The sequence below is a fragment of the Pezoporus flaviventris genome, unplaced genomic scaffold, assembly GCF_033815535.1.
Source record: "Pezoporus flaviventris isolate CSIRO_AGI_PZ_B2104156 unplaced genomic scaffold, CSIRO_AGI_Pfla_v1 ptg000037l, whole genome shotgun sequence".
In the NCBI taxonomy this organism is placed as follows: domain Eukaryota; kingdom Metazoa; phylum Chordata; class Aves; order Psittaciformes; family Psittacidae; genus Pezoporus; species Pezoporus flaviventris.
In genome coordinates, this window is record NW_026892585.1 from 13102382 (window position 1) to 13174470 (window position 72089).

The window sequence follows — 72089 nt, forward strand, 5'->3', positions numbered from 1 at the left end:
GTACAAAAGCCCTAGGCTTTTGCAGTTCACTCCGAACCTTTGCTTAAGGGTTTACCCTGGATTTGTCCTGTCTTTCATGACCATATTCCTGCAATTTATTTCAACTCCCTGCAATTTATTTCAACTTCCATTCAATACCAACGCACCTGAAGTGCTTTGGTAGCTGGGTCTAGGATTTTGAAGCATTTCTCCTTGCAAGGCAAATATTGCAATTGTTCAGCCATGCAAATGAGTGCAGACATCTTCAGGCTATATAATCTGGTAGGTTTAGGGGGCTGGATGGCTGAAAGAAGGCTTGCTCACATCTGGAAGTTGCTTTTCCTTTCCGAAGGATCATGAGCACAAGGAGTTCAGGCATTTTTGCACAGCTCCCTACTGACCCTTGAGTTCATGTCATCAGACCCAATCTTGTTGTCTTGGCAAGCACTCACACAAGAGCACTCTAACAATGGGATCTTTCTTTTCGTAGCTTCCCTCTCCCCTTGTCCCTTGCTTCCTCCCTCTCCTACACTGCAGATAGAACATTTGGAGACAGCAAGGATGAGATCACTGCTTTGCAAGGAGTGACAAGCAAACTGGCTGCACAGTTCGGGGCTCTGCACAGCCTTTTCCCAGGGAGCAGATCTGATATAATTCCTCTATCCACAACTGCACAGAGACATCAGCACTTTGGAGACGGTGCTTGCCAGCCGCTGGGGTAAGACTGAAGATAAGGCCCAGAGATGAAGAGCCATCAAAACACAAATGTCTAGCACAGACTGAGTTCCTGGCTTTGCTGTATTTACTTTCTTTAATCACATGAGCTTATAGGCCGTAATTAGCAAGGAATAGAGTCATTACCCGTTCTGGGGAAAAGAGCAGTCTGAGTGATGTTGGGGATGCTGTATGAGCCTGCATTGTCCTTCGTTTCAGTTGTGAATATAGACCCATGAATTTATAAACAGCCTTTAGCTTTGCACAGTGCTTGAGAAACAAGTGAGAATAAGTTATCCTGCAGCACTGGAATTGGGGATTCCAGATTTCCTATGGATTCCTGCGCCACTGCTGTCTTGACCCTCCAGCTCCAGATTGCTCCCTGCAAATGTTTGCTAGGGTTTTCCCCTTCCCAACACAGTGCTTTTGTGTTCATGCATAGAAGTCCACATCACCACACCTGAAGTCTTTGTCAGCTGGTGGTTTGACCCATCTGTGTGCTCATGGATGGTAGGGCAGGCACAAACCCAAATCCAAGGTGTCTCTTGGATTCATGCTATAGCTCATCTTTCAGCAGAGGCACTGACTATGTGCCCCCCTCCTCCCTCCAGCCCCGGTTTTCACCAGAACTGCAGGAATTTCCTGCACTGACCGTCTGGACTCAGACATGTTTTTGCAAGTGTGTGCTCTTTGTTTTCACTGAAATGGAATAAAAACAAACCAGCAGAAGGAAATTCAATAAAAATTACATTTGATAGACCCAGAAAAATACTGATTTTTTTTAAAGAAAGACTACCATTTAAAAGCCCAGATACAGGCATTCCTGACCATCCCACTCCCATTGAAAGTTCAAATTGAAATCACCCAGGACTCCCTTATATCTGTGTGGTTCTTTTTGCTTTATTAAATTCAACAAGAATTCTGTCAGGGATTTTCTCAAGCATCCTGCCAATGCATAATGACTTCTTCACAGTGTACTTTCAAGTACTCTGCTTTATGTTATGGTTTCTAAGGTTTTGGAAGGCACTGGGACTACTTCTTAGTTTATTTTTTGTCCATCATGCACAATAGCTGAAACCAGGACAGCTGTCTAGCTGGAAATTCAATGTACCATTGCTAAACAGCAAGAGCTCATGCCTTGTTATGGAGTGCTATGGCATTTATGTCTGTTGTAGAGCCACCGTCTTTTGCACAACCATCATAGCAAAACGTGGACTGCTGCATATTCGAGCCAGCATTTGTACCAACTGAGGGCAGAACGTGTAATTTTACCCATTTCTCTTTCTGTAAAACCTTGCACTTTGATGTGTGATACTTTTCTTTTTTTCATGAAGGATTTTACATCACATAACAAATCAGTTCAATGGCTCCTCCTCACTTTAAGCCACATGTTCCAAGTTCAGCAGACGGTGTAACTCTTGATACAAGCTGCAGTTAAACGACCACATTATTTAACAGTTACTTATAGTGCATTCCCTGATTGTTTGGTGCCTTGGGATACTGTGTGTTATGCCTAACTGGAGGTTGAACAAAAATGCATCATGGTCATTATGCCATTATGTTATGGGAGTATAAAGAGCAGAATAGAGCAAATCAGATAAAGCTGAGTGAGACTTAACTGTCTGCATGGGAATGTTAGGAACGGTGTCTCTCACCCCTGCAGGCCACAAAGATAATTTCCTGACTACTAAGTAGTAGTTGGTTTTAAAAACCCCAAATCTATTAGGCAGTGTCTCCACACTCAGGGGAAATGTCTATCAGCAAAACTGATTAGAGATAAGGGTAAGCAGATGTCAAAACAGAAGACCACCAAAGAACTCAGGTCCTGAAATGAATGGGGAGAGATCCAGCAGGTAGTAAAAGTAGGGTGGATTGCTGTGCCATGACTGGGGGCCAAGCCTGCCCTCCATTCGGCTCCAGAGTTTTGCTGGAAAAAGGGTGTTAAGATCGGACTCTGTATTCTATATAGGAGAAAAAGTCTGTTTTCTGAAACCGTTTCCCTGGGTGAATTTGCATATGCGTGTGCATGTTCTGTTGTTCTCACAAACTGCCTCTTTATCCTAATGGTGGAATGGAAATGAGAAGTATTAGGGAGAACAAAGAACTGTGAGGGGATGATCTGCAGAATTTCCTGCTTTTCCATGTAGCCATGGAGAAGCCCTCTTAAAAGAGCTTCTTCATAATATTCTGTTTTGTCACAGGCTTTGCTTGAATTAAGTCTCCAGTTATGGAACTACACCAGGTTTTAAAAGGGCCAGTAAAGAAGTTTTGATGCAGCTCCGTTATAGGAGCAGATCTGTGAATTCCAGTATGTTGAATGAACATCTAGGCTTCATCAACACTTTATAGAGGAATTAATGAGAACAAATTGTTTTATGATGTCCGATTTTTTCTGTGGGGTTGGCATGACATTTTGATAGAGGCACTGAACAGACTAGATGCTCTTGCTGTGATGGGATCAACACTGCAACCCCTGGGATTTGAACACATGGGATCTGCTGGGAAAGGCAAGCAGGGACAAGGGTGCATCCAGGGAAAACTGGAGTCATGGGAGCCCTAGGTTAAAGAGGTGCTAGGTGATCAGTTTATTGTGGGACTCATACTCCTCCTGTAAGGGAGATCCGTCCCTGGACCAGTCTGCAGATCGGCCACACATTGTTAGCAAGTCCCCATCAGTGGAGGTAACTGAGTATGTGCAGCCTTTTCTGCTCAGCCTCAGCATGAAAGGAGCTGGGAAAGGCCAGACAAATCCCAGGCAAATACTCTGTGTGCCTCAACAGCAGCTTCAAGCCTCCCACAGGAAAATCTGCCTTGTTTTGCTGAGAGAGAGGCTAAATCAACCCAGCAGGTTATTTATCCTGAAACACGTTTGCTCTACCAGCACTGCAGGGTTAAGGCAGAGAGAATTACAGTGACTGCTGTTCTCAGGTCAGCCTGTACCTAGCCTGTGCAGCACCCGTGCCTGTGTGACGCATGTTTGATGCTCTCAGCTACCTCAGGCCTGTCTTGAAACAAGTAACAGGGTTTATTCACTTCAGTTGTTGTCCAAGAGCTGAGCCTGGGTTTCAGTGTTCCTGTACCAGGCAGACACCTCCAGCCTTCCCATCTCCTTCTGAGTGGCCATGCTGCTGTAAGAGAAGACCTGTCTCCACTAACCCTTGTAAGGAACCAGCTTCCAGGACACAGGCATCCCTATGCCGTTGTGTCTGATGCAAAGGTGGTGGGAAACTGTCTTGTCCCCAGGAACAGTATTCCTCCTTGGCCATTGCTGGCCCTTTGGAGGAAAAATAGGAATGCCAACAAAGATAGTAAGGGAAAAAACTGTGCAAGTTCTACTTTTTTTCATTGTTGTGTGTTTTTCATGTCGATGTGTTTTCTTTAAGAAAAGGTAGGTTCATCCTTACTAAAAGAGAAACCGATGAAAGCCACAGTAGATTTTCTTCATCAGCTAACATAATACATCATTCAAAAGGTAAGCTGCAAACAGTGGTCCTAATCTTATAACATTAACCATAACCTCTGCTTCTCCTCCCCCTAAAATCCCAGCCACTTTGAAAAAATCTATCTTCTTGTCCAGCGATAAGTGATTTTTTTATTGACGTGATATATCCAGCAGTGAAATGGATTTCCCTTTTTACAAGGTATGACAATTTTTGCTATGGAATATTTCCATGACAAGAGGGCTTGATTGATTTGAGAAGTGTCCTAGGAAATAGCAGGCTGGTCAAGAATAAATTTGGCTGAACATTGATGTAGAGTACTGGTTCTAAGTGGGTTAGTGCTGCTCCTAATAAGGATGTGTAGCATTTGGAAAAGTTTCTTCTTGTAAAACAGCTATAACATCATAGCACTTTTATGTCCCTCAGTTTGGCAAACACTCAGGTTTTTTGCTTTCCCTTTGGGGAGGAATTGTCTGTATGACCTGAAAAACTTTGGTCTTTCTTAATGACTCGAGCTGAAAGCGAATGGTAGTGGCCTGTGCCAAGTATTGATCTGATCCTGGAAAGGGATGGTCGGCTGCAGGCTGTGTAAGTGGAAGCTGTATGTGGTTCAAACTGCCCTTTGATCAGGCTGCATTGCTTCCTGTCTTATTTGTGAGTTATAAAACAGAGATCTGTCTTCTATGGGCTCCTCTTCCTGTGCTTTGTCCTGAACTTTTCCCTATTTAAATGTCCCTGTGTTCCCTATATACTTTGTGACAAGTCTTCACAAAGACACGCTCACAAAGACACTCACTAGGGAGCCTTGCTCATGTATGAATAGTGAGTTTTCTGCTGTCTGGTGCTATCACTAGAGAGCCATGCATCTCTATTCCACCTTTTTCTGTGTGGTTTTGCCCCAAACAAGTGACTGTGGCTCCTCCACCATGTGCGGTTCTGTAGTAGAATCACAGAACAGTTTGTGTTGGAAGGGACCTTTAAAGGTCATCTCATCCAATCCCCTTGCAATGAGCAGGGACATCTTCAATTAGATCAGTGTTCAACAGAACCACATCCAGCCTGACCTTGAATGTCTTCAGGGATGGTGCATCCACCACCTCTCTGGGCACCCTGTGCCAGTGTTTTACCACCCTTATTGTAAAGAATTCCTTCCTCATATCCAGCCTGAATCTCCCCTTTTATAGTATTTTCACCTTGTCATAGAAGCAAGTCCTGTTGCAGGGCCTAAGCTCCAGCCTAAAACGTGGGATGGCAGTGGTACTTTTCAAGGCCTTTCATACCTTTGGGGACACCCCCTGATGAGCATCATTTTTTTCCCAATGTGCTAATGGGGATAGACCCAGCGTGACCAGGATCAATGCCTCCTTCCCAGGCTGGACTCCCCTTCCCCATCATGGCTCTGCCCGGGTGCATCAAGCCCAGGGAGATCCTAAACCAGGCACCTCTTGGTACCACTGGGTATGTTTTGGAGGAACGGTCCTTTGCATGTGTAGCTCACGGATGATGGGTGTGTGAAGCCCATAGCCACGCCTGGCTCTGCCCTGTGCTCCTTGCACAGCCATGCTGTGACCACATGCTGGGAGCAGCACCAGTCCAGAATGGCTTTTCTTAATTACAGCTATTTCAGTGGAGGCTGCAGCTTCCATGGGAGTAAAGTGCTAGGATTTAGGAAATGCCAGTCAGAATCAACTGGAAAAGCAAAACTCTTGTTGTTGTCATTTCTACACCACAATTTGAATGTTTAAGAAGCCTTTTTTCCCTCACTTACACCCAAAGACAGCTGATACAAGAAAAGTACAGCTTTGCTCCAAGACCATCCACTCCGGATTTGCATAGTACTTTATTATTTATAAAGAGAAACTGGCTTACTTCCAGATTCATACGCCAGAGGCTGAATGAGCTAAATTTAAATGCCAAAGTATTTCAGATGGATATTTTACATTAACAGCAATCTCATGTATTTTAGTTTAGTGTTTCCACATACTTTTTTAAAGTTAAGCTAGACGCAGTGTATAAGAATGAGTGTTTCACTAATTTTTATAAGTTATAAGAAGCATATGTTTTAAAGCTTCATTTTGTAGCAAAGTATACTTTAGACATATTTATTTACATAGTGGCCACATTAAAAGGAGTTTTCATATGGAAAAATCCAGCAATACTAAGCAACAGTTACCACAAATTTAAAAAAAAATAATATATTAATGATATGAAGTGAAAAGAAACCGGAAAAATTCAAAATATGAAATGAGAGGATGTGATTTTTTTTTTTTAAGTGCTCAGAGGGAGCACATTTCCACTCCTATCACAAAGCCAGTGGAAGCACAGCTTTCTAAGGGGAACTTTCATGAGGAATCACAAAAAGGAAAAGAAGCATTGGAAGAACTGAAATTTCTCCCTTGGAAAACCAGATCTTCATCTTGAAGAGGTGAGAAGTGTTGATTTTAGCTTTGCTGTTCTCATCGGTTTTGGCTCAGGTTACACTTTGTTAAATGTACTATGCAATGGGTATCTAGCATATGTAAACCAAATATGTTACTGTAATACAGCAGCAAATGAAAAGCACACAAAGGTTCAGTGTTTTGACAGTATCAAAACAACAGTTGGCACAAAGTTGGCACCTCTTCTGATGAGCAAATCTGTGAAATATCTTAGGTTTGGGGAAAAAAAAAGAATAAAACCAGCAAACTTTTTTCTTTAAGGAAAAAAAACCTCTTCAGCTTTTTTTTCAGCACAAAATTACCACAAGTATAACTGAAAATTGTTACAACTAATAAACAAACTACATCAGCACATCATCCTACTCGAATTAAAGCAACAGCTACTGTAGCCTCCATTTGTCTGAAGAAAAGTTGGAAGAAATACTCAAAATGTAATTTGTTTTCACAAGCTTTCAGAGCTTAGGCTCTGTAAGCCTGTCCTTAATAGGAATTTGAATTACCCTCTAAATGATATGTACAAGATGCACTGGAGAGACTTTAGGCATATAAAATTGTATGGTTTTTGCTGTGCTCTGACAGAAGAGCTGCTGTTTCTGTAGGCATGTGTATTCACATTTTGAGGGTGGTGTAATAATCTGAGGTTTTCAGCAGGGGTGCAGGTTTTCACATCAGGTATATCTTTTGAGAAAAGAACAAGTGATTCTCTTTTTCTGTGAATGTTGGGAGAACATCACCGAGATCTACAGGAATTTTGCTTCCAAAAAGCTTCTAATATTGGACCTGTTTTGTCCAAGACCTCTTAGACCTACCACAGAGCCTGAACGCTGAAAACCATTAAGCTGGAGCCAAAACCCCAATAAACCTGTGAGCATGTCAGGAAACCAACAAAATCATAATTTCCAGGGGTTTATTTCCTCACTGAGTAACAATGCTCTTGACTTCTTCCCTGCAGAGATTTTTGTAATGTCCCGCTCCGTGAAGGCATGCATTCCTGGAAGAGCGGAGGTCCTGAGAATGTCAAAAGCTCTTGAAAACAGGTCCAGCTTCCACTTTGCCAGATACTATGGTAAAGACTGCTCTGAGAGCTAATTTTGGATAATGAGCAATCAGCAGGGGCAGAACATCCTGTAAGTATCTACAGCTGAACCCTCTTAAAAAAGATTGGGATCACCCAAAGCTTTTCTCATAGGTGTTAATATGGTGATTAAAGTTTACAAGAGGCCTGTGGTTTTATTTTTGTCTTGTCACACGCAAAGGCAGTTAGACAGGAAAGCTGCCTTAATGCATCGATATTTAAGAATCAGAGGACTACGTGCAGAATGCAAGACATGCTTATGTAGCAATAACTGCTATGTAAATTTAGCCATGGTTGTTGTATGAATGGAGTTGGGCAGTGATGTGGTAGCATAACTCAGAAATACTGTTTGGATACATGTAGTTTCACTGAAACGTCTGCTTTAGTCTGCCAGAGTATCCTGAAGTACAGGTCTGTTGTATGTAAAATAGACACGCTCATGGACATTTGTAATGTGCAAATGTGTTCTCTGGGAGATACACCTCCTACTTACATTTTTTTGCATAATTTTTTTTGGGGTGGACAGGAGCTGCCAGCTCTTGGAAGGTGACCTACTCAACAAAGTATGTAGGGTTGTTTCTTCCACTTTCTGCTTCTGTTCTTTCTCACCTTTGCATTTAAAAGACTGCCTTGAACAGATAGGATCCTAAGTGAGTCTTATCAAGGTCAGAGCTTGTTGCTCTGGCACAGACTTGAATACGAAACTTTGTAGATATCTGATTCCCAAACATCTTTGGAAGCCACGTTCACCACCACTAGCCTGTCTGTAATTGCGGTCAGATTTCTGCTTCCTTTGTTTGGTTTACATTTTTAGAAGACATATCCAATTTAGTTGAATCAAAAGTTAATTTAATTTCATCTAAATTTAAATTTAAAAGTGTTGTGTGAGAATTTCTTTTTGTTTTCTTTTTGTTTATGGGTTTTGGCTATTGAGCAAAAAACTGTGAACTTAAGATTTCATGAAGATGAATTTGTGTATTTTCATTTGGTCTCTTAAAAATGCTTACATGTAAATTATTTATTTCAGAAGCCATTAGTCTTTGTTGTCTTTTTTCTTTTCCTTTATTGGTCAGAAGTAAATGAAATCTCATGGCAATGGCAATTTTTAACTCGGGACCTGCTATTCAGTCATTGTAACCCGAAGGGGTGAAGGTACACAGAGCAGTTGCCCCAGCTGCAGTTCTAGGACATACTTGGGGAAAGTTTTCTCTAGTTAGATCCCTTGATTCTGTTCCACTGTCTATAAAACACATAGTTTTTGGGGAACTCACAATCAGCTACATGTGGAGTAGTTTAGGAGAGGCATTTGTTTGGTACCTGTCTCATTCACTATATAACTATTTCATACAGCATGGAAAGCAGTTGCAGAAACTACTGAAAGAAAATCTCTGCCCACATCAACCTATAATTTGGTGATTTGAACTGAAAACATTCAAATGTGCTCAAGTAACAGGATACATACCAAAGGGTGCTTCCTTTAAAAATGACTTGGTGAACTTGAAGGGGTTAAGTTCCTTGCACACATTGCCTGGTTACAGGCAGCTGTAGGATGGCCAGTCTTGATCCAGTTGTTCACCCATTGATGCCTACAAGCTGTTTGATATGTCCCCATGGTGCCACATCTGGGTTTCTGCTGCTGGTCACTTGCTTTGGTCTCTCATACTTTTATATCGCATATTCCAGCCTTGTGCCAACAACCCAGGTGCCCTGGGGCATGTCAGTTGGCTGCCTGTGCAAGGGCAATTGATTTGAGTCACATCTGTCCACTGAGTCTTGAACACAACTATCTTTGAATGTTGATGGTTGTTAGGGCTTGACAGTCTCCTTCTGAGAGTGGCTTTGTAACATAAAAATCTTTGCTGTGAAACACCCATTCAGCCTTTTACTACGAGCACACTTGTGATCTGCAGCTCTGGACAATGAGGAATTGTCATGTTTTTGAATCCTTGCATGATAGCCACAAACACCGATAGTTATTGATGGTCTAGAATGGCATACAGTAAAAGCATTAAAAGTAAACCCAGAGGGATGTCAATCATTAACTTCAGAAGTAGAAAAGCTTTTGAAGTTGGAACTTTGCTAGCTATGGAAGCATCATCAACTCCTTATTATTTACAGTTTGCTCTCCAAATGTGATGCTGGTAAAAGGACAGAACAGCTGGAGAGTGCTCTTCTTGCCAGTTTCATGGACCTCTGAATACAAACACGTGACTGCATGGCATACAGAAGTGACAGGTTTAGCAAGTATGCTGTGCTGAAGGTGTATGACCAATTGTACAGTTCTGACACCACTTGCAACTTACAGCACTATAGCAAAATTTAAAAAAGCCAACCTTTGGAGCTTATTTTGCACAGAAAGAAAACAGCACATCACATTCTTAATGTTACACAAGGGGAAATGGCTTTGGACTGAAAGAGGGGAGATTGAGATGAGCTCTTAGGCAGTAGTTCTTCTGTGTGAAGGTGGTGAGGTGCTGGCACAGGGTCCCCAAGAAGCTGTGGCTGCCCTATCCCTGGCAGTGTTCAAGGCCAGGTTGGATAGGGCTTGGTGCAACCTGTTCTAGTGGAAGGTGTCCCTGCCTGTGGCAGTGGGTTGGAACAGGATAACTTTATGGTCCCTTCAACCCAAACCAGTCTGGGATTCTATGATTCTTCCTTTCTGTTATTGCGAATAAATTGTTTTAATATTGCAAAATAAAATACGTGATGCATGTGGGACCATGTGTATATACAAGCGCTAATACACACAAATACATATAAATATGCACATGCACACACCTGCATAGTTTGCTATGGCACTGTTACATACAGAAGGCTGTAATCAGACTCTCTAAGAGAGTACAGGACTTGGCCCAAGATGTCCTGCATGTGGGAAAGAAATACTTTAGAACCTATTAAAGAAATAGTGAAAAAAAGAGAAAAATACTAAATAAATTAAATGAAATCCCAGTAATTGTGTCAGGATTCATGCATGTCAGTGCTAGATAACCTGCATCGCCTTTCAAAAAGAGCAGAATTAATATCCATTAGTTAGACATCATTTTTTTTCTATGTAATGTAAAAAAAAGCCATACAATTTAGACTACACTGTTTTCATGTTTACCTTTTGGAAAGAAAACAAATAATAATAAGGAAATAGTTATGTGCTGCGTGACACAGTAGGAAATAGTGGATTGCTGGTTTGCATTGCCTTGAGGTGTGCATCGCCTGCAGCCCAGCTCCCACACTGCCCTACCAGCACACGCCACAGAGAAGTGTGGTTACAAAGTCTGTGCTGCCAATGTTTTAGCAACACATCTGCTGGACAGAATGAGATGTATTTTCAGTAATTTTATATGTCTTAAAGAATAACAGCCATAGAAGATTTACACTCCATTAACTATAAATTTTGTATTCTGAAGGCAGATTCTGCTTGGATTTCACTCCATTCGGATACGTTCTTCTTAAAACTTCATGTCATTATGTCATTTTCACTCTATGTTACAGATAGACTTTTGTAACTTGAACTGTGCTGAACTTACAATTGGTATTGAATTTCCTAGAACTAAATTAGAATCATCTATGCCCAAAGCTGTCTCCAAAAACATACCATAGTTAATGATGAATTGGTGCTTAATACAACAGTAATTGTAACAACAGCACGAAGTTCCTTTTTAGGTGCTGTTTGGCCAAAGAACAAATGGCAGCAGTAGAATTACCTGTTTGGGATATAAATAAATGTAGCAAAGCTGACAAGCCAATGGGAAAGAAAAAAGACATCAAGAGCCTATGAAATCAGATATCCTAGTTTTACCTCCTCCCGTTGTTAGTCGCTGCCCTCCATCTTTCTACTTTCCCTGCACATTCAGCAAGTGCCCGATCAATGTTAAGCCGAAGGATTTTTCCACTTCCATCTATTCTAGCTGACAGAGATGACGACAGCCCGTTATCTCTGTTACCACAGCTCCAAGGAGCCTCAAGTCAGGGATCCTGTGGTGCTTGGGGTGATGTGAAATACAGAGACAGTCTCCTGGTCTGCCTCAGAGCAGCCGCAGCCTCAATCCATGTCAAATATCTCACCCTGAGGACAGCTGAAGAAAATGGATCATGCCAGTGCTTGCATACTCAACACTTGCTCTCAGCATCAGGAGTGCCCTAGGCAATGGGGTGCAATGGGATGCAATGGGGAACCTGCCTGAGCAGACATTGATTTGTCACTCGTAAAGCAGCACTGGTGATACTCTGCTGCTGGCGTTGCCTTTAAGCTATAATTTGAGCTGAACTATCAAATAAATAGCAGCTTGATTTTAGTGTCAGGGGCATCTAAGAAGGATTAAGGTGAAATTAGCTGACAGAAGGGAGAGTTAGATGAGATAATAGGAAAAAATCCTTCCCTGTGAGGGTGCCCAGAGAAGCTGTGGCTGCCCCATTCCTGGCAGTGTTCAAGGCCAGGTTGGATGGGGCTTGGAGCAACCTGCTCTAGTGGAAGGTATCCCTGCCTGTGGCAGGGGGTCAGAGCTGATGAGCTTTGAGGGCCCTTTCAACACAAACCATTCTATTATGCTATGATTCTATGAAATTACCCATCCCATTCATTATATGATGCTCAACATGCAAGCTTGGGTAATCCTCGATACACTTTGTTAACCAATACATGTACTTTAGGGGTTGTAGCTAGATTATTTTTAAGGTCCCTTCCCACCCAAACCGTTCTGTGATTCTATGATTTCATGTGTTTGTATTTCAAGGAAAACAAGCTGCCTGTACCCCCAGGCTCTGCTGTTTCTTTGTTGGTTTTTGTGGGTTTTTTTTTGAGTTCTGGTGGTGCTTTCTGAGTTGTTCTCATTTTTTATTTTGTGGTTCGTATTGCCACATTCCCCAAAAATGTACACAATAGACAAAACACCCTCCCCTTGGAAGCGATTTATTTTCCCTTCATATGCACATCCCCACACTTACTCATGCATCTATTTAATGTAAATAGAGTAGGTAGGGAGATAGCTGTGAGGGAGAATGTTGTGTTTTAAAATCATTGGAGACAGCAAAGTTATGCTCCCTCTCGTTAATAATAACAAACCAGTGCTTATAACTCTTATCAAGCAGCCTGCACAACGTCTGCATCCTTTCACTAATTTCAACAAACTGTCCTGAGGAGGAGGAAGATTAGCTGTGGGGTTGTTTCTTCCCAGTGGAGTTATGGCCATGTTCTCCTCGAGTACAAGAGAGAGGAGGAAAATAAGATCTTGTTTGTGTCTAGCTCATCTGTCCTGTGTTCCCGCAATGGGAGTGAAACACCAAGGGGTTTAAGTTGCAAGCAGATGCAGTGCTCTTCCTGGTGATGTGTCCATGTTCGGGGGCTGTATAGCCTTTTGTGTTGGCTCCTGTACCCGAGTGGGTCCTGCTTTGGAGCAACCCACACCCACACGTGCAGCTCTGTTTTCCTCTTGCTAGAAAGGATTAACTAATGAGGAAAACATTGTTGGTTGCCTGCATGCTGCCAGCTTGCAGTTATAACACCGAGTTATAACTCTCTTGTAAGAGAAATACTGCGGCAACCCAGTCCTGAATGCAAAACCGCTTCGCTCTCTGCAGCCAGAGAAATTGTGGGATGAGGAATGTTATGGTGATTGAGCAAGCACTTCATTAAACATCCCTCAAAACCCCACAGTGCCCCATATTAAGTGTGTGGCAATTAATGCCTGTAATTGATGTGTGAGCATTAATTACACAGTTGGCATTAACAGAAGTGAACCTCTGTTATTCTTCTTTTTTTTGCTTTTAGGATCAAAATTTGACTGTTTCCTGTGTTTCATCGATACTGATTTAGACCTCAGAGCTTGGATGTTCATTGTGGGTTTTTCAGCAGGGGACAAGGTAAAAGGATATTGTGCGTAAACTTTAGAAGGGAAAAGTTGACCTCTATTTTTCTTATTGTTGTTAGATATCAGAACTAAGAAACCATAGGGGAAAGTTGTTCACAGTTAGCTTTGACTTACATGAGAAGGAGCTATTTTTCTTTGTAGATCCTCTCCCACTTTCCCTGCATCTCCCTCTGTATGGTTGTGTGCGTGTGTGTGTGCATGTGTGCAAATATGCATATTCTGGGTTATATTACATGATGTGGGGGAAGGATTCTTTTATAACTTGAAAAGGTGTATTTGATTTTGAAACAAAATGGTGTTGTGAATTGAAGCCCCACCTTTTACAAAACTAGAATTCCTTTTGTAAAATACCTAATCTGGAAAAAAAAACTTTCCAGGTATTTGGGTCCATTTTTTTATGACCTTCTTTGCTAAATTCCACATGTTTACTTGTATTATTCCACAGATAATTTTGGTCAGTGTATAATTGCAATTTCAGTAATTCTGTTTCTGTGAAAACTTTGCTAAGACCCACTATGGATAAGGATGATCAGGAATTCACAGCTATCTTTTCATGACAGATCTATAGACTAGACAGTGAAGGATAACCTTGAATTCAGTTCGGTGGGGGGAACAGTTCACTACAAAAAGACACTATAGATTACACATTAAGGGGGGCTACTTCATGAAGCAATCTCAAATCAAAAGCTGCTAACAAGAATACAAGAAAACGGCTTATTTGCTGCACCTACTTGCACACATTTTTCTATGTGCAACATTGTTTTCCAGTCCTGCATTAGGTGCGGTACAGAGTAAATAAACCAAATCTGTTGCAAACTTAGCTGTAGCCCCACCATCCAAGCAGCGCCAGGTTTTTGCCCAGTTTGAGCCTGACGGTCTCATTTGGTCTCATACTTGACCCCGTGGAAACTCCACTGATGCATGCACACTTGTATAAGCAAGAGTAACTTTGGTATTTGTGTCTGGCAGTTATAGCAGAAACTTTGCACTTCTGAGCCTTTTCCCTCTCTGGATTTTGCCAGCAAACAGTGGAAAGCTGGAGGCCACCGCAGACGGGCTCCACATCCAAACCCCATCCAGCAGCTCTCACCACAACCCAGGCAGGAATGAGGGTCTGGGGCAGGAGCTGCAGAAAGTTGTGGGGTTTTGTAATCCTTTTTTTAGCTTTTTTCTTGTGTTGCTGAGGGAGTTTGTCTCGGCCGTGTTTATCTGGGGTGGAAGAGGAAGCTCGCAGGCAGCATGATGCATGGGTGGCAAGCGCCGGCATGATGTCATGGCAAAAGGGAACAGAGCCCTGCTGTGTCGCACGAGCTGGGGAGGGAGCTGCTACGGCGCGGGGCGGCCCCTTTATCAATTAGGTAATGTCTGAGGGAGATTGGGGGGGAATTGCATTACATTGTGCTGGGCCGGGCCGTTGATGTGTTACCAAACATCTGCGAGGGACCTTGTGGTTTCTCAGCTCAAACTGCCACAACCGATCAGAGGGAAGAGGTGGGGAAGGGGGGTGAGCAGTAACTTCCCCTCAAAAATACCTCCAGGAGGGATTTGCCTTTGGTGGACTTCCATCAAGATCTGAGGGAGACAATACTCTGTGCATTGTGCAATGGGGGCAGTGGGATGAATCGTTGTCTAGGTGTGCCTGGCTGCCCAGGGCCGGTGCTGAAGGAGCGCTAGTGCTGTTGAGCAGACATCTTTGGAAAGCTCACAAGGACCCTTTGTAAACTTGGGAATCTTTTCCCCCTACTCTTAGGGAAAGACCAAAGATCTAAGTGCTGTGCGCAAAACAACATGGAAACACTGGTGCCAGCCTTGCATTTGTAAATCGAGAGCTGGAGATTTGAAAGCAAACCTATTGCTGAGGGCGAGCTCGATGCTCTGTTATCTCTCCTACAAGCATCTCAGAGCTGCCATAAATAAATGACCTCCTTATCCCAGTGCTCCCGTCAGGAAGGTATGTGAGCAGTCCTCTACTGGCTTTAGAAGACAACATGCATCTCAGGGATGGTGCAGCCACTGTATGCTGCCTCCCTGGCAGAAAGTGAGGGCATTGAGAAGCATGACCTGTAGACACTTCTAGGCAGGGGTGCTTCAAAATCACAGCTGATTTTGCTAACCTAACTTCAGGGGAAGCAGCAGAGCAGAGCTTATCCCTCCTGTTCCTGATCGCTTTGAGCACTGGGATCACTAGGCTCCCTGGCACATGCACTGAGTCCCATCAGCGTTGAATGATGCAAACTCACACGAAGCCATGTGCACCCATCCAAAAAGCTAGAAAATCACTTTAATTACTAAACAAGTTTTCCCTCCTCCTGAGCACCAGTGTGTGCCCAGGTGAGGGGAAGCAGCATGCCTGTATGCTACTCTGGTTGGTCCTGTGCCCACCAAAACTCAGCATAAATCAGGATTAGTGCTGCGGCATCTGGGGAGCTGCGCCAGCAGCAAGTCGACACGAGAGGGAAATCAGGCCCCATGGAGCAGGCTCCCCCAGTGACATGTTTATTCCTGCCAAGCTCCCATCTTTTATCCCCTAAACAGAGCAGCCTGGTAAGCCCCTCTAAGTCTCTGGTATGCTAAACTGATATGGGAGCCCTGCTCTTGCCCTGCTGGAAGGAAACATGGTGGAAAGGGACCAGAGCTACATGTTTCAGCATCACCAGCCGAGGTCCTCACTGCCCACTCTAGCACCCCAAGGTGCCCTGCCATGGGGTCAGCTCTTTGTTTTGACCCCAGGCCCTGCCTACAACCTACTGATTGGGAGGGGAGGGAGGACAGGAGGGCAGTGGGAAACTGCTGAGCAGGGAGAATACAGCCTTCCTCATTCTCCCTCCTCCTTCCCTTGCCTGGGAGCAATTGATTTAGGAGCTCTTAAGTAAAAATTTCATCACGAAAGAGCTTTCTTCTGAGAGCTGCTGAGAAATTGTCTTGCCCCCTCTCTCTTACTTATGTGTATATATATATATATATATATGTATGTTATAGGAGGATGTGGCTTTCCTGACCCAGGTAGCAGGTACTTGAACTAAGGGGTTTATCTGCTATCGTTGCCTGGAAAACAGTACGCGGTCATAGAGCTTAAGGTGGCACAAAAAATGACTAAAGCATCATTGCTGAATGTCTGAAAATTCCTCATGATGGATTACAATGGATAATAACCTTGACCTTTCCTCCAAGGCTGGGGGAAGTGCTTAAGGGACAGCAAGTAGGTTTCCTAATGTTTTTGGCATTAGAATTTCAATGAAAATCAAGTAAATCCACAGGCTAAGGGCTACCCTTAAAATTCATGGTATTACTGAGATAGGTTTTGGGTTTCTTCTGAATCCATGCTCATCTTTCTTGATTTTAGACACAGGACATAAGCACTGTGTCCCTTTTGAAGCACCCAGATGTCCCACCAAGTACCGGGGGACTCTGTGTCCTCTCCTGTGGAGTGTTTTGTAGAGCCAATGCTCTGTGTTGCACCATGATATTTAAAATGTATTGCTAAAATATATAATATCTAAAATATTATATCTAAAAACAGAATTCTAAATCTATAAATACAGAATATTGTATCTAAAATGCATTTCTAAAAATCTAGAAAAAAGTGAATTCTATTTGAAAAGAACATGTAAAACCTGTAAGTGGGTCCAGGTCTACAAAATATGAAGACATTCAAACTTCCTATGCTGATAAGGGAGGTCTTGCCACACCTTGAAAGCTACCCACTGGGACAATAGTGGAGACTCTCAATATTCAAAATCACAATATGGACTTAAAAGAACCCTACCCAGAACTAGACCCACAGGAAAATTAAGACAATTTAGACAGGAAAGTTCTTCTTTCTTATAACTTTTTATGGTTTTCCAGCATTAGCCTAACAGTTTCAGAGTAAAGAAGTATGAAAACTATTTTTTCCCTGTTTCATTTTATTCTGCTGTTGTTTACTTTTTTGAAAGAATTCTCAAGGTATTAATTCTGATGCCTTGAAAAGAAAATGCTTTACCTGCCTAAAGGAGATTGTTTAAACCAGAAATTTCAGTCTCTTTGTTAAAACCTTATATTAAAAATTTATGTAATTATCTGTTTTTTTAGATAAAAAGAAAATGATGAGAGCAAAAACCTGCAGAAAGGCAAGCATGCCATCAATACTGTGGAATGAACATCTTCCAAAACACCAAGTAATTTCAGAGCTTTGGAAGATGAGCTCTTTAGCTGAACAAAGATATTTCCTGAAAGAATTCATTGTCGCTTAAGCCAGATTTGTAAGAAAAGCATGCCATTGAACATGCCTTACCTCCAAGGGCTGTGTACAAAACACAGAAATAAAATGCACTACTTTGTCAGTAATTCCTAGTTTAAGGCAAAACGGTAGTACCTCATTCATCAAAAACATTCTGCCTTTATTACAATCGTGTAAATGTATTCTGCTTTTTGTGAGAGCTTTATGGAAGATGAGATTTAATGTGACAGGTAATGTACACAAGTAACATCTAACCTGCAGCTCTCCTGGGAATGAACTGTTAATAGCTCTTTACAAATGCCTGATACCAAAAGGCAGCTGAGACTAAAGCAGGGATTTCCCAAAGCTTGGAGTCCTCCTTTCCCTTGTCTAGCGCAGAAATAGTGGCAGTGTCTGCAGCCACTCCCCTGCATAGCTCTTTGCCTGCTGGGGTGAGCACATGGAGGTTTCGAGTGCACTTAGTGACTACTTACTTAGTGAGTATTTATTTAAAATGATCTGCTTTTGTAAACTTCCCTGGCAGTAAATTCATTATTTGAACTAATTGAGCAGATTAAACATAAAAGGACCGTGATACAGCAATTCACTAATGAAGACTCATGTAAAGGGAAGAGTTTGATCTTCTTTCATGGTGAAGGATATCAGCTCCTACAAAACAAACCATAAGGGACTGCGGAGCAGGTCACCCAGCCAGATGTTGACTGAGACCCGGGGGACCAGCAGGACCAGAAAGAGACATGTTAGAGTAATAACATTTGGAAATGGCACTTCATGAGGTATCTCAGAAGAAATGGATGACAGTCTGAAAGATGCCTAAAAAAACATCCAGAAGTGGATACTTATGACCCTGGCATGGATGCGTAGGCAGGGAAAGGAAGTGAACTGAGGAGAAAACTATAATACTTTTTTTTTTTTTCCCAAGGAATTACCTTCTGTTCTACCAAATTTGCATTCAGTATTGATACCTGGATCTAAATACTAGCTTCAAAACTTGGAATGAATGTAAGTGATGACGGTTTCTAAAGTTGCAGAAAGAAAAAAGTCATAATCATAAAGCAGGGAAATAGTGGGATTGGTACATTTTTCCAAGTGATGAACCAAGAGTCCTTCTGCTTCACGACAAATTGGGTTCTGTTTGATTCTTTCCTCTCTAAAAAGCCCTGTAAGTAAAGCAGAATCAGTGAGGTTTTCCCTCTCTCTGCCTTCCTGGAGCCTGGGTTTCTTGATGGACGTGTTCCACTTGCAGGACTGTGTTGTTCCACTGCAAAGTCTTGTATTTGTGCTTTCCTCAATAACAGCAGGAGCCACGTGGACTTCAGACATACTGCTTGCAATAACAAAGCTGAGCCACAGAAGGGTCTGGACCACAGTTAGCTCTTGCGATCCAAGTACTCTTAGCACAAGTGCTCTTGGCTTCAGAAGGGTTAATATAAACATCTCAGAATAAATACTTCTTCATCTTATTGCACAACATTCAATATGTAAACAGTTTGTACACACATAAAGAAAAGAGTTATAGGAGCAGCTGATGAACAGCCCCTTACCCACTACAAGGGGAGAGCTTGTACAAGCTGAAAGACATTTCCAGCACTGCTTTTTTGATATGCTTGCTCTCTCTCCCAGCCTGGTGCTGCTCATTAGGAAGCAGAGATTCCCCTGTGTCTGAGGACAAGAACTGTGAGCCAGAAGATACTAAAATGCCCTGCCAAATATCCCTGTCCCACCTGACCAAGGAGAAAGAGTATCTGCTTCAGGTGTCTGAGTGCATCAACACCCATCATTGTAGGAAAACTCCCACCCAAAAGGAAAGGGAGGGTCCTCACTGCTGACAAGGGAGAAAGCAAGGGTATAAGAACCTTGTGGTGACTGGCTTTCATCTTGGCCTTTGTGAAGAAAAGCTTTCAGGACTTTGTGGAGCTAGATAGTGAGGTGAGGGCTGTCACTTGCTGTGCACAGGGACTTGGTATGGTGGGTTAATTTGCCATTTTGGGGTATGAGCATAATGAGTGAGAGCAGTGTGTTGGTCTCCCTCTTGCACAGGACACTGAAGGTTATTTTATGTGTACCTAGTGTTTATTATTCTGCTGTGTTGTTACTATGGTGATCACAAATGGTAATACCAATGCGTTATCCTCCATGTCCCTGACTTTGGTGCAGGTGCTAATTGCCACCTGAGGTCTATAAAAGTAATAAACAGTTCATGAAGTGCTACTTGCCTACTGCCTTCAAGGATGGGGAGCTCCCTTGCCTGGAGCCCTTTGATCAGTGTACTATTGAGTACCCAGGTTAAGTTGGTCCTTTGTCAGCCTTACTTCAGTCAGAATTATGTCATCTTCCTTTAAATTACATTTTATACAATGTAGGCCTGAAACTGTTGCTGGTCCTTTGTAATTCTGTAAATTTGTAGAATTAGGTCTTCTTCATCTAAATGGTATTCTATACAATGAAGGCCTGAAGCTGTATCTGACTCTTGCAATGTGTGTGAAGCTTGCTGGTGGTAGATACAGCTGTGAAGTTATTGACTTTCCAAGGTGACTGGGTTTTGACCCTCAAAAACCCCTAAATATTGGGAAGACAGTAGAAAAATCTCCCTTATTTTCCCCCTCTTCCCAGAATCTCCGTAACTCCTTTGCCTTCCCGGCCATATCTGCCCTGCGCCTTGAAATACTTTTGCCTATTGGTTTGTGTGTGTGCATGCACATACGCCTGCTGCAAATTTTTGTGTGTGCATATTTATATCTTGGTGGCTGCGTTGCCAAGGAGCTCTGAAAGAAAGCAGAGCTGAGATAACTTCTAATCCACCTTTCTGTGATAATGTGGCGCAAGTGAAAAAAGCCAGGGGTCTTTCTCTGCTATGCTCTAGGTTTGGTAGACTGGGGTCTTTAACAGGCACTTGGGACTTTGCTCTTTCTCTTGGGGCTAGTGCTTGGCAGGGGAGAAAGCAAATACCTGGGTGATTGGAAACTGTTGATCTTTGCTTGAGGAAGCCTTAGAAACTGCATGAATACTCCTGGTTGGGTCTGGGCAGACGGCCATTGTCTTGAGTCATCTGTGCCTGCTATCAAAGTGCTCTGTTTAGTTTTCCTTGTCTATCCCTGTGGAAAAGGGCTCATGGAATTGGAGGGGTGTGAGTCCTGCCTGAACTGCTGTTACAGCTGGTTGAGAAAAGGGATGGCCACAAAATCATTGTACCATCCTTCAGTAGATCTTGATACCTGAAAGTCACCCTCCTTGGTTTCTGTTCCCCTGGAGGGTCTCTGGACTGTTTGCAGAGGCAGTAGGAAGCCAAACCAGACAATGACCTCATGGTCCTTCCTTTCAGCATAGATTTTCTTTGCTTTTACTCAAAGCAGAGCCTAGATTTTCCCTAGCTGGGGGAGTGCCGGGGCTGTTGGACCCTCCGGTAGTTCTTTGGTGACCCTTCCTGCCTCTCGAGAAGATATCCATGCTTAAACTGAAATGCCTGATGCTTTTGCCACACTCTCCTGAAACAGGTTTGGGTTTGGAGCAGACTTTTTCTGATTATTCTTCATCGCATAATTCCTGACTTGGCCTCTTCTGCATTCGTTACTTGTACATAATATAATAGACTTGCTGGTAGCAGGGACTTGAAGAGCTATTTTGCTGATATTGCCCCTGTGTGGCAAATAGAAAGTGACAGTTTGACAGAGAATCTTTGAAAGATAATTAATTTTTCATTTTGACAAGGGTTTCAATTAAGTGTGTTATTCCTCATCTTCTGGATGTTATGAATAATGGGCCAAATGTTCCCCTGGAGTAACTGCATGAATCACCTCAAATGAGATCTAATAAGAATATGCAGCATCTTTTGAAGTTTCGTCATCTATCAGCTTTTTAGGATATTCGGTGCTTTCTCCATCTGCATTCGTTATCTGATGGAGTTGGCTTGGCTTTTGGGGGTCTTATTAATCTCCAAAGGTGGTTATAGAATATGGAATATCCATATTCTATAATAACGGCATCTAACTTGTAACATTACTGATGGGCTGATAGTGTTCTGTAGTTTTGTAATGTTTTTTGAATGGATGGATGCCAATACAAAGGGGGGGCATCTGTTACTGGTCAGTTTGTTCTCAATAAAAATACAAAACAATGAACAAGCACAGGCGACAGTTTCACTGCACAGGTTATCATGAAGCTGAACTCAAAAGATCTCAGCAAGCCATGAAAGGGATTATATCTTTTGCCATTATATAGTAATATTCTCCATATAGGGGATATTGCTTTCTTGAAAACATTATGCCTTTTTCAGATTGAGGGAGCATCAGTTACTTATCATAAGCATAAATAGTTCTGCCACTTTCTAACATTAGGGTATTTGGTTTTGCAGCCTTTCCTTTTCACCAACATGTCATTTAGATTGCAATTCCCTACCCATATCACATTCAAAGCATGTTGAGAAGAGTAAAATGTGATCCTGTGCCATTGCGCTGATTCTCTTGCCTGAAATGGGATCTATAAGTCTGTGCAATGGTTCTTGCACTTCCTGAGCTCACGATGTAGCTCACAATGTAAGAGGTCAGAGCTGTATTATTGCTATTAGACTGCTACGAGCAATAGGATGTTCGCAGGCATCCTCTGATAGGGAAGGAAAGGCAATAATTTGGGGTGCTGACTCCAGGTTCTGGCAGGCCAGTGTGGCTTCTTTACTACTCCTGTTCCAAAATTGCTCCTCCTAACTGCTGCCCTTCCTGCCTATGCATCCACATCTGAGCCTATCTTGTATCTCTTTTCCTATGCATTTTCCTCACTTATTAAGCTTCATCTCCCCCTCTCCTTTCTTCTCCCTACTTATTCACCCCTCCGTGCCTTTGTCAGGCTGCTCTCATTCTTCTCTGCCAAAGCATTAACAAGGGAAGTGGAGGGCACAGCGTAGGCAGCGTTCCTGCTGTCAGCTCTCCTGTCTGGCTCCATGGAGGTCCCAGATAGACAGGAGAAAAGACTACAGGAAGAATGATTACAAGAAACATTTTGCCTGGCCCTTTAGCCTTGGGATGTTCTGTGGAGACAGCCTAATCCATTTGAATGCAAGAACTGAGGGAGGTTAGAGCAAGGGACCATCAGGGATCTTTGCAGACAAGCTAATAGGTTCCAGCTGAGCATTTGTGAACATTAACTTATTTTTGCAGAGGCTCTGAATATGGACAGAGGCAGAAAGCACATCCTTGATGAGACAACAAGCTGCTTCCCAAATGCTAAGCCTCAACTCTCAAGCACAGAAGACCTCTGAGCTCTGCAAGGTGCTGAGAGATACCCCTGTACCAGCTCTCCATCATCAGTTTACAAAGCTGAGGGAAGTCTTACCTGAGGTGAGTGCCCAGAAAGCCAGCTCTCCATCACCAGTTTACAAAGCTGAGGGAAGTCTTACCTGAGGTGAGTGCCCAGAAATACTTCAGGGTGGCAAGTGAGTCAAAACTGCTAGCAAAGTGAGCCTCCCATTAGAAAGGCAGCCTATGCACCAGGTATTGCCTATAGAATAGGAGAATTATTACCATGTTTGTTTTAATTCTCTCTGCCTCTTTCTGGCTTCATCAACAGTCTCTTCACCATCATAAGCACTCCTTGGGTTTTCTACTGGTTTCTGTCTTTGAAACCTGTTTCTAAGATAACTTAATGACAATCTCCCAGTTTTGGATGCTAAGGCAATGATGCAACTGCTTTGTGCCCCTTCACAAGACTATGGTGTTGCTCACCTACAGGATGCTGGGCTCCCTTTTTCCTGTGGCTGGCATATAAGCTCTTGGGACATGACCAGCGTGTGCTTGGTCATCTCTGAGCGCTGCCTGTCTTCCTGCTCTTGGGTGAAGCAGTTGTGGTAGTGGTAACCTGAATAGAAATAAGCATCTGCAGAATTAGCAAGGGAGCCCATAGCTGTGTTGAATGTGCCATGCTGGGTGTTGCGAGAGGAAAAGCAGAGGCTGCAGAAGGTCATAGCCCCACTGTCTTCCTCCAGGCTCATATTCCAATGCTGCAAAAATTATATCATTACAGATTAACTGAGTGCACCACAAGTTTTCAAGCATTAAGAAAACTATATTGAGAAAGTGGTGATAGAATTTGTTATAACTGTATTATGAAGTGAAGCAAATAAAACTTGTATGCTTGAGTGCTTGAATGTGAAGAGATACTGCCTTTAGCCGAGTGATGCTCAAATCAGCCCAGTAAGGCAAAACCCTCAGATGCACAAGAATGAAAAATGAAGACTGTGTGTGGCTATATAATAAGGGGCTTTTTACAGCTTAGTACTTGTAATAGAGCATCACGAAGTAGAAAACGGAGGAAGCGTTACATATTTTACACAAGGATGGGAGAATAGTGTGATATTCTATTTAGAAAAGAACAGCAGTCCTTGGAATTTGCTTGACATCTGCCCAGTAGCTGGATCCATTCCTGCTTTCACAGCCCACACAGAGTGACACTCTGCAAACACAACATTGTCACCTGAACAATTCACTCAACAGCTCGCCATGCTGTCAGTCAGAGCAGGCTCATTTCTCTCCTTAAAATAAAATATGTTATACCCCCTCATTTTTTTCCCTTTGTCTCCAAGCCTTTGTTGATGTTGACAGCTCATCCTTTAGCCATCATTCATCCTGGCTACTGCAAACTTTGGAGAAAATAAAAACCCTGCTCCCCTAATCAGATTAGAGGGCCTGCAAATTGAATTCAGCCCCTCTCAGTGTCCCCTCAGCTGGCTGTCATTAGGAGCAAAGGCTGGCCCTTGGCGGAGGTCCAAACACCAGCTAACTGAATTTGAGATGCTGGAGTCTTGACAGGCCAACGAAGGTAATTGAAGAGCGGTGGGGATCTTGTAAAATTTCAGGCAGTGGGGATTGCACTGGGGGGATCTTTGGGACCCAGCTGGAAAAAGGGACGGGGCACTGAAAAGCAGCTCTTGTCACTGGGACTGGCATGGATGAATAGAGGAAAAATGGGTTTTTCAGCATACTGACTTCTTTGATCCCTTTTCTATCTCTGTCTTGACTGAATGCCCCAAATCCAAATATCATTGGGTGGCTGTAGTTCAGAAGTATCCGATGTTTTGTAAACATGCTGAGTTGGTAAATGCTGTGTTTGAATAATGTTAGTTCTTAATATATAAAGAAGCAAAAAGCAAGCTTACAAACTCATGTTTGGATTTATTTGCTGGAGTACCTTATCCTGAAGCCCTATTAACTCTTTCTTCCATGTAACTTAGTCTTTCAGCTCAAGTTGTCTTGCTTCAGCTGGGATCAGCTATCTCACAGCAAAACTCTTGTGTTATGTTGGTTGATGATGTTTCTCCTATCATCACAATTTACTAAATATACTAAAGTAGAGGGAAACTCTTTTTAGCCAGTGTTCCACCACACTGACATGGGTAAAAATTTTGGAGTTTACCCACATGCGAAAAGGTTCTGATGGGGAAAGAAGTAATGCTCTGGTCTGTCAATACTTGTAGATTTGGGGTGCTTTTAGCAAATTGTCCCACCAGAGGACAGACACCACAGCTTCTGTAGAAAGGACAGTGAAATGTATACATTGAAATTATGAGTTAGCACTGAGATGTAATGTTGTTGCACCAGGCTGCAATGGTTGCAGCAGACAGGTCTTTATAAAAGAGCCTTTGGGACACCTGATTCAGGCCCTGAAAAGCGAGACTGATTTCAGAAGAGTAAAGCTGGGCCTAACTTGACTCCAGAGCCTTCTTTCATCCAAGTGCAGCATGCAGAGTATGGAAGAGAAGGATCCCTTTGTAAAAATGTCAGGTCCTTTTAAAAAGATCTAAATTCCTACTAAAGCGTATAGGTGGACCTGTCCTGGGGACAGCAAAGTAGCACAAAGTGTGGAAGCAGGTGCCATCCCTACCTGTACAGCTTCCCCTTTCACTGAGGAGTAGGGTGGTGCGATTGCATGTACCTTTAATACGTTTTGCATCACTCTGTTTATTGATACATTATTTGCATCCTCGGTTAAAAGCCATAATGCCCATGGATTTTAAGTCCCTTTTTCTCCCCTCTGCCCCATCCCCCAGGAGAAGGATGTTTTGCAAAAGAAAGCTGTTTCCAGGGCTCCAGGGCTGACGTACTCTCAGGACACTTCATCTGTTTCCCAGCACAAGCCCAGCTCTATCCCAGCTACACAGTTTAAGCTGAGCTACTGGTGCATATTTGGTCTCTCACCATTTAGCATTGTTATCAGCTGCTTCAGCCTCCCATCCATCATTAAAAGTACAGTTTAGGAAAACAGAATAACACAACATACATTATAGGTAGTCTCCAGCTTCTCTAGACTTGCACAGCCTTAGGGAAGGCAAGCAAACTGTGCTGATTTAAAATAAACCTCCAAGATCTTGTTCTTTTCATGCAGCAGCAGTACTGTACGTAGGACCAGAAGTGCAACCCATTGTTGAAATTGTTAATCAAGGTCCAATTCTCAGTTGCCTATAACTTTGTCAGGTTATATTCCCTTGCAGTACTAAATACTTCCTTTGGAGCGGCTTAATCTGATAATAGGGGATCTAAGACTTTTAGCTCTTCTGATCATCTGTGTGGCAGACTACATGATGCTACACAATATTCCCAATGTGCACTTCCTCAGCTCTCCCTGTGATTTATAAGAATATAGTAATGTTCTACTGATGGCTGCTGCATGACTGGCCATGTACCCTGTGTACTGAATGTGCACAGAGCTAAAGGGGATGTAACATACACCCATGGGCTGATCCAGAAGTTGTAGGGTAGCCTTGGTTTTGGCACCTCCCAGCTTGTGCATGCTTAACTCCATAATCCAGCTTTTAATGATGCAACAGGACAGAGAAATGAAGTCTGGAATCGCTGGGTTATGTGAAGGCTGAATTCTGCTAAATATCTCCAGTATAGATGCAGAGGTCTCTAAATAGTCCCAGAAATTCATTGATTCCTCTTTGTTCTGATAGATCTGAAATCACTTCAGGACAACCACGAAGGTCTCAAAGTAAATTCAGGTGATCCTTTCCGATGAAGGTCATCTGTATCCTTAAATTTACCAAAGTTGAAAGCCTGAGATACAGTCTTATGCTGAATGCTTTTCAGTATTCATATGTGAGGATTTTCTCCCAAATAGCAACATGCAATAACATCCCAGAACTTATTCTTATACTTGAATGCACTAGATTAAAACAAAAAAAAAGAAATCAAAAATATTTTGTTATTTATTTTAAATCCTCTGGTGCTCAGACTCAAATGAGAGACTTCTGATAAGCTAAATGCGGGTTTATTGCCTTTTTGTATTGTTGAATCCAGACTGTCCAACTTGAAACTGTCAAATTGCCTACTGCCATGGTGCTTATAACACTGCTTCTGTAGATTGCACCTCTACGTAGAGATGAACGCTGCTCATCTGTTGCACCATGCAATTCGTACCTCCTTAGAAGAAAATATTTCAGTCACTGTTAAGGTTTTATGTAGCTCTCCAGCCTCCTACATTAGGGTCTGAAAAGAGCAGCAGCTCTTTGAATAGTATAAAGCTATCTCTACCCATCCAATCCATTACCACCACAATCCCCTCTCCCCCCCCCCCCAACCCCCGGCAACTTCTAAGGTGAAACTATTGGTCAGTGGTGGCCAAACATGAAAAGGGTGCATGGATGCAAAGGAGATCTGGGAGGATTATGACTTGGGTGCAGTTGCAGAGCTGCTGTGGAGCAGAGGGCTTCTGTTAAGCATAATGAAAATCTGGTACCTGGCTGCTCCCAGATCCTCTTGGCCAGTTGAGATAAATATACATAAATAAATGGTGTCTATTATGGTTGTTTATTTTTCTTTGGACTGGTGATGTGCAAGATCTCTAGTTCAAGTGAAGTGAATGTGGAGGGTTTGGGGATTTTTGTGCCCCTGGCTCTTGCTGTGGAGTTGCTTGCTGTCCTGCAATGCTCCTTCTCTTAAGATGTACTCCAAAAAGAGACTTGTCAGGAAGCTCATCTGCCATGAAACTACCACTTCAGCAAAAAGCTACTCTAAAAAGGGAACTAAAAGTCACTTCAAAGGTTGTCCTTGTTTCCTAATCCATCTTTAAGTCTGCACCTTCTGCCTGCCTTTTTCATCTTCCAAAACTTGAGGGATACCTCGTCTTATTATACTCTATATCTAATAGGCAACCTTTCCAAAATGGCCTTGTGTGTGTTTGCTGTACAGCTGAGAGTGAGGCCTCACTTTGTGTAATGGTTTAATTATAATGTCAATGTGAATTCATTAGCATGACAGCTGTCACTGTAAATGGGTGAGCAGGGAGGCTTTTGCCCCCCCTGGGGTCAGGGTAATTGATGTAGTGAACAGAATACTGTATTCACTGAACAATGGGACAGGTCTCCATTCTGACCCGGGAAGGGCAATCAGCCTAAACAGGGAATCGATAGCAGCTGAATTTTCATCCATGATCAGATTGATTCAACCATGTTAACCTCCACGTGCAGATTATGTTCTGCTGGAGCCTGGGTGGCTCTAGCACACCCCAAAGGAGGACAGGCAAATGCTGAGGCATTCATTTTCAATATAAATCTTGAGCAGCTGCAGTTTTGCTCCTCTGATCATCATCTGCCAGAACATCTGGAGGCAGTTCTTCATGTTTGTTTTGCCATTGCTTCCCCAACTCTTCTTGACATCTATTCCACAGCTTGTCTTCCCTTGCCAAGCCTGTCTTTGGAAAATGAGCTAATAGCACAGTATTGCTTGTTTTCCCTAAAGGATTTTTGCCCCATGAAGTAGCACAGTATTCATACTGCCTTTATGGGGAGTCCTGGTAAAGGTTTGTGTTCTTTGATATCTACTACAGGTTTGTTCCTCTGCAGGTCCATCACAGATCTTCTGTTGATGTTCCTCCAAATACAGTTGGTCTTGAGCTGACAAATGCTCCCTGTAATATTTACTCATCCATTTTTTCTTGCCTTTTCAGTGTTGTTTGTACAGTTGACCAAATGTATAAGCAAAGATTTTGTTTGAGACTGAAGGGGTTAAGAAAAAAATAAGGTGTTACTGTAGAATCTATAGGTGTTTTCTGTAATATTTCTACAATAACCTGAATACTAATGTCACTCCTGTAACAACAGAAAACATTGTTTGGATCAGGTAAAATCAAGTCAAAGTGAAGAAATTGGATGAATTATTGTTAAAAGCTTTTCTTTCTTCCTCGATGGGGTAAGAAGTGCTCATCAACTTTCCTTATTTCACTGAGAACAGGGACAGAGAGGTGTACAGAGACTCTCTTCTGTCTTTCTTACCATCCCCACCCCCCGAAAGTCCATAATTTCCCATGAAAATGGTATATTCTTATTTGAGGTCATGCTCAATAGTGTCAGAGAGCCCTGCCCCTCTCTGCTCCCTGCCATCTCCAGTGCTCTGGAGCCTGGGGGGGGGATGACTCAGATGCGCTTCAGGGTAGCTCAGAGTATATGTCTGGAAATACAGAACACACATGATGCATGTCGAATAGTCTGGAAGAAGAGAGAAAGCCCAAATACTTGGAGATACAGTTAGACAACTAACAGCAGTAGTAAGGAGGGCTGCTTGAAGTAGAAACTGAGGCCAGCAGAGCAGAGTGCAACAGGACTTGCTAACACCTAATGGACATTAAAGTGCATGATGAGGTGGGGAGGGGAGCATGGGTGTGCTGAATGACCACTGTGTCATCGGCTCTTCTCTCACACTTAAGGTTACTGCAACTACCAACTAGCCCAAGGCCCTTGCTCTTGGAGGAACATCACTTGGCTCCCTTATTGGGATCACACAGCTCATGCAGTGCAGGGCTGCAAGAGAGATTTGTTGTTAGGGGTTTTTATAGAGCCTTTTCAGCAACCTGCTTCTAAGCACACCAGAGAGCAGGAATTGCATGAGGAATCCATACATTTAAAAGTTTATCCTTTGTTGAAAATAAATGACAAAAAAATAAATGACAAGAAACTCTAGCATCCAAAAATAACTTTAATTTTGTATCTCTGGTGTTTTCAGGCTACCTTTATAATTTCTCAATTTGAAGAAGCTCAAATATTGCTGGATGCTAAGACACACAGCACACAGATTTGTTTGCTCTCTTGGAATGTTGTCACCTTGTGCTAAGGTCTTTCTGTTCTGCAGGGGTATGAGAAGTTCGGGGGTTTAAACTCAAAAATTAGGGGTTAGAGTTAGGGGTTAAGTCTGTGGGGTTGTTGACATCTGGACAGAGGAGGAGGACAGCAGAGTTCTTTCTCCCCAGAGCCCACCAGGCAAAGGTGGGATTCCTGAATACCACAATTCCCCATTCTGACTGTCACACTCTTCCTGTTAACCTGTTAAAACACAAATAAGGCTGTACAAAAAATTCTCTTTCCAAAGTTGGGATTGTTTGTTGCTTCGCAGAAGTCAGTGAGAAGGGCCAAAAATCCTCAGAGCCTCCCCTTCCTGGGGATACTTAACTTTTCATGGGATGGAAGGGGAAAATGGATTGACTGAGACAGCCAAATATTGAAATGGGAGTACTGTATCTGGAACGACTGTCTCAATCCAGTCTCTCTAGTAGCCTGTCCTGGCTCAGTGACAGGGCTTTTCCCACTTTGTTTATGTCAACATTGTCTCTAACTGCTGATTATGCTGGTTTTCAGGGCACATATAGTGTGGGTAACTGCTTTTTTTTTCAGTTGGAAGCATAATAGTAGAACTAGATTTCAGAAAAAGTAGTTTACGGACAAGAATATAGATACCTTAAATAGGAAGAGATGTTATGCAAGGGATGCTGAATTCAGACCTAAGAAACAGCAAGTATGATTGCCCTCTAATTGAAGGATGGGGAGAGGAGGATTTAAAAAGCCACCCCCCTTTCCTCCTTACTCAAAACTAAGCTAAAAGTCTATAAGCACCTTTCTTAAGTACTGGGAAGAAGTGTCACTGCAATTAATTTGCTACAGAATAAGGGGACCCACTGCAACGCACAGGGGCTGGAGGTGTGCAGAGTTAATCCAGTGGCCGGGAGATCATTGCTCTTTTAGAAGGAAGCAAAGGAAGCACTTTCATGATCAAGACTTGTGTAAGCCTTTAAAAGAGCATACTCTGTGTCTTTTACATCAAAGGTAGCAACCTGCTTGGGTTTAATGCTGTACATTGGAAACTGATGCTTAAGATAGATATAGTGGATGTTGACCTGGACTTGGGTAAAATGTGAAATATTAATATTGATAAAGGATGGAGAAAGCAGAAAGTAGGGAGAGGGCACAATCATATTGACTCCTGCAGAGGCCTGTGTGTGCACACACATGGTGTTGTCTGTTGGTTGCATAAATGCTTTTAAAATAATGAAATTACTTCCATCAGAAGGAGGAGAGAGATGTTTGCATGATAGGGGTTTGGGGAAGGAGGGAGGGGGAGTAGGAAGGTTTGCTTTTGTGATTTAAAAATATCTATGGTTGTATGTATACCAGCCAGGGAAGTTGTGCTGGCAAGTCTTGTAAGGCTTACAGAGGAAATGCAACACAAAGCAAGAAAAATATCTGTGGAAGCACTTTAGAATGAGCTCCAGAGGGAAAAGAAGAAGAAAAAGATTCCAAATGCTGCATACTGTGTGGTCTCTCTTGAGGGCTGCTTTGAGGCAAGAAAGAAGAAAGGCTGTATAAAATAAAAATGTATAGATACAGTTCCTGGTAAACTGACCTGAAGGTTGTGGCCAAAAGCAAGAGATTTTAGCTTTCCATTTTATGTGTTTCTGGAAAGAAGGAAGAGGATCTGCTGCAATAATCACCTTCTTATGCTTCAGTTCTGAATAGTGTCAGGATTAAGGAGAGCACATAGCCACAGGAGATGTTTCATTTGGGGCAGAAAGGGGAGGAAGAGAGAACCTTCCTGGGAATCATTTCCAAGTCAATTAGTGTTTGCTGAGTAAGGCACTAAACGAGCCTGGGGATGGGTGAAGTGGGTTTGGTGATGAATGGCTGAGTCCTCACATAAGCGGAGGTGATGGATGTATCCCAGACTTGAACTAGGGAGGTTTAGAAGTTAACTATACACCTGGTAACACAAGTAGTGAGGGAAGAAAGCAACAGTGCACTTGGTGATACTGTAGTTTCCTCCAGCTTCCCAAGTATCAGTCTGAGAAATAGAGGACACACAGCCAGGTAGAGACTTATGTGCTGTGACTGAGACTGTGCACCATAATGGGGAAACCCCTTCAGTAGCCCTTCTCCCTTTTCCCATCTCCATTGAACCCTTTTGTGATTCATAACCACTTTCTTCTGCTGGTTTTGGTACCAATCTAGGGAACAGACTTTTTATGTATGAGCAGTTTTGTATTTCTCTGAGTACCCCTGACAGTAGATGCATGTTTTAGAGAACAGCAGCCCTCTCAACCAGTCAAGAATAACAGGGCAACTGAAACTTCTGTGCTAGAAGGTCTGAACTAAAGCATTCCCCCCCCCCCCCCCCCCCCCGCAATGGAATTAAATGCCATTTTTACTAACTGGATGTAGGCATGTAGTTATTTTTGTAGCCTCCTGAGAAGCTGTAGTGGAGCAATTACTGCTTTAATAACTTGTGCTTGCATATGAATTTGTGCTGCAGAAAAGAAATATCAAGAGAACTTACAGCCAGGTTAAAGGAGCTGGTGTGTAGCTGCATTTGTCCCTTGCCATCCAGGCTTCTGCTGTGCTGCCGACCTGTTGGAGAGGTTAATGTGGGCCTCAAAAGCACACCTAGCAAACCAGTCCTTTGGACTGACCACCTCAGTCCTACTGCTTCAGTGTTTGAATACTAATTTGAGCATAGAGCTGGCATCTACTTTGCAAGTGTTTTCTTCTGACAGAAGCTATGGTTTTAATGTAGTATGTGACCTTTTTTTGGACATAAAGTGTCTAGGAAAACGTGTTTCCAGTGGTAAGATGGCCAAGCTAACTGCACATGAGGCATAGGAAGTTTAGGGAGAAATTCTAATAAAAAGGGATTTTACCCAAGTAGCTACTGAACAGTACAAAAAAATAAACCAACCTTCCTTTCTCTTCAGGCTTCTGCTGGCACTGTGACCCCTATGCAAAGGACTTTTTGCCACAGCAAAATCTGTGTTACATCAATATGTCGCAGTCTCCCTGCCCCAGGATCTGGAGATGACATGTGACCATATCTAAACTTACTCAGAGCTGGTGTAGACTCCCTGTTAAAAATAAAGCTAAGACCTGAAGTCCTTCATTCTTCCTTAAGAGTCCTGTTTTCATTTCCCCCTTTCTGCTGCGACTGCTAGGCAATCTCCCTGAAATCCTGGGGACTGTCAAGAGAAATGATGACATGTCTTCTCTTGCAAGTAGACCAGAAGTCTGCAGTGGCAGAGTCAGAACTGATTGCCTATCTTATCTCAAGTCGCTAGTCTCTAATTCAGGCTTTCGCAAACAACCACCAGCCCTGTTTCTTTCTGGAGCTGCAGGTTAGTGTTTAATGTACTGCTTTCCTGGGACTTTGCCTATCAAGTCTGAGGAAAAGCCTTTTGCCTTTTTGATCCAAGCTGCGAATGGACTCAAATCAAAATTTGAGGTGCAGAGAGCCCGGAAGGTGAGAGGGTGAAGGACGGGTGGCATCGTCTGTCACTCAGGACCTCTTTTTCTTGTAACCACTCCTGAAGCATGACAGGCCATGATTTATCAAATAATAGATAAACTTAAAATTAAACATCATTATGTTAAGTTGGGAGGTTCACTTGTCCTTGAACGGTGAGCAGGGCATGATTGTTTTAAAATGTGTTTACCTTTGTAATGTGTCAAAGTTGAAGCGAGATCCAATGCAGAAAAAGAACTATCCTGCTAAAGAAAGTCTTCCTTTGGTCCAGTATCAAGACCTATCCATCCTCCATGACCCATAGGCCACCCCCCAAGGATGACAGGCAAATAGTGTCTGAGTGAGCACCGTACAGGCATTCAGGCAAGTTTATATCAGCATTATGTCTTGTTGATGGACAAGATGAGCAAATCCTCTAGAGCTTGTAAGAGAGATAAGTGTAACGTGCCTAGTCTCATTTTCATAGACTTCTTGGTGTGGTCACAGTCTGGCTGCTCAGAGAAAACTATCTGCTGGTTTTGATAGTATCTACCCAAACCACACAAGCTGGTATGAAACAACAAGCTGTATGGTTGTCTACAAACCTGTTGTATGAACCCATAGGCTGCAAGGCTAAATTTGTCCAAGTGCATCTTGGTTTCTTACTCAAAAGGAACAGTCCGTCCATAGAAGAAGGCAGGGGGAGAACTGCTGGTGCAGAGTGAAATAATTTTACTTGCCAGGAGGTGATCACAGATACTTCCTGCTGCCGGTCCTAGATTATTTCCTTCTGTGGTAGTTCAAAGATGCCATGAAAACGAGCATGAGCAGTCTGGTTAGTATGATGAGCAAACTTCCCTGTGCATGTCAGTGGGAAGAATGCTCTAACCTTTCCCAGTGACATGTGCATCCATGCTGCTATAGTTAGCACAATGTTGCAGCAGCTTACTTTGTCCTGCCTAGCTCATGTACCAATCCAGCTCCCATACATACTGAAATCAAGTTATTCAGTGTTGTTTTTAATGAGAGAGACATAATGATAAAATCTGCTCTCTCCTACTTGTTAGGCATGGTTGTGAAGTTTAGAACAGAGTATATTCATTCAGTTGGAAGCAACCTACAACAATCATCTAGTCCAACTGCCTGACTGCTTCAGGGCTGACCGAAAGTTAAAGCATGTGTCATGATGTCTAACACGAAGGTATGGTTACTGCAGAATATTGCAATCACTATACTCCTCAAAGAAAGCTCCACTGCAGAATGAAAAATGTGATTGTGCAAAGCTTGAATAGAATATTTCTCCAATGCAAATATACTTTTAGATAAGCTAGCTTGCACCTATGTTAGTGTATCAGTGTAGGGCAGGAGTGCTTTTGAAGTCCATCTCCCACACATCCCCACTTAGCATGCCTTGGTTTTTGTTATGGGGCAGCCCTGGAGGTTGCAAACTGTTTGTTTTGGATGGACTGAAAGCAGAGATGTGATTCATGGGTGACAAGTCTGGGAGAACCAGGCAGCAGCAGGCTGTATCACCCCCTAGGTAGTGTAGAAGTTGGGTTCTCACCATCACTTGCTTTGCTCTACAGATCCACTCCTACTGCAGTGTTACTGCTTGCTGATGCAGACCTGGCTTTGATTTTTCTCAAAGATTTCAACTTGCAGTACTTGTTCTTTTCACTTACTTCCATTTTATTGCTTCAGTAATTTCACAGATCATTGAAACTTGAACTATGTCAATCTGTGGGTTTTTTTGGTTGGCTGGTTTAAGCTTTCAGTGGCTTCTGGGGTTTGGCCTTTTTCTCTTTACCATACTTTTACCAGAAACTGGACATCATCTATAGCTTGATTTGGAATCTTATCAATCTGCTGCTTCTATCACGTTCCAAACACTTCAATAGCTGCTTCTATGTTGTAGCATATGTTAATCGGTCAAATCTGCTTTCCATATCTAACACAACATTTTGTCTGCGGGCCTATCACATGTCCAGATGTGCAGAAAACTTGATCAAGGCACAATCTCTGGTCAGGACAAGCCACAAAGAAACTTAACGGTACATTTATCTGCTGATTTTTAATAGTTCATACAAGGAAAAGCAAGGCCTGTTGGCTCTTACATACAGCCTGGTTTTGTAATACTAATGCTATCAGTTTTGTGTCTTCTGTGGAAAGCCCTACTGTGATCTCAATTAAATACATTTTCTGCTTAATGACAGGCTTAACACTCATATTGATGTATGACATAGGATTTATTGCTGTATTTTCATTGTTATCTGATTTATTGTGATTTTTGTAATTTTACTCATGATAATTCAGTATTGGTGTCTGCATAAAGTGTGGGATTTTCAGTAGGGACCACTATTAACCCAATCCTTTTTCTGATGAAGCTTATGTAGGCTTAAATCTGCTCTTCATAAAAGTGGATGAGTCTCACTACTGATTTTGAGGAATAAGTGTTACGAACAGTCATCACTTCCTCAAAATCTTTCTTGTTATAAATACGCTGTTTTCAATCCCAAATATAGTATGGGCAGCCTGTATTGACCTAGTTCCTAGCTGCTGCCTGTGTGCACTGCAGTAGTACAGATAATTAACACTTCAAGTGTGTGTAGCTCTAGCTGGTTTATTTCAAGCAAACAAGCTAAAGCCTACAACATTTGTCTTGAATGCTTTTTCCTGCCGTTGCCGGCATATGTGCAATAGCTTATAAGCATGCTACCAATCAACTTGCCCTCTGATTTGTTTCATTATTGAGCTGAAACTTTGGATAATTCATGAGCGAGATACTGGTGTCTTCTGTTAGTGAAATAAAAGAGTAAGATCTATCAGCAAGGAACATGAAAGTAAAATTATGCACAGTCACAGGTCCCAAACCAGACCAACTGAATCATTGCAAAACAGGCATTTGAAACCAGCCTCTCGCTTGCCATTCCTGCAGTACATCAGGGAATTTACAGCCACTCTCTGGTAACAATAGCATCGGCTCCTGGCAAACTGGTGGGGAGAAAGGAAATCTTTGCCTTTTCACAGTGCTGAGACAAAACAAACATGACTTCTTGTAAGTGAAATTAGCTCTTGATCCCTGAGCTGTCTTGGAATGGATTTAGCCTGGGTTCTTTTACTGCTGTAGCACACCATCCTTGCTGCACACTGTTGTGACTGCTGTGCAAAGCACTTTCCACCATAACACTAAGTTTTGTGGTTTATGACAACACCTACTGAGCTCAAAGAGGCACTGATTTGTGCCTGAAGTGCAGGCTGCTAGTTTCTTGGCTTCCACAGTGATCTAAAGCTGTCTGATGCCTCAGACAAGCCATCTCTGGGACCAGGAGGATCAGCACTTGTGGCTGCTCTGCCTGGCCGCTGATGACAGGTGCCTGTCACTTGAGAGCAGATAATGTGCTGGGGATGACAGCTTGCTGTCCCCCCTCTGAACAAGCAGAGCTTTGGGGACCTGGCGTATGATGTGTCTCACCCTCATCTCCTCTGGCATGGCCATGCAGGCTGCCAAGCCTGACTGTGGGATTGGACCCCACAGTTTCTGTCTTCCAGGAAAAGAGAAACATATTGCTGACTTGTTTGGGTGCCCACTCATACCCAAACTGTTGCCTTTACTGGCAGGATCCCTCAAGTGACCTGGTTGTCTTTTTAATGACTTTGTTAGTTGGATGACACATTGTGCTTGCCTAATGACCTAAGCCAGTTCATGTTTTGGTCAGCTGGAATACAGGTCTTGATCCAACCACCAACAGTAAAAGGAGAGTTGATGTTTTCAGGCTGACCTTGAGATATCAGAGATTTTAGTGGCAGTGTGACACAGGCTATCCTGATTGCACTTTCCCCTCTTCAAATAAACCCCAACTCTTCCATTTTCTCTGTCTTGTTCTATTTACCAGAATATCTGAATGCGTCCTCATGGTCTCAACTGTCATCTTACAGATTCAGTACAGTAGTTATTCAAATGATTTCACTGGTTCATTTGTTAGACTTCAAGACTGCTGGAGTAAGGAAGATCCAAGGTTTTTATCTTGAATGCTGTGTGTAGGTGACTGAAAAAGGATCAGCTAATATCTTATTATGCTATGTTAAACCTTTGAGACCTTGTTAAATGAGCTTGGTTTGGAGAACATGGTACAAAGATCAGGCATGGAGTGAAACTTCTTTTTGCCTGCTTTAATTGTGGACTTGGCAGTCTTTTGGTAACAGTTGGACTTGATGATCTTAGGTCTTTTCCAACCTAGATTATTCTATGAACATGTCAAGGTGTCTTTACACCATTACAGATAATGTATTTAAATGCTTGGTGTCAGTCCCAACAGCTGCTCTTCAGAGTAAATCACCTGCAATTTAAACAATCAAGAATAACTCCAAACACACGCTAATCTGAAGTCAAGCGATCCTTGAAATCACTGTGTGTAAGAAATATCACAGCATGTGATAGTCAAGCACAAGAAAATCCAGTGACCACTATGTGCTTAAATAACTCAGAGACGGAAAGCAAATTTAAGTTAAATTAGTGGAGTCATGGAAAGATACATTGGCACTAGGAGAACAGTAACTCAAAATGGGTAGGAAAGTGCAGGGTTGCACCCGCTCATCCTTTTATTCCATGTTTCTGATGGAAAGAGGTAGGAGTGTTCTTTTGGCTAAGAAGTGATGAATTCAAACATAAAATTAAAATGACAAGTTTTTATATAAAAATTCACTCTATGCATCCACTTCCCCATGTTTTCTTTCCTCTCCTGAGGACTGGAAAAACTCCACAAGCAAATGCTAGAAAATCAGGAGGAATCCCAGTGCCATTCAGTTGAAACTTGAGAAAATGTAGGTTATAAACACTCTGGTGATGCAAACATGCAGGTCAATGCACAGCTGAGCAGTGCATTTACCTTCAATGTTGGAGAGATGGGAGCTAAGCTGTAATATTGATGAGGATATTGAAGGGGTCCTGCTTTCCAGAAATGCTTTTGAGATGATTGGGCAGAGCCTTGGGCAACATGGTCTAGTGTGAGGCGTCCCTGCCAATGGCAGGGGAGTTGGAACTGGTTGATCTTAAGGTCCTTTCCAACCAAAACTGTTCTATGATTCTATGATGATGCTGTGCTGGGGTGGATGTGTGAAGAAATCACAACCTGCCTGAAGTGGTTTGAGGCAAAGGTCCAGAGAAGTGCTTGGTCTTGGGCCTCAGTGTGGAGGAACATCTGGAATCTAGCACTTTGCTTTCCAGCTTGCCTGTAGGAGACAAAACCACAGGTTTTGAAGGTGGGTGCAAGGGTAAACGGTTCAAGACCTGCTCCTTCTCACAGTGGAATCGGTTACTGTGGCCTGGGTGATGTGGTATGTTTTCCTCAGTATAAGAAAAGTTCAGGCTGCTATAGCAACACCAGGTAGTAGTCAGTTCCAGTTACTGCATATGTTAAGTAGCTGAGGTCTGCAGTTTTTCAGCACAAAACACACAGCTCCTTACATTGCTTGGCGCGTTACAATCCTCCTGACCCTACCAGTCCCTGCAGTCCCCTTGGGGAGTACCTCTGCATTTTTCTTCCCTTTTCTTCCAGCTAAAAAGCACTTGAAAATATTTTGGCACTTCCCCTTCCGTGGTGAGAATTTGGCTGGGGTTTCTCTGGGAATAACTATCAGCCACTTGCAAAAGTGCCCAACCTCTCTGTGAGCCCGCCTGTGAGCCAAAGCTTTTATCGGGGAAAGTTTAATTCTCTGTAGCTCTGCTGTGACTCTTTTTCCTTCTTGTTTCCTGTGCTGGGGTAGATGGTGTGATTTAGGACTGATGTCTCAGAAGATCAGGGTGAAAGCATCTTCCCTGAGGGAGGTGGGCAGAGGACAGCCTGGGAACGCTTTCTATTCACACAGACAGGAGTCTGGAGCCAGGGGTACCTTTACTTCTGAGCTTCCAGCTATTGAGGAGGGTGACTGCTGCTCTGCCTGGGCTGCATGGGTCATCTTCCTATTATCCCCAGACTTTGGCTCTCCCCTCCCCAAAACTCATCTTCAAAGTCCATTGTCCAGTTGTGCAGTGAAAGCTGTAAATCTGTACCCTTGTTTAGTGTGGCATGTACTCTGCCTCTAATCCAATTTCCCTTCTGTTTGTTCTCTGTACAGCCTCATTCGGCCTGACAGCTATTTAATAAACCTATTTGCTTTTCTTTGACATGAGGCAGAAGTGGTGGGTGTTGAAGAGCCATAAGGCCCTAGTGGACAATGAAACCCTTTCCCACTCAACACTCTTCCAGCTCAGCACAGATAAATTGTTTAGAACTGGGAAATTAACCCATCCTATCTTTAAAATAGAAAAAAAATAAAAAGGCAGCATTCCCAGGCTGGTCCACAATGGATTACAGTTGGTTGTTTCCTCCTCCTAAATGAGAAACCCTCTCTCTGTTCATTGGTGGAGATCAATAGGGCTGTAAGATTACTGAAGACTATCATTTATGCACCTTTTGTCACTTACAAGGAAAAGATTCATGGAGGGATGCTTGCCTTTTAAAAAACATTCATCTAAGGTACAAAGAAACAATAACACTCTGAGAAGTTTAGAGAAACTGACCTGTTAATTTGCCCACTAGGAAGATGTATTACAAAATGTTCAGCTTGGAAACCTTTTCCTTCGGTTTTTGTGCGTGCCTACTTTTCTCTGCACTCTCTTCCCTCATGGTAATGTTAGCATGTGGAGCACTGTAGCAGGTATCTGTTATGGAGAGCACATCCTCCCCTTAGGGAAGGGAGGAGAAAAGTTAGTTGGACCTTTTATGGCACAGCTGGAAGGCACACAGAGTCTGCAGTGGTGAAGATGATATAAGATTAATGTTTAGCTATGTAACTATTTAAAAACGAGAAAGATTTTTCTTCTGATAAACTTAAAAAAATGAAATAAATATAGCAAAAGTTTTAGCTTTCTAGGACTCTACATAGTAACTGAGGTTTTCTTGGTCTTCATCTCTTAATGATCTGGCATATTTATCTGTGTATAAAGTTCAAATGCCAAGCACCTAAATTCTAGGGTAATGGGAAAAGCAGATGTGGATTGTGAGGCTGTTTTTTCTTTTAGATCTTGAATATTATGTAGACTTCGTGATGACCAAATGGCAGAGTACAAGTAGAATATTCCCTGCTAATTATTCCAGCTATTTAAATCTGGCTAGCTTTTAAGTGGACTTCTGCATTGTTGCCTGTAGATTTCCACTTTGGAGCAGGGCCTCACTGAATTAGATGCTGTATAGAGACGCAGTGAAAGGAGGTCTTTCCCAAAGAAGTAATGCAGAACATCCACAAAGAGCCATTTGTCTTGCAACCTAACTTGAAATCAACATATGTTATAGTCACAAGGTTATTGGGAACCTGAGTTAGTGAATCCGAATGGACTTAGTTACCATTCTCCTTTTTTGTTTTTATCTAGTGCATCATTTCTGATAGGCAAGGAGCAAATTGAATATCCCTTCCCTTTGCCTCTTTAATACATAGCAAGTATTTTGATTCTTTCAACACTTCCTTTTAAGCCACATTTTCTAGTCTCTGCTTGCTCCCTCTATGCTCACTTCTATACTCCTCAGTCCATGTCTTTTCTTCTGGCAGACCATTAGCCCCCATATGGATTGCTGCTGGGGTAGCAAAGGAATGTAGTGATTCAGAAAGAGAAAGGTGCCCTAGGAAAAGAGGAATTGTGGAAGTATCTAGAAGCAGAACAAAGTTTTTAAGAGAATGCATTTCAGCCTATTCTTCCCCATCCCTGGTGCCCTTTCGGCTTCTCTTAAGCTGCTTTGTAACTGTAAATGTATATTGCCTGCACAGCTGAGAAATCTTTACTTTTACGTGAAGTATTGCACCTGATACATGATGCAGTCCCGCAGTGGAGCACTATCAGGGGTACAGAGGGCACAGGGATGTACCAAACAGCATACAGAGACATGCGTTGCTGCATTCTGAGTAGTCATGGTCAGCTCTAAGTCCCACCTTTTTTCCCATCAGGTGTTTCCCAGCCTGCATTTGCAACTTCAGTTCTTCCTGAGTGGAATGTATGACATCCTACTGAGATGTTAAAACATCCCTATTGATTTCAAGAGAAAAAAGGAGCCAAGTTAATTTTATAATTACAATATTACAATCATACTTGGCAAATGATACCAACAGATATGTTTAAAGCAGCACCAATACTCTTCAACTGCATTATCCCTGGCACTTTCTTTTTATAACTATTCTCAGTCCTAGGGTAGGTTTGAGAAATATTCACTTCCAAATCCACAACTACACCAGTACGCCATTTGTTTTGAAGTTGCTGACTTGTTTCATTTTTGTTGTGAAAGAGGAAGGTCAACACCAGTGGAAAGAGGTAGGGCTGCTCCCTGATGTCATGCGGGAGCTCTATCAGCTGTGGCAGCACCTATCTGCAGTGAAAGGCCAAGTGGCAAGCTGAAATATGTTAGGGAAAAGACTTGCTGGCAGATTGATGGAGAACGCTGACATATTTCTGTAAACCACAATACAAAGGGAGTTAATCAAGACCATGAGGAGTGTCCGTCATCTGGAGAAGTCATTTTCCACCTCAATTAGCTGGTAGTTTAGGCAAACACACATAATGGTTAGCCCCCATCTGTCTGAGTGATGTTTTCTTGAGCAACTCTTATGCTGTGCCCTCACTGAGTGTCTCCGTGGTGGTGCTGCTGGTAACTGGTAGGCTTTGTCCGCAAGCCAGTAAATCCTTATTGACAGGCTTAGCTTCATGTTTGGCTCAAATAACATCCCCTCTGAAGGCAGAGAGGAAGAGGAGGATATATCCAGGCCCAGTATGCACAATGTCTATCAGAGGGCTGGCAGGAATTGCATTTCTCTTTGTTATATTGATTGTCACATTTTACAAGGGAGGCATGTCTCTATTGCTGGATTTGTCTCTTTTGGGATGTGAGATTTTTCTCTCCCTGTTTGTACACTCATTTGGCATTTCCTCTCCTGGAGTGACCAACGTCCTCATTCTGCATGAAGTCTATGTGAGCTCTTTGAAGAAAAGCAACATCTAGTACAAAATGATGACAAAAATTTCCCAAAACCAGTGATCAAGAGGGGAAAAACTGAGCCTTCAGGCTTGTAAGTCTAAACAAAGGAGGCAATAAAAATGTGGTAGAAAGAGATGATTTCTTTTAACCTTTTTACTGTAGTCTCTGATATTATCCAGTATAGGTTGCAGCCCTTTTGTTTTTCACTCTCTGGGTTTGGCAGACCTCTGCTCCCTGGCTGCAGTAATGTTTTTTTTCCACTGTCTGTTCTCCAGTTTTTGGTGTCCCTCAGCATAATGGAGCTCTGTGGATTTTCTTCCTGCCTGACAAATGCCCTGTTATTGTTTTGGACCACACTGGAGGGTATTTACAGCTAAAGCTCCCAGTAGTAGCATGCAATGCATTGACAAATATAAGTTGCATGTCTCCAGGCACGGTTTCTTTACCTTCAAACAGTAAATTGAGCAGTGTAGACGGGGTGGGCTGAACCACTCTTATCAACCTCAGTGGGCTGAGATGCTTTAATAGTCTCAGGTCTAACTAGGGCACCTACGGCAATCACCTTGCCCAAATAACTTATACAACTACTTTTTTTTCCTATTAATAGACAACCATTAAATTAGGAACTGTAGAAAGTGGTATGAATTCAGTCAAAAGCTTCCTCTTTCCTATACCCTATACTTTGTGCTATTTCATTACCAGGTGTAAGATAGGAATAAGTAAAATCTCCCTGGTGAGAAAAATAGCTTGTAAGATAATATGGTTTTGTGCTAGGGGAAGGGTTTGTGGGTCTGTTGTAGAGAAGCTGGTGCCAATCTCTTATCTCTGTGTCACAGGGAAATGCTGCACAGGGACAGCATCAAGGTATTGCAAGGAACAAGTGTTTTGCAAACGGAGATGTGGAAAAACACTGCTGCGGCTGTGATGTCTGTCCCTCTGATACGGATGGCTCTACAAGGGATGTCCTTGTGCATGTGTGTGTCTCCATTGGAGAAGCAAAGGGACAAAAAAACCTCTTTTATCCTGCACATGGTGCCTTTTGATTGCCGACATAAAGCAAGAACATCATCTTCTGGTGTTGGGCCCTTCTGAGTTATGGATTTCAACCTCTGCTGAGCTTTCTTGGTAGCACCAAGAACATTTTGGTGAGGTCAGTGCTCCTGTTGCTGCCGACAGACATAGGGGTCATGGAGGTGGTCTTGCAGTGTGCAAATCAGCCTTAGCGGTGTCTCATTAATTTCCACTGCTAAATAGGATTGGGGCCTGGGAGTCTGCAGCCTTGGCTCTTCCCTTCTTTGCACCATGCTGATCAGGAGCCACTTCACTGGAGTTACTGGTGACACCAACCTAATAGTCACCCTGAGGGGAAAATCTGGCCTTGTGATTACTTTTCCTTATTGAATTCTTGATTACTGGGTCAGGGAATATTTTGCATCCCCAGGACCAGGGTGGTGCATGGCAGATCACTTGTGCCCCTCTATCTGCCAGCCCAACTGAGGGAAGACACTGAAACCCCAAACTAATTCTGCCTATCTGGAAGAGCAGCTCCCTGCCAATGAGATTAAAATATCACTGGCACTACATGTTCATCCCTAGCATATTTCTTTTCTACCAGAAAAATATTCCCCTCTTGCCCTCTCATCTCCTGGCTTCTCCTTTTTCCAGTCCCATTACTGCTGGGAACACAGAAGCCCTGGCTGAGCCACCTCTGTGTCCTGCCATTCCAACTTTGCACCATTTCTTTGGGAGGTCTTAGCACTGATTAGAAGTGATATATCTTTGTAAAGGAGTGCCATGGGGCTGCAAAGAGTCTGGCATGCTGCAGGGGGGCTGTGGTGGGTGCCACCCATGGAGGATGCTGGCAGCACCCCACCATGCCTGCATGGATGGGTGAAGCCTCATGCATGGCTACAAGGCTGTTTGGAAACCACATGAAGTGCAAAATAAGACCCTTTTCCACTCCCTTCATGGGCTAGAGACAGACAAGCTGCTTTCTGGTACCCATCAAGGCTGCCTCGTGCTGGTGCTGTGTGAACCAGAGATGAACACGTTTTGGGGACAACCTCTGCACATCAGCGTGACAGAACTGTCAGAGTAGTTTGCAGGAAGAGGAGCTTGGCCAAGGGGTGTTTGATTTGTGCTAGCAAGAAGCGGAAGGTATCAGTGCCTTCACAAAACAGAAGAGAGGGCAGCACGTGGGCAACTTGAAAACATAGGATTCCAGAGATAGTCTGAACTGGGAATTAACTTTTGAAATCCTTTTTTCCCCTTCAGCCATTCCCTCACTAACACATTGACCCCAAAACACTGGCAATACTCGAAAGGGTTGGCACAGCAGCACTTGAACACAACAATCTGTTATTTCAAATTTATGCCTTAGAGCAGCAAAGATTCAGCAAAGCTTTTGAAGCATCACATAGACTTTTTCTCAAATCTCTTTCTTCTGTTGGGAGGCTCTTGGGTGGGAGGGGGAGGCAATAATAAGGGTGGCTCACTTAGATGCCAAGAGAGGCAGATGCATCAATGCAGTTGGCAGAGTTTCTCTCCACTGTAAAAGGAAACTGCCCAATGGATGCAACACCATCATAGTGGTACAGAACATCAGCCTTATAGTGATTGTGTATTGTTATGCGTTAATAGCATTATCCCAAGGGCAGTGTTAAACATAAATATATGCAAGTAACTTGAGGTGACTCCTGTCACTGTCAGCAGCTGAAGGTAAAATGTTTTAACCTGCAAGCGTAAGTTTGCAACCCTGGAAAACAGTGACCAGGATAATGCTCTGGTATGCTTCCACAATGGCAAGGGGGTCAAACATTCAGAGCGAGATTCAAAGATGTAGGTACAACAACCTCAGACATCAGCTTAAGTTCTCCCCTGGAGTTTCCTAATGTTATCTCTCCTGGATGCTAACCTCAGCCGCTGCATATTTGCATTTCTCTCAGTATCTAGAGAAGTGGCCTGAGAAGTGAGGGATGAGGCTGCTCTGTCCCAGAGCTGGACATCCCATCCTGCATCAGTGCCCTCCTGCTCTGCACCACCCTGATGTTGGTGCCCAACCCGAAAAGAGCCACTCGCCACTGGGCAAGAGGTGAACTTTGCAACAACCCCTTTCCTCTGAGAAGGCTGAAAGAGATTTACAGCTCAGTTTAACCAAGGCTTTTGCTATCAGTTGGCAGAACTTGCAGGCCTTTCCTGCCTGGCAGTTGCAGACAGGGAATTGCTGATAGCCAGTCTGAAATCTGTCTCTTGCTCTGAGTCGACTCCATAGCTACCTTGTCTGGTGCAGTTATAAGCTCTGAGAGATTTATATATTTAAAAAAGGGGGATGGGAGGGAGAAAACAGTTTGGCCTAACCTCAGGGTCCTATGGGACTGTGAGAGGAAGCAAACTGGAACCCATTTTCCTATTTCTTTCTTGACCTTATCCGCAAGCAGCCAGCCTATCTGCAAGTGGCAACTGTGGAAAATGTGCTCTGGCCACTTGGTGTGAAAGATAGGCAAGACTCCTAAAAAATCTTCTCCGCAGCTTATCACCTTTCTGCTGGCTCCGCAGCAAACTAGTGCCCCACTGCAGAAGGAAACTGGCTGTCTGTAAGGCTGGACAGGGCCTCATCAACAACTGATAAGCTCCCCTGTGAACATTCAGGCTCTTCAGGGTTTACTGTCCTTTCAAATACCACAGAAGCTCTAGCTGGGTAGATTTGTACACACGCACATATGTATAGGTGCGGATGATATTTAATGCCCTGCATCTGATTCTTCCTGCTCTTTCTGCTATTTCAGGGATGTTGCTCCTGTTTCATGCAGATGTAAATGTAAAAGGTTTGTGGAGCATGCTTTATAAAGTTGGAGAAAAGCATTTACATATAATTCTCCTTCTAGTTCCCTGGTACTAGTACAAGACTGCAAATATTGACCTTGCCACTAAAATAATTAATATTAGAATAATATAATAGAATAATATAATTAATATTAATAATGTAATAAATAGAGTAATATAATATTAGAATAATTGGAATAGAAGTATTTGGGGGGTGTATGTTGTGGGAAAGAAAATGAAACCCACAAACAAGCTGATGCCTGAAAGTTGTTTGAGAAGTCTAACTTATTTTAAACTGGCCCAGGAAAAGAGTGGTAAGCCATTGCCCAGACCACTTCTTCTGCTACAGTTTATGTAAAAGCAGAAATGTAGCACTATGAATTGTTGCTCTTCAGTGGAATATGCTGCCTAGTTTGAGGAAAGTTGGCAAAAAGCAGATGTGCTCTTCCGGGAGAGGAGCAGAGGGGTGCAAGGAGACAGTAAAACGGCAACGCACTTGCTGAAGTTCTGACTTGTATTTTGAGCCATAGAATGCCTGGCTTGTTTGGGTTGGAAAGGACCTTAAAGCTCATCCAATCCCAACCCCCTGCCATGGACAGGGACACCTTCCACTAGAGCAGGTTGCTTCAAGCAACCGTCCAACCTGGCCTTGAACACTGCCAGGGATGGGGCAGCCACAGCTTCTCCGGATACCCTGTGCCAGCACCTCAGCACCCTCACAGGGAAGAGCTTCTGTCTGTAATCTCAATCTCACCTCTGGCAGGTTAAAGCCATTTAAAAAGCCAGTAAAGCCATTGAAGAGTAATTCTGTAAGAGGAGGCTTGTTTTGATCATGCTGGAACTTAAAGGGAGATGAAAAGTAGCTCTATTGCTTTGGCAGCAATTTGTATGCCCAGTCTTTGGAGTTACCACTTTCAAACCATGCCTCTCCTTGTGCAAAAGCCTTACACACTTAGTGCGTAAGGCACGCTTAGTGGACAACTTGCAGTTATTGTAGATAGACATGACCAGCACACCAATAGAAAAGTGCAGCAGACGGGAGAATGGTGAGCAAGAGGGATGGATGTCTTTGGGGGAATCTGCCAAATACCCTTTGATCAAATGTTTTAACATAGTTAATACACAACTGATTTAATCTCACCAAAGCCCAGGGCCTCAGGGTTTCTCTCTGCCATTTGGCTGAAGAATCATTTAGATCAATGTAACTTATAAATCTGAATAACTAACAAACCAGTTCTGTTCAATAAAGAAGTAAACAAAACCGCAGTAAAAAACATAAGTTTCCCATAGGGCATTTTCAATGTTGGATTGCCATTGCAACCACAAAGCATTAAACCTCAGAAGTTTTATGCATTCAGATCCAGAAAATGCTAGCTGGGATAACCAGGTACATGACTTTGTTCCAAAGCATGAGTATTTCTGTGCTTCAGAGACTGCAGACACTGGGTGTGATGAGTTGTTAATGAAAAGAACACAAAAATGGAAAAAGGGAAGAGAAGATCATTATGTGAGATGGAAACCAAAAGCAAAGTTTATTCTCCAAGCCAACAGTCTCTGTGCACCAAGAATAACCCTGTAAAGAAAAAGGACACATAATCGCTGGTTGGTGCTGGTATTGCAATGCCAGCAATTTTTGGGTAGCTCAGGTAAGTGAAGTATGTGTCGATCCTTTTCTGGTTTGAAAAGGATCTGGTTTGAGGTTTTTATTTTAAAGCCACCAGCAAAAGGGATTCAAGAGTAAATGGCAATGAATTTCCCTGGCAGGACATGAAGGTGGAGGAAGCTCTGAATAAAATGAATTTGCAGTTATACCATTAGGGCATTTCAAGGTGTTTTTGCAAAATTACTGTTGCCCAGAAGGTCTTGCTGTTAGGGACATAGTGAAACTTTAGTAGAAAGTGGGTTTCTTTTGCTCCCACTGCAACAGAGGCTAACACAGGTGTGTGTGCATATATATTTAAATGGAATGCAATCATTAAAAGGGAGATTGAAGAAGGAACTGGAAGGTTAAACTGAGTGAATGGATGTGTACTTCTGTATTAGCACAAAAAGGATATAATGTGTTTATATTACAAATTAGAGTGGTCAGTTTTGACAGGCGATCTTTTTAGACTTTCAGAAACACTTTGGCTGGTTTGGTTGTATAAGGAAGCAGAGTAATAGCTGTAGCTGTATGAGCATATTGGCTTATTTTATATGTGGGTTTGGGTTTCTTTAAATAGCTCAAAATCTCTCTAACTCTCAGGATATACAGGTGCTCCTGTATCACATTAATGTAAAATAACGTCACACTGAATATCTTTATTCTAGATGGAGTTTTTGCAGATTTAACTTGGAGTAAGGCTTGGCATCCTGGTGTGCATTCATTTGTTCAGATGACAAAATTAGTCTTATAATGATATCTCAATGATGGGCAAAACATAAGTTGCATGAGTGTAGGACAAGGAATCCCTTTTTAATCCCATGTTCAATAATCACCATAGATAAATTTTCTAGCTGCCAAAGGATCAGAAGTTGGTTCTTGTCTCCACCATTTCAAGGATGCATTTGTTTTCCTTAGTCACCATAAAAACTACACGAGAGCATCTGTTACCCACTGGTGCTGGGAGGTTTGGTTCAGTCCCTCCATCATGGTGTTTATTAGGTTGAAGGCTCACCAGAAACCTCTGGGAAAACACCAGGAGAAAGACCCAGTCTGAGCTTGGTGGCTGTAGAGCCGGCTTGCTGCTGGAGTGCTTGGTAACCCAAAGTCTTGGTGGATCCCCACTGGGAAGCACCATTTACTCATTGGGGTCACCTGCAATTCTCCAGCAGACATTTTGCTGTCTTTAATGCTTGATGAATAGTCTGGTGGTGTTTTAAGGTAATTTTTCCTTGGTTTTCCCTACCTTCAAAAGCTCCAACTTTGTATCTCCACTCATTTTAATCCTACACATCCCCTCCCTGGCCCTAGCTGGCATCTCTGTGGTCTGCTTTATGCATGTAGAATAAAATATTAGGGAAAGAAATCTGGGCTGCCAGGCAAATTTGAAGTTATTTGTTAAAACTCCTATTTAGAGCTGTACTTCTCACAGATGTAGGGAAGTGTACTGCCATTCAATATAAACAAACATATCCGACTCACTTTCAAAGCTGGCTCCATCACATCAATTCTTGTTAAGCACTTCCCTACCCTCTTGGCAACTAATTAGAAATAAAATGTAATTAAAAGGTTAAAATCCAAAGCCTTATAATACAGGTTTCAGCCTGTCAAGCAGGGGCAGTGATTTTTTGAGGCCAATGGTCTTTTGCCATGAGCCTGGAAAACAATCTGAACAGATGCATTCAGTCTGGCTGCTGGGAGGAAAACCATCCCATCAGTGATCCAAATGGTGAGAGCAGTGTTGTCCAAAGGAAAATAAGAGACGCTCAGCTCTGCAAATTCCCTCCTCCCTTTTCTGAGAACAGCAAACAGGGAATCTGTGGATTTGTCCTCCGGCTGCTAAGCTACTCCACTTCTCCCTTTGGACCAGTTACAACATTGATGAAGACTGAAGTTTTATAGAAGAAAATTGTCGTGCTTCCTTAATGAGGGTGATCAGTGTGTGTGTGTGCTGCCTTTTAAGAAGACAATAACTTATTATGCTAAGTCTGTGGGATGTTTTTTTGGCTAGGGAGAGATGTTCATTGCAGACATCTGATTGGTTGCTCTGGTGTCCTGCCTGGTGTTAGGAATGATGGGATCTGCTGTTTTGGGGAGAAAAGCACTGCTGAATTGGGGCTGATCTGTTAGCATAGAAACCTTGAAAAGTAGGGTTTTATCCAGAGCCCACTAAGTAGTTCCACTGGTTTTAGTCATACTCAGAGGACTGTATCTGAAATCCTTTGAAGTAAATGACACTTCCTACTTAATTTAACATACGCATCGTTGTATTTGTGTGAGACTAACATGTGCCTATATGACATAAAGTGAAACAAAAGGGCACACACATCTCCATTACCCCTCAAAAACAGGTGTAGCAATGGGAATAAATAATGTCTAAACTGTACCTAGGTCGTAAAATGGCTGGAATAGGGACTTGTCCTTCTGTCTGTGTCTGCGCAGCCCCTGGAGAGATGGGTTGCCTGCCCCAGCAGGCAGGCATACTTGTGGAAGAGATGTGCTTGCTGGGGCTGTAGGAAACAAGAACACCAAGGGTCTGTATTCTACACTTCTTTCATCGCCTGTCTGTTTTCCCACCAGCCAAATTAGGAGAAAGTTAAGGGCTGGGTATATTCCATTTTCATTGTTATGGGAGCGTGTTTACATGTGGGAGCATTTAAGGTTGTTTGTTCTGTCTGGTTCTTTTCTCCAGTTGGAATGTGGAGCCTTTGACTGAACATGACAAGTTTTTTTGGGGATTCAGAGAAGCCAGGTGAGGCTCAGCTTGCTGCCTCTTAGTAGACCCTTTCTCTGGAGTGCAACAGGGTGATGTTTTACTGCTGCTTGGCTCTGCTTCAGGATACTGCTACCTCTGTATGTTTTTTTCCTGTACAGTAATGTCAGTGAAAGACAATGGTCCATTTTTTTAGTGTGTGATAATAATCAGAGAGCAGCTAAAAACAGTGTGGTAATGGACAGAGGAAAAGAGTTGGTCAGGGTGAGTGGTGAACCCAATTTTTTGGCATTATTGCTTTCAAGAACACAGGGTTGAAGGCATGATTTTAGGAGTAGTGCATCTAGTCCTAGCTGCACATGGATGGGCACGTGAGAGCTCCTCTGCCTGCCCCTGGCCCACTGGGGTGATGGTGTCTATTCATCATAGACAGATTTGGCTAGCTGCACTGCAGTCACCTACAGTGACTTCCACTTTGCTTAAATACCTATGGCGCCTGGGAAGTAGCTGTAGAGTAGGAGCAGAACACCTGTGGAGATGCAGAGCAAGTCAGTGACCAAATACACAGGATGATACCCAATGTTAAGAGTGCTGGGCAGAGATTTAGGAAAGTCCATTTTACTCCAGCTGCTGACACTCTCCTGCCATGGTTCTGTGAGAAACTTGGCTTTTTCCTCCCTCCTCCACCCTTCCTCTCTCCTTTGCCCATCATAGTAAGAAACAGGGACCAGAATAAGCAAGTTTTGACCCTTCCAATGCTAATAATAATAGTAGCAATGACAGTTCAGCAGGTGACACCCTGTGTGATTTATGGTAAGTGTGAAGGCTTTGTACATAGGAATTGAAAAGGGAGAGGCATCTTCCCTGAGGATATGTCTTTTATAATACCTGATGCTGGAAGGAATCTGGTGTGCTTGAAAGCAACATGCTTTGGCTGCTGTGAAGCATTTTTACGAGGCCTGGGATAAATCAGCTCTGGAAAGTATGAGTTAGCAGTAATCAGAGGAGAGAGGGAGTTTTATCCAGAATGTGGGAACTGCTGCAGACTGCAACTGCTGGTGTGGTAGTTATGCGCCAAAAGAGATTTCTGTGGGTCCCACAGAACCCCTCTGCAGAGAAAAGGCAGCTTATGGTCCTAGCACCACGGGGAGCTGGTGGAGGGTCTGGAGCTGCCCCATCGAGGAGGAGGGCTCCTCTGGCTTTGGCTGGAGCTAGCTGATGCAGTGGTGCACAGGGTTCATCACTGAAAAAGTCAGTGGGGCAGTAGCAAAGGTCAAATAGGAGGGGAAGGAGGGACAGCAGAAGGAAAGGTGTGGTGGCAAGCATCCAAATTCCAACTATAAAGTCAGCTGCATTCACACAAACTGACATGTTTCTAGCATATTGGGCAAATACTCAAAATCTATTGGTGCTCTCTAGGTTCCTCTGGAACTTTGAGAGTCAGGGATGAAAAGTTTGGGATCTGCAAAGTACCTTGATTTATATGCTTGTTTTTAAAAGCATATGGATGCTGCTCATGGTGTGCTTTGGGCACCTATTCTCTCTTGTGTCATGAAATACTCATTGATTGCACTGTAATAAGAGCACAGCTGCCGATGAGGATGCTCACTGCAGAGGGGAGAAACCTGCCTGGTGGTGTCTGTGCTAGAGTCTGTTATATACGATGCACCAGCCAGTATGGAGGGAGCAACAGCTCCCTTTCTAGAGTAGCCCAGGGGTTGGTGCCAGGGATTGCAGTCTTAGTTCACCCATCCCCACGCCTGTAGAGGGGTCCAGCAGGTTCTGCTAGTCCTTGGACTTCCACTTCCCTTCTGCAGACAGGGAAAGTGCCTGTTCTAGGTGCTTGGAGACTGAGGACTCTGGGTCTTCCTGTCCTACAAAGCCCCAAAAGTTTGGATCCAGAAATGTATTTCCCTAGGAAATTAAAACACCTCCAACTGCAGCCCTGGAGCCAGAGTGATGGCCCTATTGTGCATTTGAACTGTAAGCCAGGCATCTGGGAATCAGGGTGACCATGTACCAGGGGAGCTATCAAGAAAAGCAGGCTGTGACAATAGTGTTTGGAAACCACTCTGGGATGAAAGACATGCTGCAGATTAGGTATCTAATCAATCTGCATTTCCACACTGAAGCCATCATCTCAGGCCCCAGTTTCCGCACAAATTAAAAGATCAATGCATGCCTCAAGTAAATCCCCAACCTCTTTGCTAATACCTGGTGGACTTTATTTTTCATTTCATTACTTGCTAGTGGCAAGCAAAGCCACGTTAATTCTAAGTACATGATGCTGAACCAGATTCCTGGTGAGATAAACTTCCAACGCTCTGCACTGATGCAGGCCAGCTGAGGATCTGGCCTGCCGTTTAGCAAGTTTTTATGTGAAAATATTACTTGGAAGCACCCTTCGATATTTCCCCTGGTGCTGTGCATATTGCATAGCAGGAGTTATCAGAAGATTAGAGTTGAAGTTAGGATCTTTCGTGTAACTCTTACAGCTGTGTTCTTTCTCGCACAGGATAAAATGCATCTGCATCATTTTAGTTTTGGAGCAAATGTAGGCTTTATTGGACATTGTTGTCCATGATGGAGGGAAGGCCGTTGTGGACAAGGAGATTTCTGCTTGTGTAATGATTTTGACATGTCAAAATTGCAACTCTATCAGTTTTGGCAAGACTGGCGGTGACTGAAAGTGAAACATGGTAATTGTAAGGAAAATGCCTGGAACCCAACAAGATACTGCAGGGCGACAAGCAGCTGTATAGGGACAGGCAGGGACGGGGATATGGACATGCTCCCTGCCGGCATGTGGGATTCAAGTGGGAGAAGAGCTGATAAGTCCACAGCGGCTCCAGCACTCAGGGATGGCTGTGTCAGAACGAAGGACAAAATAAACATACCGGCACATGCAACTCTTCCTGGCCTGGAGATATCCCATAGTGGATTTAATCCATTTGGGGAAGTTTTTAAGCTTGTTTAGACCTACAGATGCTGGAGCACAAAGAGCATAGAATCATAGAATCATAGAATCGTTAGGGTTGGAAAGGACCTTAAGATCATCAAGTTCCAACCCCCTGCCGTGGGCAGGGACACCCTACGCTAAATCATATCACCCAAGGCCTTGTCCAACCTGGCCTTGAGCACTACCAGGGATGGAGCATTCACAACCTCCCTGGGCAACCCATTCCAGTGCCTCACCACCCTAACAGGAAAGAATTTCCTTCTTATATCCATCCTAAACTTCCCCTGTTTAAGTTTTAACCCGTTACCCCTTGTCCTATCACTAAAGTCCCTAATGAAGAGTCCCTCTCCAGCACCCCTATAGCCCCCCTTCGGATACTGGAAGGCTGCTATGAGGTCTCCATGCCGCCTTCTCTTCTCCAGGCTGAACAGCTCCAATTTCCTCAGCCTGTCTTCATACAGGAGCATAAGAGCATTAGCATTTACTCAGTAATGTTTCCTCATGTAAAATGACTGAAGGATGTAAGTCTCCTCAAGTAAAGATAATCTACACTGCTACTAACCATGTAGCATCACCTTACTCCTTTCAAAGTCCTCTGGTTTTGGATCCTGTGGCTTTAAAAGAGCGTTTTTCAAGACCTTTCTTGCTAAGGACCCATAAATTACTTAAACAAGGTCACATGAATGTGGTTCTTTGCATGCTAAAGCGGTTGCAAAATAGGCATCTTCAGACCATAAATATGTGAGTTTAGGCTCATCTTGTCTGAATTATAGACCACAGAAGACCTGTGACACTCTGTAAAACTACCAATATTTACATGTTAAATAGAGAGTCAGTAGCCACAAAGAGTAAGTGGGATAACTTAAACCAGTTAACCAAACAACAGGCTCAGTCAAAATAATTAATGAACTTGTACAAGGCTCTGTTAATAAGTATTCAAGATCAGGAAAAGAAATAATATCAGTTCTTAAATCAAAGCTGATATCCTGCTCTGATGGAATGATAAAGTTTATTGCTTAAAGAAGTGATACAATTTTGTACCATGCTACCTTCTACATGCCTGCATTATGCATTGTTAGTAAGGTATATATTAGGTTGACCCAAACTTGTAAGTAAATGAGGAATTGAATGTGGAGTTTTCTGGTTTGGTTCAGTGGCAGTTTGTATTTGACCTGGCAGTTCTCCATCTTTGTCTGTGAGATGAAGTAAAATCGTAATCTGGAGATAAGGCAAAGACTGTCTGAACAGTAAAAGTCAGAAAGACTAAGCAGTGACATAAACTGGTCTGAATAGCTTGGTAAGCACAGCCCAGTGAAATGATGTGGTACAGTTAAAATACAAGTTTGTATACCTTAGAATAAAAAGTACAGACCTCATCTACAATAAAGGAGGCTGTACCCTCAAAACTAAAAGGCTCTACTGGTTATATTGGACAAGGAGAGCAGGGGATTGCAGTGTAATACTCCAATTCTCTTTGCCAGTAATGCTTGGATAAATAAAGATGTTACTGAGCTCATCTGTGGCTGGGACTGGTGAGAAAGATACTGAAATAGTGCAGGTTCAGCAAGTTCTGCTTGTAAGGTGTATACCCAGAGAGCACAGAAACAGCTGTAAAACAAAATCAAGGGTTGGAGAGAAATTACTCAGAGCTTCTTATGCATGTTCATCCTCCATAAAGGTCCTCCAGAGAGGCATCTTTGCAGGAAGAGAATGCTGAACACCAAAGGGCTTTACAGTCCAGTGAAGCGAAGCATAACCTGAGTCTGTGGCTGGAAGCTGAAGCTGGACAAATTAAGCTGAAAATAACACATGTTTTTATTAGAGTGAGCCTAATCACTGGAACACACTTAGGGGCTGGGGGGTGGGTGGATTCTCTGGCTCCTAAAGTCTTTACATCCAGACATGCCTTTCTGGAGATAGTCTTTAGCAAAGCACAATTTATTGGACTCAATGCAAAGGTAACTTGGTGAAATATAATGACCTGTGATATATAACAGGTCAGACTGGATGACAGAGTGTCCCCTCCAAACTTGGAGCAGTACAAATCTATGAACACTTAAAAGTTTAGGAAATTATGACAGCAAGCTGTAATACTTTTCTCTGCTGAGATTCCTCCAAAGCTCTTAAATAAATCAACTTATACTTAGCTTGCTAATCAGCATGGTACATGAATAGTGTTTTGGGGTTTTTTAAAGATATTTGGGGGATTTTTTTAGTCTTTCTTTTTGGAAGAATAGTTTATAAGATTTTTTTTTTCTTTTTTTTTTTCTTTTTAAGCACAATTAAGAGGCTTTAATGATGAAGCTTTCCAGGAGCAGGGAGAATGCATGGTACACATTCAGCCTCACCAAGATATGTCACTTCATGTGTCTGGCTTTTCAAAACACTTCACGTAGTAGCTTCCCCTTTCCATGTGCCCCTTGTGGTTGTGGCTTTCCCGTCTCTGGCAGTGTTCAAGGCCAGGCTGGACAGGGCTTGGAGCAACCTGCTCTAGCGGAAGGTGTCCCTGCCCATGGCAGGGGGTTGGAACTGGATGAGCTTTAAGGTCCCTTCCAACACAAACCAACCTGGGATTCTGTGTTAGCTCTAATTTCAAATTTACCATGCTGCCTATACTCTATCACAAATCTTATATAAAATATAAGTCTTTGCTAAAGCAGTCTGATGGGAGAACAGCACTCTCCTGAGAGGGAGCTGTTAATCTACACACTTCTCACAACGGCAGCTGGGGTCAGGAATCACCCATCATGTGCTTTCCCTCCTCATTTGAAATGATTGCTTTTACATTATCAGTAGAGCTGCACTTCTGAGACTCTGTGTCTCGGGACCTGCTCTCCTTGCAAGATGGTGTGGGGAAGCAGGAATGCTAGATCTAACTAAGGAAGAAGGTATTTGAATCCCTCTTTGAGGAAGCGGGTGCTTAACTTTAAACAGGTGCTGAAGTCCATCAATGCAACATAAATAAATGTTCTGCAGAAACATTACAGCATATACTTAAACATACCCCTGTGCTGCCAGTCCTAATGAGTTACAGCTTCAGCCTACTGAAGCACTTAAGGAGCTGTGTAATTTGAAGTGCAGAAGTCCCTTGACTTTAATGGAGTTGTTTGTGCGCTCAAAACCCTCTGCCTCCAAAGCGCAGACCTGGAATAAAGTGCTCTGAGAAGCAAAAGGAAGCAAGTGTGCTGAGAACACACCAATTATTTTGCTGTCCTGCATTTGCTAATCACAGCAAATAGGTCCACAAGCCTTGGGAAGGATGAAGGAGTGTGAGGCCCTGAGGTGTGTTTTTCTTCTGGGTTGTTAGAGGAGGGAAAAAAACCCAGAGCCACACAAATATAAACACTTTATAGTAATTTCAGGAGTAAATAAAAACCTGAATCTTATCCTGGTGGAAACAAACAGGAGTTTGCCTGAGATACAAAATGATTTAGCTGTAAGCAGGGAATGAACTGTCTCCTAACTCCTTAGGCAATGGATTGATGGTTGGTTGGTTTGTTGCTAAAGAGGCAACAGTTGTTGATTCACTTCTTGTAATTCTTCCCTTGTTTTTCCTCTCTGCACCCTATGGTTAATGTAATTATTTAGGAAAAAAGAAAGCAGAAGAAATTTTAGCGTTTTTTTTTCAGAGGTTATTACTCCTAACACTGCGTTAACATAATCTCACAGCTGACTGAACACTACCCTCTGACCTTTCCTTCCCTGGGGACAAACTCTGCTTTAATTGACGTTTGTGTCTGTGAGCTCTGCTGAAGAGAGATTAGCAGTGGTTTAGCTAATTAGTATTTAAACGTTCACTAATGTTCCAATGGATTTGTCAATGACAATCTTATTAGAAATTGATTCAAAGATTTCACTTTTTGGGAAAGAAAAAGCAGAGATGTCAGAGCTGATTCAATTTCTCAAAAGGATTAAAGGAAAAATCAAATCTGCTGTTACCATCTTTTCAGTTATTCTATAGGGCAAGCAAAATATTCCCCCTAGTAAATAGCCCATATGTTTCTCGAGGTGCAAATATGTTTACTTCTTATTGCTGGGTTGAAAACTTTGAGGATGCCTAAGATCTTATTAGGACTATTTGGCAATATTAACACTGTAATTAGTTGTGTTGATATTCTGCTCTTACAACAAAACCTTTATGGTTTGAAATACTAGAATAGTCTTCCTGATAAATTTACATAATATTAAAGCAATTCTATTTATATCAAAGGATATCAGTCTCTTTAGTGTTGCTCACTTTGTACCTGGTAATGCCTTCCATCCAGTGCACTGAGTGTTATCCATACCAGTTTTTAGCCAAGGAGTTTCAATCTCAAAACTCAGCCCACAGTTTAAACTGCAAATGATAAAAGCACCTTCTGGCTGTGGAAAATCTTAAGCTGATTAGCTGATCTTAGAATCAAAACAAGCACAGCTTGCTATAAACTGAAACCCTTATTCCAACTTCGTGGATGAGGACAGGTAACAGTAAAACAACTTGCTTTGAGCCAACCTTCTTTCAATCCCTTTCCACTACTGTATTTTAGCACACAGAGCAAGTAAGCAAATATAGCCAAGCTGGGTTAAAGCCTGAAATTTGGTGTTCTAAAGGCAGTGTTTAAAGCCATCTCAGAAGCCATCCATATACCCTGAATACACTTGATTTGACTGTTCTTTTTGACAGATGCCAAGGTATTACAACAACACACCCTCTGCAAATGAAGCTAGTTTATCTGGAAATACAACTGCGGTTTGAGGAACTGTAAGGAAATATTGTCACGTGCATTAAATGTTCAAGAGTACTGGCATTATGGGGAAGCCCAAGTTCATCGACCTCCCATGACAGCTCTGAGTTGATTATCCTAAGGTGGGCATCAAGAATGTATAATTACGGGGGGGGAAGCTCACGATTTAAAAAGGAGTTGCTCTGTTTCATCATAAGATTAATCTGTTTATTGCCCAAGGAGCAACTAAGAAAAGATGCTTTGGATTGAACTAGTGAAGAGTGGGGTTTAAGTTAACCTGGAACATTTTGTTTTCAGATGTTTTGTTTAAACTTAAGCAAGGAAAAGGTAGCCCAAAGTGTCAAAACAAAACACTTAGTATTCTTTTTCATAAAGTGCTTAGAAACTAATACCAATTTCAGAGTTGTTGTCATTTACCCACATACTTTTCTTCTGGTACTTTTTGGCTTTCTGAGCTCTGTTTCCAAGAATCTGTGTAGCTTTTGGAAAGGGTCTGTAAATTCAGAAGTGCTACATGATTTCCAGTCATCCCTGCCACCCCCAAATCTGATGCCATGGTACAGACACACCAACTTGTTCAAGTCCTAAAGGGCAGTAGGTTATTTTTAAACAAACCTCTTGGGAGCTCTCACTAGAGTAGAAGGGTTTTCACTGAATTTATTAAAAGAAATTCTTGGACTACAAAGGAAAAAGGAATCACAGGAGCTCCTCTTCTCACACCAGAGCAATGGCACAATCTCCTTCCATCTCTTCTCCCATCCACCACCTTTTGGGTCACCTCTTTCCCCACTTCTTTTCAGCCCTATTTGTGGCCTCTTTCAGAAAGGGCAGTATGCTCAGGCTCATGGGAAGCATGAGCAGGGTTGTAAACAGCACTTGGGGGGTGCAGACCTGGGGGCACCCAACCCCAAATCACTAAAACTCTGTGGTCCCTGACCTGCTGAGATACTCTGTCCTTTCCAAAACATCCCCTGCATCCCAAGAGCCATTAGTTACAGTTATCAGGGAAAGAGTTTGGTGCTGAGTTTGAGATATCGAACCGGAGACATGGGGAGAGCAAACTCAGAGAGAAAATCACCTCCACATCCTCCAGGGCTGTCTGGCACCGAAAGGCCCCAGACCTTCTGCTGGAAAATGGATGTCTGAGGTAGTCCTAGGACATCGCCCTGCCTCCCCCAACTGTTCTGATACTGTGGGTGTTAGCAAAAAGCTTTGATAGGGGGAAATGTAAACAGAGAAAGACATTTGGGGACTGTAGCCAACAACTGGATTGTGGCACTGCGAGCTAAACAACAGCCTCGGTGCTGCAAGGAAGGTATTTGCTGGGGTCACTGCTCGCTGGGGGAACCAAATGGGGGCAAGTGTCTCCTGTCTCCACTGGCTGCTAGGGAATAGGAGTGGGGGATGAGAGCACTGGCATTGCTTAACAGCCCAACCAGGTTTTGGGGAGGGAGAGGACACCAACACCAGGCTGTGGTTCCAATTGGAGTCATCAAAAGGACACAAACCATCCCCAGATTCACGCACCACCTCCTGATGCTGTGAGTGCCAGAGCAAAGAGCCCAAACTACATCCCCACAGAAGCCATGGGGCTGGTGGGATTGTCACATCGCACCCATGTGTCCTGCCCAGAGCACACTGCTAGCAAGGGAGGGATGGCAGGATAGAGCAGAGCATCCTCACCCCCTTCCCAAACCCCATCTTGGCTTATCAATGCATCATTATGGCATGGCAAATGTGGTGTCAGCAGATGAGGAGCAACTCTGTGTGGCCAAAATGGAAGTAAATGGAAGCTGAAAAACTTTCTCTAGTGAATTGACATGCCCTAAGCACAGGTAGGAAAGAAAGAACTAGGCTAATTTTGGTTTGTTACTGCTTTCATAAAAAGTATTTGCTGACAGTAGCAGGGTACATAATATCTGTCTCTGCTGCATTCTCACATCTGTTCTGCTCATTGCCCTAGAAAATAATACATATTCGTGATAATCCTTTTATCTTGACTTCTTTTTAATTGAGAGGCCAACATGGCCTTGCTGAAATGACAGGAGATGGCTGGTTTTGTTGATGGTGTTTGTTGAGGGAAGTGAATAATGAAAGTAGTGCCTCAGTTGCTAAAAGCTAGATAGTTTTCATACTGTTTTGTCATCTCTGTTGCCCAAAATATGTGTAGCATAGGAAAAGCCAGGCCACTTCCTGGCTTCTTGCATAACGTAATGTATTACCCTTAACGCTTTGTTGAAAAGAGATGGTTAGACACAGTTCAGAACAGTCTTGCAAGAAATGGGTTACTCTATCCTGAGACTAGGCAGGAGTGGAATGGCAGCTGTGTGAGGCAGCTCATCCATAGAGGAACTGGATAAGGTAGTATAGCCAAATTTACTCCTAAGGAATGAAAACACCAGGTATCCATGTGGCCTAAAATCTGAGCTAGTAAAACACTGAGTTCCAAAAAGGAAATACAGTAAGAATGTATTGAATTAAGTGCCAAACTGTGTGCAGGATCGATTAGCTGATTTAGCTGATACACCTTCAAGCATACTGCCCAATTCTTTTTTATGGCTGAAAGCTTTGCTTTTTGGTTCCACCAGGCCATGGCATGGAGCCCTATTGCCCACATAATCTCTGCTCTTGGCAGCTATCAAGCAACACATGCAATTAAAAAATAGTCATTGGCTAGTCTGTAGAAGTAAAAGGAAAAGGTGGAAAGAAAATTCCTGCATTTCAGTTAAGTGTGGTGTATTTTTAATCACCTTCTTTTAGATGCAAAATCAAGCACATTTCATTTCCTGAGGGTAACAGGGAGAAAGCAGGAAGGCTAATGAAAGGGTAACTGACAGATAGGGATCACCATCCTCTTCACTTTTGAATGAATGAGAATTGTAAATCACATTGAAGAAATCCTGAAGTCACTTTTATTCACTGCAAGCCCAGCCTAAAGAGCACTGAAGTTATAAACTCCCATTCAATTAAATTGGCTCTCAGTTGAAGCAGACTTCCTACATGGCTTTGAATGAAACCTAAAAAATCCTCCTGAACTAGAAATTTGACCTGGAATATTTCAGACCATTGAAATCTGTGAGTGCCCAAACAGTGCCTCCTATGTGCAAATGGGCAGCCTTGTCTCCAGCATCGTGCTGCATACACACGTGCGCCAAGTGCAGGGTTCTGCGTGGAAATAGCCTCAGCCAGCTGAAACCATCTGGTGTAGGGATGAAAGCTCAAAAAGGATGCTGTTATTTTAGATAATTTCACAGAGATTTTCTGCTTGGCTGAAGGCACAAGGGAACTCTCTTGCTCAGTGTTTTGCACAGCCAAGTGTTAAATCACTTCATATCAGAATTGAACCTCAGCCTCATCACTATCAATCTTCTTGATTGGTTAAGTCTTTGCTTTCTGTCAGAAGATCTAAAATCTGAGTGTCAACGATCAGCACATGAAGATTTTTCTGGCAGAGAGGTGACCTGTCTTTTCCACCCCCTTTTCCTCTGCTGCTGAAGGGAGGGAGCATCCTCCGTGTTATCTGCACTCCACTGTCTGCTGACTGTACAACCATCCTGAGCTGCAAGCATAACCTTCTAACACTCATCCTCAGGCTCAATGAGGCTTTGTACTCACATATTCCTTTTTATTCACCTATATCAAGTAGTTCTGGCCAGGAAAACTACAGACTTCCTTGGGTGTGTGAAGTTATCAGCCCAGAGGGTTATGTTAAATGAAAACGGTACTATGAGGGGAAAACAGTCTTTAATCCCCAAATCCAAAGGCAATTCCAGCTCTTTTTTTTGTATGTCACTGACAAAATTTACCATTTCATTAAAGACTGCATTCTGGTCTTTAATGAACAGGACCTGGTTTTAGCTCCTAGGTGATCAACCACCTCTGTGCTTAAGAGATGTCCTCCATAGACTATGGAGACATTGCTGCAGCCATCCTAGGAGTCACACTGGGGACCTGCAAGGTGAAAGGCTCCTTCCTGCCCACCTTATACTGGCTAATGCTTCACTGATCCTCAAAGCAATCCATAGGGGACACCTAAATTGCCTCCAGAGAAATATAACCAAAACCTGCCCATGTTGTAGGTCTTGCTTCCCAACAGCAGAGGAAGTGATGTTCAATGAATTACAAAGATGTTTTCTTATGTTAGACTTCATGCCTTCTTGTCCATCAGATCTCTTAGCCAGCAGCTATGTGACTTAAGCATGCTGACTGACACCTTAGTCACAGGGTATTATTTCAGTTTTGTAATTGAATGACTGAAAGGTTTATAAAACAAATCATGAATAACCAAAAAAGGTATGGTGATGCATGAACAGGCTATACAAGCACTAGCGTGATCAATAGACATGTCTCAAATACTCATACCAATAAAACTTTGGTGGTGTAAACAGACCATGAGCAAATAAAAGCAGGATGCCCAAAAGGTTGAGGAGGACAGCTGCTCAGGAATCAAATGGGTGTTTGAAAACAAGTTTCCACAACCTGGTCAAACAATGTGAAAAAGAAACATCAACTCCCAGCAATACTCTCTGGAACCACTCTCGTGATGTGCAGCTGTGTGAGATACACTGAAAGCAGAAGTTAATCTCTGTGATTACTGTGCCTAGCAATGATCTATTTGTAACCACAGTCACTCCACTGGATGCCTTGGTGAATGAGGCTGCCAGAAAGCTTGCTTACAGTGTGTGTAGAGCACTGTTTCCCTCTGTGGGCTCTTTCTTGCAGCTTATCCCCACGGATCTGACAGAACCACAGTGGAGCTTTTGCAGAGCAGCTTCACCCGAATTTGGAAGGCATGCTTCTGGTTAAAGCTGGGGTATTTCACTGCAGAGGATAATGTTTGCACTGAATGTCAATAGGCATTTTGGTTTGGTCAGGATAATGCCTTGCCAATGACCTTATTCAGCCCCAATTAGCTGATAACTGCCGGCGAGTAGCATTCCTCATTGTTAGGAGAGAACAAGGCGATCATGGGAGAAAGGTAGCAATAATAGGAACAGCTAATTAGACTGTGAGTGGTACACAAGGCAAAGAAAGGAGAAGGAGAGATGTCCGTGTTTCTAGATGGTCTGGCTGCCAGCTGAAGATGAAGCAAGGATCTGGAGCCCAGGACACAAGCATGGGGCTCAAGACAAAGTTTCAACTCCCTCTGCTTCTATAGCCTTCTCTTCAAAGCCCTTCATTTCTGCTTTGCAATACAGCATCCTTGCAGTGACGCTCAGATAGGCACAGACCCTCTGGCATGGCATTGACACAGAGGTGCCAGCTCTGGCCCTGAATTGATGGTGGCTGGATTATCGCACTGCTCAACTCCTGGAGAATGCAGTGGTCCTTTGCCCCATGCTCACCCACAAAAAAAATAGTAGTGCCTTTTTGCCTGTTCACTGGTGGCACCCAAGGATCGATACCACAGGGAGATATGGACCTCAGGGGTCTTGGAAAGTGGCATGGTATTTGGGAGCCCATTCCAGCACCTTCAAGAGATGTGTAGTTCCCCTCGGGACTTGGTGTCATTTTTATATCAGCAGCACTGCTATTCTTCAGATTGGGAAAACCCTCTTTCTGAAATACTTTTTTTTGAGGAATTTTCTTTATTAAATATATAAATCTGTAGAGCAAGAAGTCTTTGGAGAACCTCAGTTAACTTCATACTGCCAAGATTTCTAGATAAGAAGAAAAATTTAGGTTTTATCCTATTGACATGGTCATGCTTTATACTCCCTGCACGGTTGCTTCAATTCCAGTTTGTTGTATGTTACTCAGGAGAAAAAACATATGTATTCCAGCTTAATTGTACCACTAGAAAAGCCCAGTCACAGCAGTATAATTCTACTGACATTATGAGGCTACTGACATGCCCCTCTGCAATTCCCCTACCTGTGCCTGCAGGAAAGTCACTTTGTTGGCATTTTTTAACAGTATTTGCTGTGGGCTCTTCCCTGCTCCCATCAATCCTCCTTAAAATCTGGTAATTTCTATTTACGTTGCTAGAGCTGACCTGGATTTGCATCTAGGCTGGATAATGGAATTTGATCCTCTGCATTTATAGGAAACATGGTGTTCCATGTACTGCTTCAGGGGAACTGTATTTCCTGAATTGGGTGGTGGGTATTCCAAGTGAAAATCAGTGATTTGTAACCGCTCAGTGCCCTGAATGCACCATGAAAGACTGGGGATCCAGCCCGAAAAGCCCTGATGGTTTAAATGGCAAGCTCTGGGAGGCAAGGACTATTTTTCATGTAAGCCTGCACAGGCTGTAATTAGAGGGAATCCCTGATTTTAGCAGAGAATGCAGGACAGTACTGTGAGACAGATACAATAAAGTGTAAGTCGTTAGGAAGAGAAGATAAAGCACCACTTAAGGGAACCACTGACAGATGGAAGTGTGGCTCTGCAGCTCCAAGCAGAGAGAGGGTTGGGTGCTTGCTCCTTCTGCCACTGAACCTCCTCACAATGCCTGGAGAATAAAAGCCTCATGGCATAATGGTGGTGGTGATGACAAGGGTAATAAGGCTCATGATAATAGGGACAAGCAGGGTTTCCATTTCCATTACCAGAGCAATCGATTGGGATTTAGGTTTTTTTCTTGGGTGTTTTTTTTTTTTCTGTGTCATCTAAAGCAAGTTCTGTAAGGGCCATGAGATAAAACCCTGAGAAAGACCTTTAAAAAGGTCTTTGGAAGCAGTGTAGAATTTTAAAATCCAATCTGTAATTTAAAGAATGAAAACTAATATAATTGCTGTCCAGTCCATTTCCATTAGAAGGAGGATGCTGCCGAATCATCTCCTCTTAGCATAGGCTACATTTTCTGTAGTTCCCCTCTCTAGGGAATCATGTTTGCAGAGTAACAAATGCTGCTTTTGGCCTGTTACACAGACACATGCATTTTTCTCTCCAGGATGGGGAGAAAAAGTCGCTTGTTCAACAGATGTAGTTTTAAAACTGCCATAATCTTGAAGCTGCATAGGTGTCTGAGAAGTTGTGGCACCTTGCTGCTCCCAAGAGATGTAGGCTGCATCACTGGGCAGCCCCCCGGCACAGCAGGCTGGTACAATCCTCTGCAGCACTCCTTTGCCAATATCATAGAATCACAGATGGCTTTGGTTTGGAAGGGACCTTAAAGCTCATCCAATCCCAACCCCCTGCCATGGGCAGGGACACCTTCCACTAGAGCAGGTTGCTCCAAGCCCCGTCCAACCTGGCCTTGAACGCTGCCAGGGATGGGGCAGCCACAGCTTCTCTGGGCACTCTGTGCCAGCGCCTCAGAACCCTCACAGGAAGAACTTCTGCCTAAGAGCTCATCTCAATCTCCCCTCTGGCAGGTTAAAGCCATTCCCCTTGTCCTGTCCCTACAGGCCCTTTCCCAAAGCCCCTCTCCAGGTTCCTTGTAGCCCCTTTAGGCACTGGAGCTGCTCTAAGGTCTCCCCTTAAGGAGCCTTCTCTTCTCCAGGCTGAACCAGCCTTACTCTCCCAGCCTGGCTCCAAAGCAGAGGTACAACTACTGACACTTGCAAATAAATTAGAAGATTAACTAGTAGAACTCAGTGCTGTGACCACCAGCCTGGCCTGGCCTCTGTTCAAGCCTGAGCAAGCAAGGAGGCAAGGGTAGCGTCTGTGAGGAGGGATGTGGGATGCTTGGGGCCATGGAAGAAGCCAGAGGTTGTCCCGGAGAGAGGGGCTGCTGGCAGGAGAGTCAGTGTGAGCTGGGCTGGGGGAATAACCTGGCTGCTGCTCAAGGTAAAATTGTGGTTTTCCCCTCCAGGAGCTTGGAGCCAAGGCTGAAACTGAAGTGCTACAGAAATAATTCTTGCCCAGAGCAGTTGGCTTTGTGTCAGGGATGGAACTGTGAGTCAAAGACATGTTTATGTCAAGACTTGCTTGAAATCACTCAGTGTGGTCCATTTATTTCATCCTGTGGCTGGGATGAGCACAGTGCAGATGGGGAATGATATCTGGGGGCTTGACGGTGAACTTCACTTCCAGACCGAAATGTCTTCTCTGTGTTCCACTGCCTGTTGCTCACGGCTGTGAGATGTCTCAGATGATGCTTGTCTACATGGCAATGTTCAGACTTCATGTCACGCAGAAAGCAGTCATCAGATATATCTTGTGAGAGTTTGTTAGTGATTTTGCTTGATCTGTTTTCTCAAAGTGTGATATACATGTCCATCAGTCAGGTGTATCTGCAGGAGAAAACTAGCAACTGCTACTTATGTTTCCTCACTCCACACTATCAACTGACCATATTGCATCTGGAACAGCAAACCTCAAGTAGATGGAATGAAGGAAGGGGATGGACTTATTTGCTAAGTAAGGATCATCACATTAAAATAACCATCTTTTCTCATTACAGCAAACAAAAGGCAACCTTTGTTGAGGTCTGTAGCTCAAGCAGGACTAGGTAGATGTAGCAAATGTTTGGTAGGATGGGATTTTAAAAAGGCACAGAGAAAAGAGAGTGCTTATCAACTGAGAGAGGAAAGATGAGAGCAAAGAAGGTTACAGAGGGGATCTTGCACAGAAAATAGAAATTTTGCTCCTTTTAAAGAAGATCTGACATAAAAAAAACAGTGCTGAAAGAAGCTTTGGCATGAAAGCATTAGGTGTGAAACTTGAGGCACTTACGCAGAATGAAAAGCTTAGAAACAAGGGACATTTGGTTGTAAAAAGCTATGTAGTATATCTATAGTCACAGCACCACATTACACAGGCCTCCCACCTTATAATCTCCTTACACACATAGAGGACTGTCTTGCTGTCTTCCAGAAGATGGGGAAGAAAATCCATAGCCCTTTAAATGGAAAGCTTAGAGGATGGGATTTCTAAAGAGCACAGGGAAACTGGAAGCTTTGCTTTGATTAAATTCCAATAGGATTGTTGTGCCTCCATCAGTTGGATGGCCCCTGGAAATCTCAAGCTGCAGCATTTGAGTGAAACCCTTTACACACATGCACAATTTATGTTTTAGCAATGCTCCTTAAGCTCACACTTCTGCAACGCATCATCTTTCCCCCTCTATGAAACCGTGACTTAATTCATAGTAATGGCATGTCAGAGGCAGCATTACAGCCCTGGTCTTGAATGCAATGCTGAGTCTCCTGTCATGCATGGAATGTAATTACCATTAAGGTTGAAAAATGAGGGAGATGAACAGTAGTGGCAGTTTTTCTCAAGTTTACATAAACACTGGCTGCAAGAAGAGGGCAGGAACATTAAAATCAAAGAGTTCCTGTCACATCAGCGCTTTAAATCTCTAAACGGCTCCTTGAAAATCATCTGGCCTCGGTGAACACAAACAACCGATAAAAGCTTCAGTTAAGGTCTGCTCTTATCTGCTAATTTCAGGGCAGTCTTGCCCTTTACCCACTGTCCCTTGGAAACTAGTGATTTTGGCACTTTCTCTTGGCTCGCTAAACTCCCTGTTGTAAGAATAATAATAACTAGCTGGAAAAGAAGTAGAATCATAAAATCCTAGAATGCTTTGGGTTGGAAGTGACCTTAAAGCTCATGCAGTTCCAACCCCTGCCATGGGCAGAGATGTCTTCCACTAGAGCAGGTTGCTGCAAGCCCCGTCCAACCTGGCCTTGAATGCTGCCAGGGATGGGGCAGCCACAGCTTCTCTGGGCACCCTGTGCCAAGTGTCTCACAGTAAAGAATTTCTTCCTTATACTCAACCTAAATTTCTCCTGTTTAAGTTTAAACTCATTACCCCTTGTCCTATCGCTGCAGTCCCTGATGAAGTCCCTCTCCCTGTAGCCCCCTTCAGATACTGGAAGGCTGCTATGAGGTCTCCAAGCAGCTTCTATACTAAAGGCTAAACAGCCCCAGCTTTCTCAGCCTGTCTTTGTATGGGGTGCTTGAAGGTGACTGAAGAGGAAATCCTGGTACCACTCACTCAGCAGCTGTGGGGAAACTTCCCCGTGCTTTGCTTGTGTGTGCGCATAGTTCGGGACCGGGTGATAGCAGGTACCACTCCTCTCATTTCTAGAACTGGGTGTCATCTCTTGGGCACAGAGCATCAAAGCCTGACCCAAAAGCAGTCAGAAACATGGACAGCCTCTCTCTCCCACCAATGAGTCTGTAGGGCTCATCTCCTGCTGGAAATGCCAGACAATGGAAATGCCTTGGGAAGGAAGAAGCAGCAGAGATGTTTTCAGATTTTTTTCGCTGAGTCATGGGAGTAATTCTTTCCCTTACTTGTGCCGAGTTAACAGCCACAACAGAAGCCCGTGGGTTTCAGGTTTCACTAGGGACCTGGACCTCTCAGCAGGTTTGCCGGAGGATATTTCAAAGGTAGCCTTTCTGCATGAAACTGGGCTGATTTATTGTATCTGTGGTTTTATTGAACGTTTTTGGCTTCTGTTTTCTCTCTTTTGTGTGTGTGTGTGTGTGAAACCTGATGGCTTAAGCCAGGATTTGTTTTGTGGCTTTGATGAATTGAAGTCTCCTCATCCTGCTGCTCTTAATGGAGTGGGGCTGTTAAAGCGCTTCAGCTTCAAACCCCACAAAATTCAGTGATGTGTCACTCATGTCTTTGTCTCCTGGATGTTGCCTCTTCCAGGACCAGTTCTGGGCATCAGGCTGCAGTCCTTAATAGGCAGCAACAGAAGCTAACTCAACCTGTGTCTTAGCATAGACCTCCCCTAATCCCCTTTGGCTGCTTCCCATACACAGCGTGGACGGGAGCCCGGCACGGAGATACCCTTGTCAGAGCCTCATCATGCTGTGATGGAGAGGAAAAGAGAAGGAAGGGGGGAGGAAAAAGAAAGGGAAGAGGACACCCCACTGGCAGTCTGTTTTCCAAAAGCCTCTAAAGTCTTCATTTAAAGACATAAAATAGGTGACAGTCATTTCCTTCTGCCATTGCAGTCACCAGTTTCAGTGCTTGCTTGAGCTTTTGTGAAAATGGTCCTCTTGAGTCCATATAGGCTCTTCTCATCTTCTAAACTGAGTCAGGTTGGTTTAGTCTGTGTGGAAATTGTAACCAACTGCCAGACAGAAGAAACATCTAAAAAACAAAGAATAGGGAAGTTTAATGCAATCTCACTTGCAGGCTTTGAAACTGGTACTTATTTGCAACAGAATAATCACATGTTTTTATAAATATCTTCTATTTCATGAAAACATTGCCTCTTGTGGCACAAGCATTTTTCTTGGCAAAGACTCTACGTGGGCTAAAGATTCACGCTTGCAGAAATCTTCTCCACAAGAGTGCCACAGCTCATAGAGCCACAGAATGGTTTGGGTTGGAAGGGACCTCAAAGCTCATCCAGTTCCAACCCCTGCCACAGGCAGGGACACCTTCCACTAGAGCAGGTTGCTGCAAGCCCCATCCAACCTGGCCTTGAACACTGCCAGGGATGGGGCAGCTACAGCTTCTCTGGGAATTTCTTATTCTAAAAATGACTCTAAGCCCTTAATTAATAACCCTTATGGGATCTGCCCATGGGTTCTGAGCACAGCAAGCAGAGCAATTCTGGGGATCATCACCAGGCTTTGACAAGAGTCCAGGTCACTAGATGAGCCCATGATGATAAGGCAGGTACACAGGCACACCAGGCCTTACAGAGGTCAGGGATGAGGATATATAGGACCAAGCATGGACACACCAGCAACATAGTTCAGGCAGAGATCAAGGACAGAAGCCTGAGCTTTAATGCAGCTCAGGAGGTAAGGGGAGGTTTCTCAGGCCCAGACCCCCAGGATGGAAGAATCCATCCAGGGCCCTAGCACAGTTACACTCACCCTTTAGAGTTACAGACAGGTGTTTGCACTCCTAAACCCTAGAGGGTACTATGAGTACCATAAATCATTCAGGTGTTCATGTTCCTCAGTGATAGCGATCAATATGAACAACTTCAATGTTCGTTGCCAGTTCTCAGGCAGGACTTCAACCTTAACCCCCGTCAGGTGGGGGAAAATGCCATCCATTAAATATTAACTTAATGACATAGTTGGAATAAACGTATAAATGTAAACACCGCAGCGCTCAAGTGGACTTGAAAACACCCCAAGGGGCAAGTGTTCTTCAGTACAAGTGAGACAAGAATTGGATACTTCAGAGATGGTGAGAATGTTCTTGAGAGTACAACCCTTTTTGCAGTGTCACAAGCCAGACTTTTATCAAACCACTCTGGTGATAAAAGCCTGGAATTGAGAAAATCAAATGGAGAAACTAAAAGTGGGAGGAGGGTGTTAATAAAGTCCAATGTGTAATGTGCTGTGTATTAGTTTTTAATCAAGTTCTATATGTGGCCACATTAAAGAAATATGATGAGATTGCTCTGCTAATATTTGGCGTTCTTATTGGTGGTCTTATTCAGGCTGTGTTTTTCTGGATAAAAACACTGGGGGTGGGCGAGAAGAGGTGGGAAAAGCAGAGAGGCAAAAGCAGAGACCACGCTGGAAAATGAAGAACCCCTCTGAGTATTCCTGCTTTGTGGAGTGCATTCTGCATTTCATTCCATGTGTGAAAAGAAAATGCAGTTCTCCTGCTCCCCAAAGTATCAGTGGACAAAATGGGTCTGACTCCTTTAAATATAATGGAATGAGATCATTCAGGGCTTTTTTTTTCCTCTTTCACTGAATGTTTTACTTTAGTTGTAGACAATTTAGCCATTCAGTTTTGATCAGAAACGGATAAGCTCCGAACTAAGAGGAAATCATTATGCTGGGGATGGGTTTTGCAGACGTAAGGATAGCAGATGAGACAATCTGCATGATGATTCTTCGCGTTTTATCTCTGCAGCTTTGAGCAGACACAGAATGAGTGCAAAAAGAAAGATTTTAGGCTTTTGTGTGAATTCTCTCCTGTCATGTCCAGCACTCTCCTGATAGCTTCTTGCAAAGGTTTGAGTGGTGGAGTTTTACTGGTGTGAATATTCAAAGGAGGTAATTGAGGAATGACTTTGACACGACAAAAGGGGAAAATCCCCTTTTGAAATGCTAGAGATGCTTGCAAATTCATTATTCTAATAAGCAGAGATGGTACCGTGTGGTTGGTCTGAACAAATTAACCCAAAACCTTTTAATTTCTTCCACTTTTATTTGTTGGTCTGATAAAGGATAATATCTCCTCCTATACAGATTGCCAAATTAGTACAGTTCAGACGCTGAATACCAAACACTGGCAAACGACTTTGAGAGGACTGAGAGAGATAACCTTGTGGAAATAAAAGCAACACCAGAAAAGGTTGTTAGTTTGGGTTTTTTTTTTAAAGGATGGGTATTTTGAAGGAAATTATAAATTACCAGCAAAACTAAACTGTTCCTTTTCATATTTGTTTCATTTGGGTTCATTTGCTTATTAATCTGCATGATGTTTTAAAGAAAGGAAATCAAAGAATACAGTGGTCTGTAAGACCACCTATAGATAAAACCACAGAACAGCCCTTTTGCTGCTCTGTGACCCTGTTTCAGCCCAGGCTGTTGTCCAGCATGTTAAATGCCGTGTCATATACATGATATTGTTTGTGCACAGGGCACTCAGCTGCAGCAGTTTTTTCACATGCCCTATCTATAATTATCTTTCTTTTTTTAATTTGGACATCACATTATACAGAAAAATACTTGGTCACCCACAAGCAGCCAAAAGTTATTATTAAAAGACCCAAGTGTGCATTATTTGTCATTTTACCTATGGATGAAACATAAATTATACAGAAACTTAGAGAAGATACCCTTTCTCCCTAAAAGCAGTTTGCACATATGTCTAACTCCTCAGCTCCCTGGGAGGTCATTCCTAATCACACCATTTGGAGAGGTGAAATAAGTACAGCTCTTTTAAAAGAAAGAAATAAATCACAGTGAGTTTTGGGCTCCACAGACAAGTGTCCTCAATTAACACTGCCAGCTATTTAATTTCATTTAAAGTGGGTTGGTTTAAAATATGATTCTTATCTCTCTACTGCAGGATGAACTAAGTCTCTCTTTTAGAGTCACCCAGCAATGGGGATTAGGGGAACTAGGTTGTATTTCTTTCCACAGAAA

The 72089-nt window shown here is 43.1% G+C and overlaps 1 long non-coding RNA gene across 3 annotated transcripts; it reads left to right on the forward strand.

Moving 5' to 3' along the window:
• The first annotated feature begins 19413 nt into the window (after positions 1-19413).
• LOC133275202 (uncharacterized) lies at positions 19414-45877 on the forward strand. Of its 3 annotated transcripts, none has more exons than XR_009745434.1 (3): positions 19414-19655; positions 22877-23056; positions 43080-45877. It is a non-coding gene; the product is annotated as an uncharacterized LOC133275202 (long non-coding RNA). The 3 variants fall into 3 exon arrangements; XR_009745435.1 differs by lacking the exon at positions 43080-45877 and adding an exon at positions 23739-24664 and having other exon boundaries at positions 19415-19655; XR_009745433.1 differs by lacking the exon at positions 43080-45877 and adding an exon at positions 32724-32905 and having other exon boundaries at positions 19425-19655.
• The last annotated feature ends 26212 nt before the right edge of the window (positions 45878-72089 follow it).